Source organism: Aplidium turbinatum, chromosome 12 (genome assembly GCF_918807975.1).
Source record: "Aplidium turbinatum chromosome 12, kaAplTurb1.1, whole genome shotgun sequence".
Lineage (NCBI taxonomy): Eukaryota > Metazoa > Chordata > Ascidiacea > Aplousobranchia > Polyclinidae > Aplidium > Aplidium turbinatum.
This window is the reverse complement of record NC_137483.1, coordinates 23,505,923-23,578,011: the sequence shown is the minus strand read 5'-3', so window position 1 is coordinate 23,578,011 and position 72,089 is coordinate 23,505,923. Positions and strand designations below refer to the sequence as shown.

The 72,089-nt window shown below is 38.5% G+C and overlaps 2 protein-coding genes across 2 annotated transcripts; one reads left to right on the top strand and one right to left on the bottom strand.

Moving 5' to 3' along the window:
- The first annotated feature begins 29,522 nt into the window (after positions 1-29,522).
- LOC145780949 (uncharacterized) lies at positions 29,523-52,952 on the top strand. The gene is made up of 5 exons (XM_082592628.1): positions 29,523-29,716; positions 34,513-34,689; positions 34,936-35,147; positions 41,904-42,019; positions 52,639-52,952. Exons 1-5 carry the CDS (start codon positions 29,658-29,660, stop codon positions 52,876-52,878), a joined length of 804 nt encoding a protein of 267 aa, XP_082448754.1. The 5' UTR covers positions 29,523-29,657; the 3' UTR covers positions 52,879-52,952.
- A 2,011-nt stretch (positions 52,953-54,963) lies between these two features.
- On the bottom strand, positions 54,964-64,824 carry LOC145781059 (NADP-dependent oxidoreductase domain-containing protein 1-like). Its single transcript, XM_082592783.1, has 7 exons — positions 64,752-64,824; positions 64,015-64,235; positions 60,636-60,835; positions 58,520-58,700; positions 57,731-57,894; positions 57,349-57,550; positions 54,964-55,489 (listed from the first exon to the last, which is right to left on the bottom strand). Exons 2-7 carry the CDS (start codon positions 64,221-64,223, stop codon positions 55,342-55,344), a joined length of 1,104 nt encoding a protein of 367 aa, XP_082448909.1. The 5' UTR covers positions 64,224-64,235; positions 64,752-64,824; the 3' UTR covers positions 54,964-55,341.
- Between the last annotated feature and the right edge of the window lie 7,265 nt (positions 64,825-72,089).

Sequence of the window (72,089 nt, the reverse complement as noted above, 5' to 3'; positions counted from 1 at the left end):
TTGCTAGTGTATGCGCTAACGCTGACGTTGCCTACTTTTTTTACAAGTTACCTTGACGAATACGGCGTACGGTTTTTCGAACGTTTGCGTTTACGCTGACGGCGTCAATATTTTTTGTATGCGCGTACCTACATCACTGCGAACAAGTACTAGTGAAACGGCACATGTCTGAACGTTGTAAGGAAGAGAGCTGGCAAAATGCGTCTTTGGAACAAAAGTGGGTCGAGAATCGAGATGTTCAAAAAATTTGAAGAACATGCATACGCGTTTCAAACTTTCAAAAGCTGGTTGAGTTCATATTGTGTTTACCCGGAACATCCGCACCCGTTGAAAGAATTTTTTCCATCATGAAGAGCATGTGGTCTGAGAGCAGAAGCAGGATGCTGGAGCAGAACGTGAAAGCCGTTATCACATGTAAAATCAATACTGATTGGTCCTGCTCTGACTTTTACGAGAATGTAAAATTGAACAATTTCTTTTTGAAGAAGGTGTTATCTACAGAAAGTATGATTGGGTGAATAAGTAAATTCGCAAATGCTTGTACACAGTGTTGGGTAAATTCAGTGCAATTGAGAGTTACTTATCAACTTGAAAACCGCAGGCTATTTTATTATTCTTTCTTCCTTTTGCTTTACAGAAAAAGTCTAAATTTGAATTAGCCTATTTTGTATTGTTAACGTCAATTCCTTTCTATTTTTCGAACTGAAACCGATATTTAGACAGAGTATATGCGCATGAACTCTCGATGACAATACGGTCAATGAAGACAGCCGGGATGGCTTTAAATGCAGGCCTATGTAATAATATCGGAAAATGTAAAGTTAAAAAATCACAGCTAAGTGGTCTTGGTCTTTGGAGGGGTCCCGTTTTGAAGTCACAAAAATATGATAAGCCTACAAAGGGGAAATGTCTTATTTATGTCTTGTCCAGGGGCGCCGGAAGCGGGAGGGCAGGGGGCGAATGCCCCCCTGCCCTCAAATTTTCTGCAGATGGAGGGGCAGGGGGGGCAATGGTGCCCTTTTAAAGTCATGTAAGCTACTGCACATTTTGCAATATAACAATTTCTGCTATTCGCTTTTAGCCTAATTATAATCTTTCATTTTTGCCTCAAAATAATATTTACAGCACGAAATTTTGCAACACAGTACAGGCCTGAAAACTCGTTTTTTTTTCGACAGCCATCGTGGCCTACCGGGAGCTCCTTCTCGGCGGACAAATCTGCGTGCTTGGAGGCCAAAATACAAAATAAAAATAACGAAAGCACAAGTAAATAGAATTAAACTTGCAACAATGCTAAAATGATCACTTAGCGTTGTTGAAGTCTGGGCCTGGGCGACGTCCTACAATAGAATCGCTGCACCACGTGTTCCAGACGGTTGTTCGCCTGGTCAAACGTCATGTAGAAACCGTTCAAGTCTACTGAATATTACGTCATGGAAATTCCTAAAACATGAGCCAAAATTGCACCATCGTCCGTAAGACCGGTTTAAACCTGTTTCAGTTTGAAACCGGTTTAAACATGAAATGTTGCGTCGCGCTACTGTTGGCGTGCCTTTGAGTTATCACAAATTTTTCTGATTCATTCTCGAAGTTGTTTGTTGGAAGTCGGTCGCACATTTAACTGGTTTATTTGGTGCTTGCTAGCTGGACAAATTCTCCGTCTTTTATCCAAGTAATCTGTATCGTAGTGACAGTTTTGAAATGTAAGGCGTTGCACCAGTCATTTCGATAGCCGCGGGCTAATTTTACAGAAATACACTGTTTGAAAAGAAGTTCAAGTGTGTGTTTCTTCGGTCATTATATACAGACGAACGGATTCGGGAACTTTGTGTTAAAATTTTCCCACGAAGAGATTATGGTTTACCGCTGTGACCATAAAAAATAAAAGACGAGTTCTTGTCAGTTGGTAGGTCAAGAAGAAATTAAAGCAAAAAATAAAAAATAAAAGACGAGTTCTTGTCAGTTGGTAGGTCAAGAAGAAATTAAAGCAAGAAAAATAAAAAACGAATTTGTTAGCTGGTAGGCCAAGAAGCACTTGAAGGCATAAAAATAAACGACGTGTTTGTTGTCAGCTAGTGCAGAAGAACTAATTAGAAGTATGTATACAAGAAATAATAAAAGAAGATTTGTTGGTTGGTAGTCTACACTCTTACAGAAGCAAAGAAAAGTAAAGACATTTCTTCTCAGTTTGGTACTGAAGAAAAATAACTTTGACATTCATTGGCAAGAAAGAAGATTAAAAGACAATCCATCTGTGCTTGTAGATTCAAGTGGAAGAATCCAAGCAAGTTTTGTGGACTTTAGGACTTCATACTCGTACAGCTACGGTATCGTGCATTTAAATTCTTTTTTGTATTTTTACTGTCTTTGCAGTTAAGTTTTTTATAACTACTGTAGCCTAATAATTTTGTGTGTTTGTGTAACTTAATTTTTTTAATTGTTAAATTTAGCCCCAACATTTAATATGTCTACACTCGGTGGCGACAAGGACTCGACCGCCGTAGACTCGACTGAGTTTAAGCCTGATGATGTTCTTTGCGGTCGGGCAGGCCATTCTGGGGAGGGACCCATTAACGATGAGGCTAAGTCAGTTCGAGAGGCCCGGCATCTTAGACGGGATATTTTGACTCAAATTGGGAAACTTTCTGTAGCCCTAGGTTCTTTGTGTGATAAGCAGGAACTGTTAATTTTTAGATCTAAGTTATCTACTTTAGAAGAGGAATTACGGCATTTCCATGCTCTTTTGACTAAAATCTTTAACTCTGCGATCTTGGCAGAACTTCGTGATAGGGTAGACCCCGAATTTAACTCGTTAAAAAATAACTTTGAACAAAAAGAAAGTGAGTTCTCAGATATGTTGGATGCTGACATACATCCTGAGGATAGCGCCTCAAATGTAAGCACTAAGATGTCTAGGACTTCGTCTCGAATAGTGGCACAAATTAACCTGCAGCTAAGACGAGAGGAGCTCCAGATACAAGCTGAGGCCGAAGCGAGAGCTGCTGAGGCTGTCGCGAGAGCTGAGGCCATTCGAGCTGAGGCTGCCGCGAGAGCTGAGGCCATTCGAGCTGAGGCTGCCGCGAGAGCTGAGGCCGAAGCGAGAGCAGCTGAGACCGCCGCGAGAGCCGAAGCGAGAGCTGCTGAGTTCGCACTCAAAGACGCTCAGTTGAGGGCTGAACAACGTAAAGAGGTAGTTTTAGCTGAATATCGATCAGAGGTGGGCTCTCGGCGTAGCTCTAAGAAGGGCTCTTCTAGGCATTCCAGAAATGAACATCAATCGCAGTTTAATTTACATAACCTTTTCCAAACACCCGTTCAACCTGTGAGTGGACCAGGGCAATCCACACGTTTTCCAGCTGTTTCAGGAGGTCTCGGGGCCGCGGCTAAGGGTCTTCCGAATGCTGTAGAGCCAAGGTCTGCGAATTACAACCGAACTTCTCCCCCAGAGCGTACAGGTCACGGGGCCGCCATTAGTAGTAATGCTTTGGCCCCTTCACAGTTTTCTGCGCCGCTAGGTTTTGATCGCCCAGCTACACGTAATTTGGGTGGTTGTGAGAGGCATATCGCGTCTGATCGGGCTGTGCATGTGACTGAGCCCACTCAGCCCCTTAAGGGATATAGCTTGTCTTCTCCCGCTAAATCGAGTTCTCAACAGCAGGATTGCTTTTTTGAATACCAAAATAGTAGGACGTTTTTCGATAAGGCGGCCTTGATTGGTTACGATGGTAATAATATGCCATTTATCTTCTTTAAAAATCGTGTTACGGCCTTAATGGCAGCTTCGCCCTTTAAGGGGACTCGTTTAACTTTGTTACAAGCAGCTTGTGTTAGGACAGCTGCGCAAACGATTGCTAATTTGGTTTCTGACACCCCTGGCTTGTCAGAGGAAGACAGGATAGAAATGTCGTTAGCTCGCTTGTCCCAGCGTTTTGGGGTTCGTGGAGGTCTTTTTGCAGAACCGGAAATTAGAAAGTATCGCTATGGTAGCAAATTGACTTCGACCTCTTCCAGTGATCTGAAAGAGTTTAAAGATGAATTATCGCAGTGTTTGCTTTACGCGCAAGCTTATGGTCAGCGTGACAAATTGGAAGGACGTTTTGTTTTGGATTTGGCTAAGCGACTCCCGTTTGACGCTAAGCAGCGTTATCTTGACTTTTTAGGTGATCAGTATGGTGGCACTAATGAGCCTACTTTTCAGAGTTTGTTCGATTTTGTTGTACGAGAGGAAACGCGTAAGTCGACTGATTTTAGCATTATGCTAATGGGCGATTCTGGTGAGTCGCAACATTTTAAAAAGTTTGGCAAAGGAAAATTGCCTTCATGTCCGGTTAGGCAGACGTCCGTAAAACCCCACGATGATGTGATGTCAGGAAGTTCGCAGTACTCGACTGTTGTTGGCGCACCGCGCGGTGGTGAAGCCAGACGTAAAAACCTACCGGCATGCATTTGTTGTTCGTCACGTGGTCAAGTTGAATATCATTTTTTGTCTAATTGTAAAGAATTTTTGCGCTTGACACCTAAAGATCGGAGAGATGTCATTGTGAAAGCTGGCAAATGCTTGAATTGTTTGCGCCAGCATATGGTTAGGGATTGCGTTCATGCAAATAACTGTCGTAAGTGTGGGCCTAACAACGATAGGAAACACTATTTTCTTCTGCATGATTTTTATGTGACGTCACATGATTCTCTGGATTCTGTTGGGAAAGATGATGCTCGTGCCAGAGTTCCTGTGCGTAATGTTAAGATTGGAAATGTTAAAGCAGCCTTTAACCGCGTTACTGCTGCTCGTGTTTCGAATCCAATGACTGGCAAATCGAAGTTGGTGTATTGTCAGCATGATCCTGGTTCGCAGTTGACGTTTGTTTCGAGTGACTTGGTGTGTGAACTTGATCTTAAACCGTACGATAAAGCGTCGTTTAAAATGGATACCCTGGCTGGTCAGAAAGCTACTTGTGCTGACCTTGTCAAACTCAACATCCAGTCGTTAGAGACAGATGAACTGTTTTGTGATATAACTTCGGTGGTTAACCCAGCTTGGGCTGATGATGTTAAAACTTTACCGCATAAACAAGATTTAAATGGTTTCCGTCATTTTCATGACGTGAATATGTTTCATTTGAATGATTGTAGTACTGTAGATGTACTGATTGGCAACGACAACGCTTATTTGATGTGTGCAAAAAAAGAACGTGTTGGTGAAAATCGTAGTGAACCACATGCTTTGCTCACTCCTCTCGGTTGGTTGGCTTGTGGTGGTAAGTCACCCTTAGAGGAAAGCGTTGCTAAAGTGTGCAGAGTGCAGACGTCTTCAGAGTCGGATGTCATCTCTGGCTTTCAGCGTAAAATTGAGTCTCGTGATATGGAAATAGCAGACCTGAATAAAGTCATTCAGGATTTGACGTTGCAAAATGAAACCTGTGAATTGTCTCGCAATGATAAGTTGGCTAGAGAACTTGTTGAACCGAATATTGAGTTGAAAGATGGTCGATTTGAGATACCTGTTCCGTTGAAGGAAGATATTGATCTACCTAACAATTTGTGTTGGCGTCAGATAGAGTTGCTGCTTTAAGGAAGAAAGCTTTAAAACAACCTGAACTTCGTGATTTCCTGACTGACACCATGAAAGATCTTAAATCAAATGGCTATATTGAGCGTACTGGTGAAGCAGGAAATGTCAAGGGATTTGAATGGTATTTACCGTACTTTGTTACGTCACAATTAAAAAAGCGCATTGTTTACGATGGCAAGTTTGAATTCCGAGGAACTTGTGTTAATGATAAGTCAGCACGACTGACTTTATCAAGGTGGCTAAAACAGGTTAATACAACCTGTTCAGCAACGATGGCACAACACAAAAACATACTGATAAAATGAGTAAAGTAAAGCAGCAAGAATCAGAATTAAAACACGCAACAAGATACCTAGAGGTTAAACTAAATGCAGTGAATGCCTAAAACCAGTAGGCTACTTCCCGCAGCGTAAATTTATCTATCTATTGGGCCACTGTCAAGAAACGTTGAAAAGACATCAGACAAGACAGAAAGCAATGGGATTAGCAATAACAATGGTAGAGAAGACGCACTGAGAATGGAAAAGGTGAAGCTAAAGTTAAAGTAATTTGTTGTACACAGAGGGGAAATTCTGACCATCTTTTTGGTTAAGAGCATGTTGTGCCTTCTGGTTTATGTACCATTTTTCTGTGAACAATCTTTTTGTATAATCCTTTTCAGTTTTAAGAATGGTGGCGTTGGTCCAAGTAATTTTATGGTCTGAGTTTATAGAGTGTTTGCAAAGAGCGGAATGCTCTGGACGTTGAAATTTAATAGCTCTTTGGTGCTCGTTGATTCTAGATTTAAGATCACGTTTTGTCTGTCCAATGTAGATTAAATCACAGTCATGACACGGAACTTGGTAGATCAATCCAGAAACTTCACCTTCTTTCATGGGGTCTTTAGCCGAGGGAAGGTATTTACCTATTGTCAGATAGGGTTTCATCGCAACCTTGATTCCTATGCCATAGAGGATACGCTGAATTTTATCGGTTACCCCCCTTATGTAAGGAAGACAAGTAAAAGATTTATAAGGAGGAAGCGAAGGTTTCGGTTTGGGTCGCTGTATGCAAGCAAGTTTTCGTGGAAATCCGTTGAGCATTAAAGTGTTGTGAATGTTTTTCTTGTGGTGTGAACGTTCAGAATCATCCGTTATGTGTGTGTCCAGTCTGTTGTACAATGTTTTGGCCACTGTGAGTTTTTGATGCTTGGGGTCTGTTTTTATTGCAAATTATATGTACATGGATGAATTTATATTTTCGGCTGATAGCTTAGAGGAAGCTCAGCAAATCACTCATGAATCAATTGCTTTGTTTGATAGCCGTGGATTTAAACTTGGTAAGTGGAGTGCTAACAAGGAGGCTATGATTGTCTTGTCAAATTTGGATAATGAGATGCTTTCACCTTTGATTCGTGACATTGACTTTCAGACTGAAAATATGACTTTGCCATCAGCGAAGACATTGGGTTGTGTGTGGCAAACCGAGTCTGACGAGATGCGTATCGCATGTTCCTTAAAGCCCTTAGCTAAACACACGCGCCGAAGTATGCTCAGTCAGCTTGGACAAAAATTTGATCCGCTAGGCTTTGGAGCGCCATTTTTTCTAAAAGCACGCCTTATACTTCAGCAATTGGCGATAGACAAGTTTGATTGGGACACCGAGGTCCCTGATAGCTTTGTTAAAGAGTGGGAGTCGTGGCTTCGCTCTTTGGACCTGCTTAAGGATTTTTCGTTACCGAGATGGTATTTTGCAAACTCTGGTGTGTGCAGTCCGGATGATATTGTTTCATATCAATTGCATGGGTTTAGTGATGCTTCGGCGCAAGGTGGCGCCTGGGAGGCAATGGTTAAACAATTGAAAATCGCATTTTTTCACATTTTGGACTCTTCAATTCGTAAGCCCAATTTTATTGAACTGCTTACGTACACAGGCAGTGCCGTTCGGATCGTGAACGAACGCCCTTTGGTACCTTTGAGTGACGACCCTAGGGATTTTACTGTCATCACCCCTGCCTCACTTTTGACCCCATACTTAGACCCATACTGTGCTGTTGGGCAACCACATGATCGTGACCAACTAAGAAGGGATTATCGGTTCAATTTGTCACTTTCTCATCAGTTTTGGAGTAAATGGATCGATTTTTACTTGCCAGGTCTTCAGGGCCGGAAAAAATGGCTAAAAATGGCCGAGAATTTGGAGCCTGGTCAACTTGTAGTGGTAGGTTCTCTCCAGGACATTGGTAAACGTGGGAAGTATCAACTTGGGAGGGTGCATGAAGTAGTTCCACAAATTAGGAAAGGGAAGCCTGTGGTTCGTAGAGCTAAAGTTGCCGTCTGCAACTATGATGAGAGTACGGGGAAAGTGAAAGTAGACTATGTGTTGAGGGATATTTCGTGCCTCGCCCCCGTAAAGAACACCTAAGTGTTAGGGTTTGAGCCTGGTTTTGTCTGCGGTGGCCGACACTTGTCTGAGCCCAGAACAGTCGGTTATTATCGCAATCATTGTAGATAGCGTCATTTTTTGCGTGTACCTAATACCTATGATACCAATTTCATGTATCGTCGTGTTCTTATTGCTGTTCATTCTTCGCATGCCCTTTGTATTTGCGTATTAACTTAAACGTGAGTGATTCAAACAATTTGTGTATCATGTGTTTTTATTCATTGGCTCACAATTGTCGTCAATTCTTTTTTAGTTATGCCATCTCAGACTGTCATAACTAGGGGCCGCTATGTTCCAGACGATTGTTCGCCTGGTCAAACGTCATGTAGAAACCGTTCAAGTCTACTGAATATTACGTCATGGAAATTCCTAAAACATGAGCCAAAATTGCACCATCGTCCGTAAGACCGGTTTAAACCTGTTTCAGTTTGAAACCGGTTTAAACATGAAATGTTGCGTCTCGCTACTGTTGGCGTGCCTTTGAGTTATCACAAATTTTTCTGATTCATTCTCGAAGTTGTTTGTTGGAAGTCGGTCGCACATTTAACTGGTTTATTTGGTGCTTGCTAGCTGGACAAATTCTCCGTCTTTTATCCAAGTAATCTGTATCGTAGTGACAGTTTTGAGGTGTAGGCATTGCATCTCCATTTCGATAGCCGCGGGCTAATTTTACAGAAATACACTGTTTGAAAAGAAGTTCAAGTGTGTGTTTCTTCGGTCATTATATACAGACGAACGGATTCGGGAACTTTATGTTAAAATTTTCCCACGAAGAGATTATGGTTTACCGCTGTGACCACCACGCAATAACTGCTTTATCGGGATTGTAATCCAGTACTATTCAAACGACACTCACACGAGTGTCTCCAATGTGGCTGATTTTATAAAAGTTCGCTACTCCCCTAGAATTCTTTTTAGCAACGAAAAACAACGTTCGACATTCAATTCAATTCAATTTATTTTTCTTTGTCAGAACGCAAAAAGAAATTATATTGTAAAAAAGAAATACAGTAACAAAACCAACAAAAGGAAAAGGTGGCAAAACCTTAATGGTTTAAGACGTGCATAAAAAGATCTAATATTGCGGTATTTGCATCGATAAGTATAGTTAAGCACGGCCACCAAACCTGATACTGTAAAACAAGTAGCCTAGCCTAGATGAATTAGTTAAGAATCAGTCGCCTCCTCGTTGCTGAAACAATTGAAGCGCCAATTCTTAAAGCAACGAGAACACGACTGAACCTAACAACATCACAAAAACAAACTAACACACACACACACACACACACATATTGTAATTAGGTAATGGACTATCAAAACATGGATTATTTACAGATTTTATACAGAAATAAAGTGTTCGCAGCAACGATATTAAGTAGCCTATAGATTGCATAGAACAAAACATGTGTTGACGATGACGGCAAGGTAATAAAATAAGTATTTTAATGATTAAAACATTACTTGTTGGCTTTAACTGCCCTTTATCAGAACTGACGATGCACTAGCAAGTGCGAAATATTTTTTCTGTTACATCTACTGACATCTGATCCTGTTGCCTTAGCAGTTGAGGTTTTAGCTATTTCAATGATGTACATTACTAAAAGACATTACTAAAAGAAGCATAATTTTTGCAAAGTATGATCAAAAAATGTTTTCCTCATAATGTCAAGTAACTTTGTTCTCCTTTTTAACAACGGTTCAATGTCCGACAACATCGAATCGACATAAAAACGACAATATTGCCAGCCGATGTAAATTGGCAATTCGGATTAAGACTTTGTTAAAATAAACGTCGGGAATTACAAACAAGACTTACAGCGCTGGCGATCGCCGATGGATATTCCATCAATAACAAATATTCCCCACACAATGCAACAGTGGCGATTATGACGCGCTGACCTAACTTTGCGTCACTCTTTGATACTGCATGTTTTCGACAGTTAATCCACGATCATTGTATTGCAAAATTAAATAATTGGCTAGGAGAGACCGGCGGCCAAACTTGGCCGATTGAGGAGGTAGCACCGGCGGTTCATTCAAGCACTACTTAGCGGCCATGGCCGCAGGCTGCTTTAAGGCTTGACAGTAGGTTACATCATTATAAAATAGCATGATGCCCTTCTTTGTATACCGGACACTTGTAGGCTATGATTACTCAATACATAGTGAGCTGATAGATTAGCATTATCGCTATGTCTTATCTTAAAACTTGAAAAAAAATTGGCTTTTAAGTAAACAAAAGTGCCCTTTTTTCGTAATCTTGCCCCCCCAGTCAAAAATCGTTCCGGCGCCCCTGCTTGTCATGTCATTATTGTCATCGAGCATTTTATTGAAATGAAAGTTCAAAAAATATGAAGATGAAAATTAGCGAAGTAACACAACATCACTGAAACAAGTCATTGCTCAGAAAGTCAGAATACGATATTGCTTGAAGCATTTGACATCAGGGAGTCGAACCGAACCCGAACCGGATTTTTGTAAACCGGTTTTGGTGCGATTTTGTCTGAACCTTAACCGGAACTGAACCGAAAATTTGAGTTAGCTTAAACCCTAACCGAACCCGAACCGGTTGAAAAAAGCGGTTCACTCCAGCATTACGTCATTGTTCGCATTGTGGTAAGTCAAGTCAAGTCAATTTATTTTGTTTTAACAGCGCCATATATTAACAAATAATCAGAGTAAAATGTAATTGTCAAAACAATGCATTGTACAACTGTTGGTTAGATTATGGCGCAATCAGGATGGTAGCGAAAGACCATAAGCAGTCATCTAGTCAGCCACCACCCCATCACAGTAAATCTAACTACACATTCATACACACTAGTGTGCAGAGGCAGGCACACTACTTCATTCAATAAAAAGGGTTCGCCACTGAGATTGAAAAACAACTACTGTTGGTTTGAATCTGCATTCTCAGACTGAGTAAGCCGAGGATGAAGATTCAAACCAACGACCAAGAATTGACCAACCACCAATAATTAGTGATTGTGTGCTATAATAGGCTACAGCACTTGCGAAAGTTTTCCTGAAATAGCGAAGAAAAACGTGGATACCACCACCGAATTGCAACAATTTTTATGTGAAGCATACAAAAACAGGGCAATTTGATACTAATAACTGTAGAGAACAAAGATTAACAAGTACGATATGATGATATACTGCAAAGGTAAGTTATCCTTTGTATTGAGCACTTAAGGTACGCATGTATATTAGGGTGCATCATCTCCCCCTTATTTTTTAAATCAAAGTTGTGCCATTGAGAAATGGTGTCCATTTTAGGTCAGATTCAGCCAAAAAAATTATGGGGGTTGTGGGACCCCCCCTACCACCACCTCCGCAACCCCCCAAATCCGCTTCACTAAAATCGCAATAACTCAAAAACTAAACAAGATAGACAAATGGTGTTTGGTATCAACATCATCGCAACTACTTGATTTAATTCAAATCTGCCAAAAAATTTGCAGTTTTATGTGAATTTTAATTTTTGATTTTGTGACAGGTTTCGTATGTTCATGTGTAATACAAAAATATTTGAAAATCAATCAATTTTTGAAATATCATTTGCTATAAAATATCTGATTTTGTGATAACTGGCCTAATAAAGTTAGTTCATAGCCAATTTGTATTATTTTAATGTTGTCATACAAGTTTTTGCATTATTTCCATCTTGGTGTAAAGCAAGCCTGCTGTTATTTGCTGCCATACCCAGTTTCCAATTGAACAGATACAGATACACATACACAACACACACTGATAGAGTGAAATATATCAACACATTGCATATCTTTTCAGCTTTTTGGTGTCCTTGGGTTGTAAAACCAAGCATTTTCTGGCATTATTTGGATCCATCACTTTTTCCGCCTCCATAGATAGCAATGAAAGCTTTATTGCATAAATCACTTTAGCCATCCATCGAGCTTTATGAATTTGAATGGCTTGTGTGGGAGGGAGAGGGGGGTTTGAAAACTAAAAAGAAGTAGTTGTAAAAGCTCTTCATAGTCCGCCCTAGGGATATCACTGCTATCATTTTTTGTCAGCAGTTGAGTAGCAAGGTCTGTAGCATCTTTTCTTTGTTTATTTAGGAAATCTATTCCACTGGTTGAAATGCACTCGGCTTCACTGAAATAAGGAGGAAAAGATAAATTATCTTGAGAAACATGGCTAAAGAAACTTTGAAAGTTTTTAAATATTGTGATCTCTGGAGACTTGGATGTTTCAATTTGCAGTGCATCAAAAACACTGCCAGCAATAAGTTCGCCAATGTGCTTTCTGCAGGCACACCATAACAGTGGTTTGCTTAACCGGTCTTGCAGTTCCACACAACCTCCTGACCACAGACCAGTGTTTGTAGATGTAGTTTCAAACACCATACTTATGGCCCCATCTATAGAGCACTTCCATTCACATAACAAGTCACAAGCAAAGTCACTGATAATGCTACCAGCGGACTGACCAACTTTGGGGCTGAAGGATGGCACATCAAGAAGTTTTGTTTGATGACCATCTGATACTAAAATAGGCATAACTTCAACCTTTTTGTATTTGTTGTTAAATTCTGGAATGAGTTTAGAATCCCAATGTATGTTATACAACAAGGGTGGTGTCCAATTTTCCTTGATGGTTTCCGCTATGTTAGCATTTGTTTTTCTTTTGTATCGATCACAAGAAGCATATGACAGTGTAAATTTTGATAGTAACTGTGTGCCAGTCAATTCTTCTTTCCCACTTCCCAGTGTATGTTGATTCCATTATGATGCTCTGTAGAAAAGCTGAAGCAGATGCTGGAGAAATACCGCACCTTGTCATAGTTTCAACAACTGAATTTCTTGACAGGATATCATAAGGCACCTCAAGCAGTGCACCAGTTTTTGACTTTCTCCTGTGAACCTCTGGTGCTGTGCTACAGCTGGGCACATCGTCCTCAGAGCTTGCACCATCAGTTGATGATGATGAGCATGGAATATTCTCTGATGGGACCATTTCAAACTCGCTTCTTGTTGCAGCAGTTGTAGCATTCTTCCTTTGAACTGGTTTGGCCTCCTTTTGTTGTTTTTGATAAATTTTTACTAAATTTGATCTGTCATAACTTCCAAGAGTTGCTGTTCGATCTCCCAACATTGAAGTCAAAAACAGTCTATCTTCTTCATATGTAAATGATTTTGAAAGTGCATCAGGAGTTGTAATAATGAAAGTTTTGTTCAAGAAAGTTTCATGTTGTTTCAAATGATGTTTGAATTTTTCAGTTTTCCGTAATGTTGATTTTGTTTTTCTTGTTGAGTTATCTTTTTTTACATATTGAATTAACTTCTTTTTTGCTGCTAGGTCTGTAATGAGTCTGTCTTCCAAATTTGCTTTGGCGTAATATACTTTCACTTGCTGTAGTACAGCTTCTGCACTTTCCCATTGACTTAGCTTTGTAAACTGCTGGTGGTACTTCATGCATCGAATTACTTGCTTGTTTGTTGGAAGTTAAGCTCCTTTCAAAACTGCATCCTCAAATGATATTTTGCCACCAAGCTTGTTGTTATCATCATATAATGCTCTATTAGAAGTCATACAACTTGCAACAAAATAAACAAAAGTGTGCTCTAGAAATTAACAAGATTGATAGCCGTGCTTAATTACAGTACGGGTACTTATCCCTGTAATAGAATAAGTTCAATAGTTCAAATGTTATGAATTTATTGAGAATGACTGGAATACTTTTGAGCAGTCTTAAATTTAACCAGCCAGAAATCTACAAGCGACTGGAAAAGTCAACATGAAGATTGATTTTCATTTTTTTCGTATTACCGTATTTTACGGACCATAAGGCGCACTTTAAATTCTTTTTTTTCCTCATAAGTTGATCGTGCGCCTTATGGTCCGATGCGCCTTATGTATGGATCAAGTGCGGTAGTGCTTTATTGCCTACACTCAAAATCAGTACCGATATACTATTATATACGGTGCGGTGCGCCTTATGGTCCGGTGCGCCTTATAGTCCGGTGCGCCTTATGTATGAACAAAAACTAATCAAAGCAATTTATTGACAGTGCGCCTTATAGTCCGGTGCGCCTTATGATCCGTAAAATACGGTACACATGAACATACAAAACCTGTCACAAAATCGAAAATTAAAATTCACATAAAACTGCAAATTTTTTGGCAGATTTGAATTAAATCAAGTAGTTGCGATGATGTTGATACCAAACACCATTTGTCTATCTTGTTTAGTTTTTGAGTTATTGCGATTTTAGTGAAGCGGATTTGGGGGGTTGCGGAGGTGGTGGAAGGGGGGGTCCCACAACCCCCATAATTTTTTTGGCTGAATCTGACCTAAAATGGACACCATTTCTCAATGGCACAACTTTGATTTAAAAAATAAGGGGGAGATGATGCACCCTAATGTATATTCATGTAACAGTTGGTTTTTGAGATTTTTTTTAAAGCAATGGAACGGTAAATCTTTTATATCGTGTGAAATTTCACTCCACACTTGCACACACAAGAAATGGAGTGTTTTTTTGCCAAAGTTTGTTTCAAACCTGGGAAGAAAAAATCTGGTTTTAGCCTTATGTCTTGTATCATGTTGATGTATGTCGTCTAATTTAACAAAGTAGCCAGAGAAACATGCTGGCAAAAAATTATTTTCGTACTTGAACATGAACTGTGCATATGCCAGCTTTGCAAGGTCACTCACTTTTAATACCTGAAATTTGCTGTACATGTAGGTCGTCGAAGTTTTCCTGTCACCAAACAAACACGCTCTAATAAATTTGTTCTGAATCACTTCCACCTTGTGTACTAACGTTTTGTTGGCCCTACCCCAATTAATTATCGAATATTGAAGATTTGATTTAAATAATGAAAAGTAAATTAATCGTAATGTGGATAATGGGACATAGTATCTGATTTTGTAAGCAATGCCACATACTTTACTCAATTTTGTGCAAAGGTCAGAGATATGGGCGTTCCAGTTCAATCTGTGGTCCATCGTTACTCCAAGATATTTTACTTGATCAGTTTTGTTAATGCTTTGGCCGTTTAAGGTGAGAGAGAACGATTTTGCAAGAGGAGGATTTCTACAAATGATCATAAAATTAGTTTTAGTGTAATTAATCGATAATTTATTGGTTCTCATCCATACTTCAATCTTTTTTATTTCTTCATTGGCTTGTTGTTCTAGGCAAGTCAAATTATGGTGTGTCATGTTTAGGCTGGTGTCATCCGCAAAAAGAGTGGTCATGAAAGAGGACGCAGTAGGTAGATCGTTCACATATAATAAAAATAACAAAGGACCAAGGACTGACCCTTGGGGGATGCCGCATTTGACCGTCGAAAAGTTTGATGATAATGAGTTAAGTTTGGTGTATTGTTGTCTGTTGGTTAAATAAGACTTCATCAAGTTCCATATTTTTCCACGTAAACCATAACAATATAATTTGTTCAATAAAATTCCATGATCAACAGTGTCAAATGCTTTACTCAGGTCAAGAAAAATGGAGCACGTATAGTTATTGTTATTTAAGTTTTTGAGTAAATGATCATATATGTGAGTTATACTGAGTTCTGTCGAATCGTTTGTCCTAAAACCATGTTGACAGGGAGTTAATATATTATTTTTATCCAGAAATTTAATCATTCGTTCGTACAAAAGCTTTTCAAGAATTTTAGAGAAAGTGGGCAAAAGAGATATTGGCCTGAGATCGGTTAAAGCGGTGGGATTGGATACCTTTGGTATTGGGATGATTTTAGACAGCTTCAGTGGATCTGGATAGGTCTCTTGAGCAAAGCAGTTGTTGTATAATCGAGCAAGAATGGGTGAAATAATACAGTTTGCAAGTTTGATGAATTTTGTCGGGATATCGTGTATTCCAGGAGAAGTTTTTGTTTTCAATGTCATTATGATGTTTGAAACCTCACTGGGATTGATGTCTTCAAGTAAAAAACTGGATTGGCATGTTGTTGTTAAAAAATCTGAAGAGGATACGCCAGTTGGTTTAATTTTACTTGCCATATTAGTACCAATATTGGTGAAGTGCTCATTCAATAGGTTTGCAAAGTGGGTTGATTCAGTTTTGTGTAAAATGTTATTTATTTCCATATTGGTGGGAAGCGATGACGTTGACTTGGATTTGCTAGTGATCAATTCGTTAATTACTTTCCATGTTTTCGATGCATCAGCTTTGTTTGCTTCAAATAAATAAGTGTAGTGTTGTCTTTTAGCTATTCTTTTTATATGCACCAAGCGGTTATTGTAAGCTTTATATTTCTTTATTTTCATGTCATCTTTGTGCTTATAGCACGCTCGATATAGTCTATTTTTTGTCTTTATGGATTTAAGAATTCCTTTTGTGATCCAGGGTTTGTTTTGCAATTTAACTTCTTTACGGGATAATTTCCTTACAGGTGCGTGTTTATTGAGTGTTTTTTGGAACGCATCTATGAATTCACAGAATTGTGTGTTGACGTTGTTTTTTGTGAAATCAAGGGAGTTCATAGCAACATGCATTTCAGATAAAAAGTTTTCATTGTCAAAATGCCGCATACATCGTGTCAATTTCGGAACTTTGGTTTTAAGGAAATTCAAATTAGTTACGCTCAAGAACACTGGTAAATGATCAGAAACATCATATAAACAGATACCGCTGGTTTTGTGTTGTTTTTCAATGTTTGTGTAAATATGGTCCAATAAAGATGGTTCACTAATTTTAGAAAATCTAGTTGGATGGCTTATCACGGAATTACAACCTATGGCCACAAGTGAGTCCAAATATTCTTTTACTTTAGGGATTTTATTTTCATGCATAAGGTTGATGTTGATGTCTCCGCAAATGATATACTGTGATTTCGTCTTCTCAATTTCCGCAATAGTTGATATTATCCTGTTTTGAAAACTATCAATGTTTGGTCCAGGATGCCTGTAGATGACACCCACGACTGCGCTGTCTTGAGAATTACTTTTTATCTCGATCCAGAGGTCTTCACAATTTGGTACATTTAAGCTAATATCATTACGTATAGAATATGCAATATTATTTTTAATGTAAAGTGCAACGCCACCAGCATTTGTAGGAGAGTTTTTGTGTAAAAATTTGTATTCGATGAGGTTAAAGTTATCAACACAATTGGGTTTTATTTTAGTTTCAGAAATTGCAATAATATCTGGTTGGTGATTAATTTCGGCCAAAAATTCTTCGAGTTTGTCTTTGTTTTTACTTAGACTGCGGGTATTGAAGTGGAACAAGGAGAGCTTTGTTTTTTTACTTTCTTGAAAGAATTTTTTAGTATCTGATGTAGAGAGGTAGTTTTTGGAATCGAAATTGATGTTAGTAGTGGACATTACAACAAACACAATAAAAATGACTGACATATACATGTGCAATGAATAATTACAATATGACTGGTTAGGCTACGGAGTGACTTTCAGTTGATAGACGAAAAACTTTGAAAAATAAACACTATTATTGCGTTATGAAAAACAGTATAGTGAAGTTGTACGTAGCATGTTGTTATCTTGGAGGCCACATTGTACGGATGAATTATAGCCTATTCCGTAACACACGATCCACTATCATCGATGCTTTGGAGAGGAATTTTTTGAGGTAAACAACTTCTGTTCTGTGACATCATAGACAATATAGTTTGATTGTAACTTGTGCAACAAACAACAAAGGCAAGTTAATTGAGCAAAGCAGTGTTGAGATCAGTGTTGCCAACCTTGCGGTTTTCACGCCCAGTTGGGCTAGTTAGTAGTTGGGCAATCGTAGGCCTAGGCCTAATTTTATCGGACCCGAACCGGAACTTATAAAACCGGTTTTAAGTTTCTTCGAACCTGAACCGGAACTGAACCAAATTTTGAAACAATCTTTGAACCAGAACCGGACCCGAACCGGAAAAATCAAACGGTTCGACTCCCTGTTTGACATGCAGACCGACATCACATTTTTTGCATCTTGTAGTAGTTTTGCATGACAATAGGCGCATCGAGTTGCGAGGTAAAATTATGCTAAATACAGTAGGCTATTACCTTTCTCATTTACCTATGCGACATAGCCTACCTCAGTCAAATACTTTTATTCCCACTAATACAGTGCCTATATTATATGGTAATACTTATCTCAATAACTCAGCGTTCTGCCATTGCTTTAATGATAGTTTCACAAAGAAAACAAAAAAAAAGTATCTGAAATTATCAGTAAATTACGATAATTATGTTATTGTTTTAAAACAAACACGACTAATTTGACAAGCTTGATGGATTTCACAGTATGCACAGTTTTGTTACCAATAACGCTTAAGATTAATGATAAATTTTCAAGCATTTTGCGTTTTTTGGATTTTTTTTAATTATTGCTAACTTTGCTGTAAACAGCCCGTAGAAAGCAAAATACAAAGTTTGGAATTTTTTATGGTATTTTTATTTGGTTTAATTATTTTGCCTACTGCGCGTAAGCGGCAGTGTAACTCAATTGATAAAAGCATCCAACTGGTATCTGAAGGTACTGTATAATTATAAGCGCGGCGGTTACCTCAGTGGTTTGATTCTGGATCAAGAGGTTGAAGATTCGATACCCACTGCCGCTGTTGCGATCGATTCTATTCATGCATAACTTGCAAAAAGTTTTGTCCCTTTACAGTATATTATCTTCGATTTTTCGTCATGTTGATGAACACAGTTCGTGCTGCATGGGATGGGGCAGCGCTAATCAAGAAAAAATTTTCTTATTGTTATCGGACATTATCGGCGATAATTTTATCGATTATTGTCGTTATCGCTTAACTTAAAAATGAGTTATCACGCCCAACACTAACTATACAACGTTGTTGTCATTGTAGGCTACAGAAACAACTTAAGTCTTTTTCCTCACGCCTATTATGTTATCATAGGCTACATAATCTTGTTTGACTTTCCTTGGTGATTTCAGCAGGCACCAGATAAGTTGAGGTCACTCATGACACACTATACCTTGAATGTATTCTTTGAATAAAATACTTTTCAGCAACCTTCTTCATTAATTAAATTATTTTAATATGAAAAGGAATATTACAGGGTAAAAAGCTTATTACCAGTGAAAGTTTAGTTTATCTTCCAAGACTTAGATTGAAATATTGATGTAAACGAGTTTTTAACAAACTAAATTTATAGGGGGAAGGGGGGGGAGGGATCTAGATTTGAATATCGACTAAAAGGGTTCACCGGATAAAAAAGGTTGGGAACCACTGGCCTACTGTGTATGTAGTTATGTGACGACATTTTTAAAAAGACTGGTTGAATGTGCCAAAGCCACCGCGTATGAGATGTGCAAACCACACGACTCCACAATCTTTTCTAGACAAAATAGTGAACAGCCTTAGCAATTTTGCTGCAAGTGTAGTCGTGTGATTTTTGTTGATTTACATAATGAAAGAAGTTTTTTTCATATTGATAAGTTATTAAAATCTGAACTTAAAAGGAATTTAATTTCGCGCTGAGGAAAGTAGACCATTCAGCTTAAAACATTATGATGCAGCGCATTATACAAATTCGTTGCTTTTATTTTTAATGGCAATTTTTGGGGCTCATTTTAGGTATTGTTTCCCGACCAGTCATGATTTCTCTCGGAGACCCTGAAGGTGCACTGCTCCAAGCCTCCAACACTTTAAGCGCAACACGGACTGATTGATGCGATGAAGTGCACAATAGAAAGATAACGTAAACCTGACGCAAGACTACATAGACCTATAGGCAGGGGCGCCGGAAGCGGGAGGGCAGGGGGGCGAATGCCCCCCTGCCCTCAAATTTTCTGCAGATGGAGGGGCAGGGGGGGCAATGGTGCCCTTTTAAAGTCAAGTAAGCTACTGCACATTTTGCAATATAACAATTTCTGCTATTCGCTTTTAGCCTAATTATTATCTTTCATTTTTGCCTCAAAGTAATATTTACAGCACGAAATTTTGCAACACAGTACAGGCCTGAAAACTCGTTTTGTTTTCGGCAGCCATCGTGGCCTACCGGGAGCTCCTTCTCGGCGGACAAATCTGCGTGCTTGGAGGCCAAAATACAAAATAAAAATAACGATAGCACAAGTAAATAGAATTAAACTTGCAACAATGCTAAAATGATTTCTTAGCGTTGTTGAAGTCTGGGCCAGGGCGACGTCCTACAATAGAATTGTTGCACCACGCAATAACTGCTTTATCGAGATTGTAATCCAGTACTATTCAAACGACACTCGCACGAGTGTCTCTAATGTGGCTGATTTTATAGAAGTTCGCTACTCCCCTAGAATTCTTTTTAGCAACGAAAAACAACGTTCGACATGTGTTGACGATGACGGCAAGGTAATAAAATAAGTATTTCAATGATTAAAACATTACTTGTAGGTTTTAACTTCCCTTTACCAGAACAGACGATGCACTAGCAAGTGCGAAATATATTTTCTGTTACATCTACTGACATCTGATCCCTGTTGCCTTAGCAATTGAGGTTTTAGCTATTTCAATGATGTAGGCTACGTTACTAAAAGAAGCATAATTTTTGCAAAATATGATCAAAAAATGTTTTCCCATTGATGTCAACTAACTTAGTTTTCCTTTTTAACAACGGTTCGATGTCCGACAACATCGAATCGACATAAAAACGACAATATTGCCAACCGATGTAAATTAGCATTTCGGATTAAGACTTTGTTAAAATAAACGTCGGGAATTACAAACAAGACTTACAGCATAGATTACTTACTATGTAAGTAATCTATGCTTACAGCGCTGGCGATCGCAGATGGATATATTCCATCAATAACAAATATTCCCCGCACAATGCAACACTGGCGATTATGACGCGCTGACCTAATTTTGCGTCACTCTTTGATAATATATTATTTTAGACAGTTAATCCACGATCATTCTATTGCGAAATTAAATAATTGGCTAGAAGAGACCGGCGGCCAAACTTGGCCGATTGAGGAGGTAGCACCGGCGGTTCATTCAAGCACTACTTAGCGGCCATGGCCGCAGACTGCTTTAAGGCTTGACAGTAGGTTACATCATTATAACATACCATGTGCCCTTCTTTGTATACCGGATTATCATTATCGCTATATTTTATCTTAAAACTTGAAAAAAAAGGCCTTTTAGTAAACAAAAGTGCCCTTTTTTCGTAATCTTGTCCCCCCAGTCAAAAATCGTTTCGGCGCCCCTGCCTATAGGCTAGATTTCAATGTTATCACGGGAAAGAATGTGGCCTGATTCTACAACAACAGTAAGCACCAGGTCATTGACTCCTTGGCCAAGTGATTTTGCTTTCGGCTCTGGTGCTAGCAGATCTAAGATCGATTTTAAAAGTCGCTAAAAGACCTTAGCTGTGATAAACCTTTGCTATATTGACGTGTATTCTTTTCGCTGTGATGGTCAAAAATAAAAACAACTGAACTGAACCCATCACATAATTATTAACAACAGCAGGCTATTGGCTGTTTACAAGAAAATAAAGTGACGTGATACAACGTAAAAGTGACCTAAGGAGCTACACTACCTTCAAGTTAATTTTAAAAAAGTCGTTGTTGGTTGAAAATTTTTTGTGTCTGATGGAAATAAATTTATTGTGAGACAAAGTCAATAATAAAAAAACTACTTCTACTACAGTATCATAGCCGATGCGGCCTTTGATGAACTAGATGCTCCAGTTCGTAAATTCTTCCAATGTTCCCTTTGTCGTGCAGTGTTCCAAAGTGTGCTTGGTTGGCTGATTGATGTATTTCGTTAAAAATTAGATATAAATGTTGTTCGTTGCCTGCCACGAGCACGTCTCCCGAGAAAGCGACCGCTTAGACAAAGATTTTCGAATTCTTCTTTTCTGATGATGTGACCGAGAAGTTTGAGTTGCCTTTGAGTTATGTTGTTCAATAGTTCCTGTAGCGCTAGAGAGCTCTGTCGTCTCTGACGTCACACGTATACGTCACTAGATGTGTCCAGAACGCATAATTGCACGTCTCGGAAATTCAATTCAGTAATCGGGAATTCAACTTCAGTAATCAACCGTTTGTAAGGCGCTATGCCGAATTCCTACCTTGGTTCATCGTTATGTAGATTTGCAGTCGTGTTGCGTTGTGTGATCGTATGTAAAACTCGCCATTCCACCATGATTCCACACTAGAACCTTCTTAAAGAAGTTTAAATCATGATTTTTTTTCAATATAGAAATCAGTCTTGGTAATTCTAAATCAGTATATCAGTTTCGTTGTTGCTACTGCTTCTACTTTTTGCCGTTGCCAGTATGACGTTTGAATCAGTTTAGTGTTATGTTCAGAGTCTGTATATTATGATTTCTGGTGCAGCAGCTATAACTTCTGAATCAAAACGGTTAATAATGTAGAGGCGACAACATTTTTGTATCCAGTTTTTGGTGGTGGAGTTTTAACCATTCCGGTGTTTTTCTTTACTTTTTTTGTGTTGCTGGATCGAATATTAAAAATCGTAAACAATTAGGCCTACATCGTGAGCAAGCATTGACCGTCTGAGTTTGAGTTAGTGTGGCGCCCGAGAGCTCTGACGTAACGCACGTCACATACTGACGTCATATGGAATTCTAGCACCTTCGTTTCCAATCAACAAATACCGCATACGTTCGGAATGCAATCCTGTAATCAATCTTTGTACCTGAATCATAGTAGGCCTACCACTGTATTTCATCGATAAGTGGATCCACCGTTATATAATGTTAAATGATCGTATGTAGAATTGGCAATGCCTGTAGATTGCGCCTTTCCAATTAAGCTAGAGTGCTTTTTAAGTAACGGCAACCATGATCCTTCACTGTACTTTACTATTCAACTTTACTAGACTTTACTATACTATACTATTCGAGACGATTCAACGATTATTCAACTGTTTTCGAGGTTTATTCAACTCAGACTCGCTGTTATTTCTGTTTGTAACCAAGCTGGTTATTTGATTTCTGCAAGTTGAAGTTCTTTTGTTATGATGAAGTTTCCAATAGCCTATAGTACGCCAGCATGCTAGTATTTCGTTTCGCTATGTTTGGATTTCTGTTCTTCTGAAACTAGCAGTCAAGTCAATAAACAACGGAGTCTTGAAGAATTCAATCTTGTAGTCAAGTGTTAGCTGTCAAGCCAGTTAAGAAATAGACAGTGAAGAAGACCATCGTGTCCTGGTCATTCCTTGCCAGTCCTGATCTCGGTTCTGCCCAGGAATGTCGCCGTCAGCACGGACGGCTGCATATGAGCGCGCGTATTAACTGGTTTGGTTGAATGGTTTTTGAATCTTTATCCTCGGACTGACAAAGCCTTGATAGGTTATTCCTGGTACTTGTTCGCATACTTGTAGAGGCTCTTGACGCAGGGCCGGTTACCGAGATTGGCAGAGTGAAGTTTTCCGATTGTTGAAGTGTTGTTGCGGAGAAATTATTCCATTCACTAGGTGCCGCTGAATGGAGAGCAGTCCTGAAATGCGTTGCTCAAGCGCACACCACGAGAGTCGAACCAGCGCCGCGTGATCTTGAGCCCGACGCGTAACCACTGAGCGGACGGGGCGGACTGATGCGTCCGCTACATATTTATGGTGACCCCGATGTTAGATTAGCGTGAAACTTATATTGGATTACTTTCCTGTGGAGTATTGTACGATTCTCTTCACCGGACGCTTCAACGACTGCGACAACTATCAAGTTCGAGTTGGACCCCTGGACTCAAGTTAAGTGTTTATTTACAATGTCTATATAGCCTACTACTTTTATGCTATTGTGTCGGCCATAAGCCTTTTAATCTCCCTCGCCGTTGCTGTCCTTTGCGTTGGCTCGCGATCGGGGCGTCTTGACAGCAGCGATGATAATGTGTTTCGCCCCCGTCCGGACGACTCCCTTCAGACCAGTGCTTCCACTTTTACAAAGCTAGATTACCACTTGTATTACCACATTTGTTCTCAGATTACCACATTTTTTACTGTGATTTTCTTACCGATTTTAACCCTATTTTGACGTACTTTTACACTAACGAAGTGGTTATTTTTACTCACTTGTTGCCGTGGTTACAATTAGGTATTGCCAGAGTTAGGATTAAAGTTTGGAAGGGTTAAGGTAAGGGTTAGACTTAGGAATAAGGTTAGGGTTTTGATCTTTACCCTGAACTAAAAAAACATTCCAAAATGCAAGTTTTTCTTTTCAACAGCTTTAAACTTTTCTCAAATTAGGACAGAATTCCTTATCTGGCAACACTACCATTTGACTATATTTACACTATATAGAGTAAAATAAGGTACCGTTATAAAACAACTACTCAGTTTATTAACAGTACCGTTATTATTAACAGTTAGGGAACGTTCAAATATTACGTAACGCTTTTTTTCCAAATTTTTGACCCCCCCCTCCCACATGTAACGCCAACGTAACGCTTTTTTCAATCCCCCCCTCCCCCATGTAACGCTTTTTCACTACGAATTCAGCACAAAACACTACCATTCCGTACTCGAAAGCGTTACGTAACGTTTTGCTTGAACCCCCTCCCCCCCGATGTGACGCTAACGTAACGCTTTGCATAAACCCCCCCTCCCCCTCGAAGGCGTTACGTAATATTTGAACGTTCCCTTATGAAAACGTCCGAAATAAGCAAGCAAAGTACTGTACTTGACACCGCAGCTAGAACCTGAAAGACATCTTGACTGAATATAGATGCAACCTAGTTCATACCCTGAAAAGATTGAGAGAAAAAATGAAAAAAAGCGGAAGTCGCTGATCGCAGTTTCCGCAAACATTTAAAAATTTTCCCCCTGAAAAGATCGAGAGAAAGATAGCACAAAGCCGAAGTCGCTGATTGCAGTTTCCGCTAACCGTAACCCTTACCCTAACGCTAACCCTCGCTCATCGCAGTTTCCGCAAACATTTTTCTGTGGCAGTGGCTATTTGACCGGCGCCGGTCTTTGAATCTGAAACACTATTTGACCGGTCATGACGTCATTATACAGGCATTTTTTTCTTTTTCTGTTTCAAAGCAAAAGACAAGAAGAGTGCCAATATAAGTTCATTATTTTTTTTGCGTCGTTCGGCAAACACGGTCACATCCTCTTATAACGAACGGAAAATTATCCAGAGGAATTCTTAAATTCAAGAAAATTAAAAAATAAAATTAAGTAATAAAGTTAGAGTTTTTAATTTTCTGGAATTTGAGAATGTCTCTGGGTAATTTTCCGTTTGTCATAATTTTCCGTTCGTCATTACATTTTTGCGTCGTTCGGCAAACACGGTCACATCCTCTTATGACGAACGGAAAATTATCCAGAGAAATTCTTAAATGCAGGAAAATTAAAAAACTCTAACTTTATTACCCTCATTTGAAAAGACATAAAAAATTGAGCTGTAGGCTACTCAAATTAAAAATTGACCACAAAAATGCAGAAGCTTAACGATTGAGTCACTTCGGGTTAAAATTTAGTTAAAAATTAAAAAAAAAAACGCTTCCGCGTAGTATCGAACTCATTTCCTCTGGAGCACCAGCCCGATACGTATCCTAGGCGCCACAGAATTAGTTGCACATAAGTGTTGAATTTAGAACTTATATTGGCACTCTTCTTGTCTTTTGCTTTGAAACAGAAAAAGAAAAAAATGCCTGTATAGTGACGTCATGACCGGTCAAATAGTGTTTCAGATTCAAAGACCGGCGCCGGTTAAATAGCCACTGCCTTTTTCTGTAGTTTCCACTAACCGCAGTTTCTGCTAACCCTTACCCTAACCATAGAGTAATCTATGCTCTAACCCTAACCCTCGTTGATTGCAGTTTCCGCAAACATTTTCCCACAGTTTTGCAGTTTCTGCTAACCGCAGTTTCCGCTTACCCTAACTCTAACCATCGAGTAATCTATGCTCTTTAACCCTAACCCTCGCTGATCGTAGTTTCCCCAAATATTTTTCCGCAGTTTCCACTAACCCCTAACCCTCGAGTTTGTTTGCGGAAACTCCGATCAGCGACTTCGGGTTTGTGCTATTAAACAGCGATCAGCGACTTCAGCTTTTTTTTTTCTCTCGATCTTTTCAGGGTACGAACTGAGGGTACGAACTGAGAGTACGAACTGAGGGTACGAACTGTTCAGGGTACAAACTAGGTTGCACCCACTGAATATGATCACATGGTCACCCTATGTTCAAAGTCAAAAGTCAGGACACATTCCAAAATCAAACCGAAAACAGTGGAACATGCTAGTCGCATGCTGTTATAAGTAGTTTTTGCATATCTGTTCGATTTTGGAAGACAACAGTTTAAAGGCTCTTATTTATTGATAGTGAAACGTGTTTAATCAATGGTGTTACAGTGAAACAAGTTGAAAAATTTAAATATCTTGGATACATTATAACTTCCGATGGCAAAAGTGACACTGAAATTAAAAAGAGAATCGCCATAGCAAAGGATACTTTCGGTAAAATGAGCACAGTCTTCAGGAATCGCAACGTAACAATAAAGACCAAAATTAAAGTTTTAAAAGCATATGTAGAATCAATTCTAACTTACGGATGTGAATGCTGGACAGTAAGTAAAGATATGAAGAAAAGACTAGAGGCTGCTGAGATGTGGTTTCTCAGAAGGATGTTGAGGATATCTTGGACTGAAAAGAAGAGTAATGACGAAGTTATGAAATTGGCAAATGCAGAAAGGAGATTAATAACAACAGTTAGAAGGCGTCAGATGCAATTTGTAGGTCATATTCACAGACATGGAGATTTGGAAAAATTAGCTCTATTAGAGATAATACAGGGAAAAAGAAGCAGAGGTCGACAAAGATTAACTTATTTAAACAGCTTGAATCAATGGGCCACAAACACAACAGTTAAAACGAACGATTTTATACGAATGGCAAATGATAGAGAAGTTTGAAAGACCATGATCGCCAACGTCTGTATCAGATCAGGCACATAATCATCATCATTTATTGATAGTATTTTATGTCAAATTTTCAAAATTTATAATGTCCACATTTTGGCAACATTTCCACACAAAATTTTCATATTAAGCTTACCACTAAATTACCACAAATTTTTCATTACCACATTTTTACCACAACCATGATGAAAATTCCACAATTGTGGTAATTACCACTAAAGTGGAAGCGCTGCTTCAGACACTGGTCTGTGGTGCCTGTAGGTACCTTAGGCTTTGTTACACGTTCACTGTTTAGTTGCTCGTCTTGGGCATGACGTAAAACTGCATCCATCCATCCCCTCTTTCATCAGCTAGGTGCCGTTCTTGCATACAGTTATCGTATTAATTACAGCAGTCTTCGTCCTGGGAATGACGTAAAACTGCATCCATTCATTCATTCCACCTTTCCTTAGTTAGCTTAGTCACCGTTCTCGTATACAGTTATCAAATTAATTACAGTAGCTCTCCGTTCTGGGCATGACGAAAAACTGCAACCATTTCTTAGTCCTGGGTAAGACTTGAAACTGCATACATTTCCTCTGTTAATCCCTGCTCTGTAGTTATCTTTAGGAGCTGCGCTTCCCTCACATAGGCGTGCGACGCAGCACACTTCCTATTTCTAGTAGGCTACTTGTTATAATCCTTGTCTGACCACCGTCGTTTTGTTCACGTAGTGCCTTGTTGCTTATCTTTGTAGCCACTGTTGTTAGGATCTTGCTTGTTAAGGTGGTATCATAGATATAAGCCGACATGCTGCTTGCGACTATAGCTTGCCCGTCGCTTTCTGCCCTCTTGGCCTTGTCCTGCCACTGTTTTTGTTGCCCAGCTGTCATAGATATAAGCCGACATGTTGCTTGCGACTAGCTTGCCCGTCGCTTTCTGCCCTATAACTTGCCCATCGCTTTCTGCCCTACTGGCCTTGTTTCGTCACAGGGACCGGTTCCCCGTGCAGACGCTTCGCATAGCTATCATGCTTTCAGTCTATCTATCATTCAGTCTCTGTAGTTGTAGCACTGTATGTATATAGCCTACACATTATCCGTTTCCGCCGTATTAACCTGTATTACCCGTTGCGTTTGTAACCGTGTCGTAATTGTAACCTCGTTGTAGTTGTAAAATTGTCGTAATTGTAAGCGTCGTAATTGTAACCTGTATGTAATTGTAATTCATGATTGTGATCGCCCTCACTAACCGCATGTTTTGTTGCACAGAATATTCTCATCGGAGCCGGATGTCCGCCGCACGAGACCTCTGCTTCGACCGACCGTCAAGAGCCGACCAGCCGCTCTTCCAGAACAGTGGGACTGTTAGCGCTAGCGCCGTGCGGAGGGGATCCGACCCAGTTCTTGTTTTCAGTGTATACAGTGTTATCGATTCAATTTAGACGTCACCTTGTTATATACATACTAATGGCTTGTACCTGCACGTTTCTTCCGCCTCACATGTTTTGCTTCACGCACCTTCATCAGAAACTAAACGGTTCACCCCGTTTGCCTTCTTGCGGGGGTGTATGTGGCGCCCGAGAGCTCTGACGTAACGCACGTCACATACTGACGTCATATGGAATTCTGGCACCTTCGTTTCCAATCAACAAATACCGGTACCGCATACGTTCGGAATGCAATCCTGTAATCAATCTTTGTACCGTGCCTGAATCATAGTAGGCCTACCACTGTATTTCATCGATAAGTGGATCCACCGTTATATAATGTTAAATGATCGCATGTAGAATTGGCAATGCCTGTAGATTGCGCCTTTCCAATTAAGCTAGAGTGCTTTTTAAGTAACGGCAACCATGATCCTTCACTGTACTTTACTATTCAACTTTACTAGACTTTACTATACTATACTATTCGAGACGATTCAACGATTATTCAACTGTTTTCGAAGTTTATTCAACTCAGACTCGCTGTTATTTCTGTTTGTAACCAAGCTGGTTATTTGATTTCTGCAAGTTGAAGTTCTTTTGTTATGATGAAGTTTCCAATATAGTACGCCAGCATGCTAGTATTTCGTTTCGCTATGTTTGGATTTCTGTTCTTCTGAAACTAGCAGTCAAGTCAATAAACAACGGAGTCTTGAAGAATTCAATCTTGTAGTCAAGTGTTAGCTGTCAAGCCAGTTAAGAAATAGACAGTGAAGAAGACCATCGTGTCCTGGTCATTCCTTGCCAGTCCTGATCTCGGTTCTGCCCAGGAATGTCGCCGTCAGCACGGACGGCTGCATATGAGCGCGCATATTAACTGATGCGTCCGCTACATTAGCAAACAACACAGCAGCATAGTCGACCTCGTGTCCTATCATTCCTTGCCGACTTTGCCCAGGAATGTTGCCATCCCACTGATGGCTGTGTATGGGTGGATATGCTGACAAGCAGCGTCCGCTACATTCCCTATCTTGATGTACCTACCTGGTTTAAAACTTTTGCATTTGTGATGTGATCAGTATGTGAAATCCTGAGCATTCTTCTGTAAAACCACATTTCAGTTGCTTTAATGTTACGCCTAGTTTCTGTGTTGAACGTCCGTGTTTCTCAACCATACTGGAGAACAGAACTTCAAAAAAAAACTAATTTAGTTTACTTTTTTAACTTGTATTTTTAAATCCACGCGGTGGTGCGCTTCAGTCTCCTGTGGCAACAATAGACTTTCCAAAAGATAATTTTTCTAATGGTTGTGCTAATTGGGTAATTGGCTAATTGGGTAATGAGTGTAAATAAAGAAGTTTGAGTAATTAATGAATGGGATTTTTGTCTTCAAACGAAAGTATTAAATAAGATGCATCAAACATTAGAAATATATATGGCAAGAAAAAAGCGTGTGCCTGGTTTTTATAAGTAAGTAATTTAGTTGTAGGCAATGGTAACCTAAAAAACTACAAATAGGCTGTGATACTGTGAGTGTGATAGGCATAGGCCACAAGAAATCAGAAATAAAGTAGGCCACACTTTTTACTGCGAGATTTGTTCTTGGTGTTCATTTGTAATTTTTCTTGCCTAATGAGCCTATGTCAGAGGGTGTGCAAACCTTTATTACAAGAGGGCCAGATGTAAATAAGTGGATGAAACTGCGGGCCGCACGCTTATGCTTTATAGTAGTTACAAGCACAAAAAATATGTTTTTTTCCTATTCATGTTATTCTTATGGCGTTATTAGGGGTTATCTTTTTGCATAAATAATAAGTTAATAAGACGCATAAATTTCTAAAGAAAACTGCTATTCAAATTTATTGTCACACCGACTTTAAACAAATTCAGTGAGAATTTTGCAGCTGGCTTGTTTTTCCTACGGTTTTTTCTTTAATGCTGGCTGGAAGCTGGTTTGTTGGCAGCTGGCCTGTTTTTCCTTATGGTTTTTTCTTTAATGGAAGTGCTCACAATTCAAAGTCCATTTTCCAAGTGTTTGTCTGTCGGAACCGCTCGATAAGAAGATTTCATGTCACCTATTTCAGAAAAAAATTGTTCACACAAATTTATACTTTGAGCTAAAAAGAGCCATTTTTGAAACCATAAATTTTTTCTTAAGTTTGCAAAGTCATCTTGGTTGAGGTTGAGATATTTTCTGTAAAAATTGCCAAGATTCATTTCTAAATACTTTGCTTTTAAATCTGTTTTCTCTTGAAGATCAATCAGTTCAAGTTGGATATCAGCTGGTGTTTTGTCAATGTCTGTGTTGAATGGTGAAAAGAATATGCCATACAAATGTTCATGAGATTTGAAGTCCTGGAAACGAGCCAAAGTTGGTCTACAAATTCAGTTTTTTTCTCAGGATGCATTCCATAGTCTCTCAGAGTTGGAAAATACAAAAGATTTCATGTCTGTATTTAAGCTTTCCAAAGACACAATTCAAAATTGGCACATCTTCGTTACAAATCAAAGTATTAGTGTTAGGAAGAGATATTCTTATAATCTTATTTATGACATGTTTTATTTTTTGGTTGCGACTGATTTGTTTGAATAGTTTTCTAACTCAAATTCCAGGGTAGCAACTGACTAGTAAACCGTATGTTTGTTTCATTGTCTCCCTATCAAAAAGAAACCTTAAACATTGTGTGTTATGCCACTTTTATGTTTTGTTTTGTGATAAGTTTGCTGATGACACTAATCTAATGATAGCAGACAAATGTGAGAATGACTTGCAACAAAATGTGAACACAAAACTTGAAAAAGTTTTCACTTGGATAAAACTTAACAAGCTATCAATAAATTTTACAAAAACAGTACATGCCTATTACAAACAAAAAACAAATAAATGGTGTTAACATTAAGACTGGGAGTAAACAAATTCAGCAAAAAGATAAAATCAAGTACCCTGGTGTCTATATTGATACTAAGTAACATGGAAACACCACACAGAACAAGTTTATGGAAAGTTTGCAAATGATTCTTGGGCACTATTAAAACTGAGAGATTATATGATTTCAGACACATTGACAACCGTTTGTTGTACTTTAATTTACTCCCACTTTCAATATTGCTAGGTGGGGTAGCGCTTGCAACAAAGCTATAGACCGTCTCAAAAAGATATGCAAAAAAAAATAATAAGAATAATTACAAAAAGTGATTATAAAACCCATACCAGTCCATTATTTTTTTAAATGAATATCTTAAAACTGGAAGGTTATATCAAGCCTTGAAGCAGCCGGTGGCCATGGCCGCTAAGTAGTGCTTGAATGACCACCGGTGCTACCTCTTCAGTCGGCCAATTTGACCGCCGGATTCTTCTAGCTAATTATTTAATTTCACAAAGATCTTGGAACTGTCAAAAATATGTAGTATCAAAGAGTGACGCAGAATTAGGTCAGCGCGTCATAATCACCACTGTTGTATTGTGCGGAAACATTTGCTATTGTATGGAATATATCCAGCTGCGATCACCAGCTATAAGTCTTGTTTGTTAAAATAAACGTCGGGAATTACAAAGTGTTAATCCGAAATGCTAATGTACAACCGCTGGCAATATTGTAGTTTTTATGTCGATCGGACAACATTGAATCGTTGTTAAAAAGGAGAACTACCCAGACAACAAAATTTGTCATTTTTATTCTTTTAACGACTGCAAACGTAGAATCAATGTAAAAATGATGGATTTTGTTGTCTGGGTAGGTTAGTTGACATCCGAAGGGTAAACATTAATCTTTATAGTTGAGAAATGTTCCCGCTGTGAGTTAGTGACTTCACACCCTTAATGGTGACATCATAACGATATAAATGGTCAGGTTTTAGGAAAGGCGGTATGCAGTTGAACAATTTACTGAGCAGCGAGCAGTTGAAACAATTTAGTGTCGTTAGATGGTCCTGCAATACCGGATTACAATCCCGATAAAGCAGTTATTGCGTGGTATAACGATTCTATTGCAGGATGTCGCCCAGACTTCAACAACACTAAGTGATCATTTTGGCCTTGTTGCAAGTTTAATTCTATTTACTTGTGCTATTGTTATTTGTATTTTGGCCTCCAAGCACTCAGATTTGGCCGCCGAGAAGGAGCTCTCGGTAGGCCACAATGGCTGCCGGAAAAAAACACGAGTTTTAAGGCCTGTATATGTACACTAGAAATAAAACGCATGTTCAGAGTCTGCTTGAACCTGTACCCTTCTGCCTACTGTACATTGTTCACAAGTTCTTCACTCATCCACAACCATAACACTAGATACCAATCAAAAAATAATTATTTTGTTAATCGCACTAATACAGAATGTGGCAAAAATCCATACAAGTATTTGGACCAGTGGTGTGGTCAGAGGTTCCAAGCAATCTCAAAAAGTTATCTTTTTATGATTTCAAAAAACATAGCAAAGCATCAGCTTTGCAAAGTTATGATACTTCATAAGTGGGTCTTTATTTGGCCTAATTATGTTCTAATATTCAACAATGTATATTGTCAATGTGTCCACTGTAGTTTCCATCGGTGGTTTTTGTCATTAATGTTCGTTGGAAAATCTTGTATACAATTCTATAAAGCTGACAATTAATTGTAAGCTACTAATTGAAATATTAGTCTTGTTTGTGTTTTCTTTTTTGATTGTAACCAATTTGGTTAAATTTTCGATTAGTTTCATACCTCAAATTATTCTTTTCAGGGTGGCAACTGGCTAGTAGATCGTATGGTCGTTTTGTTGTCTCCTTATCAATAACTAAACCTACATTGTATGTATTACTGTTTCAGGTCACTATTGTGTATTGTTTTTTGATAAATAAACATTTGATTGATTGATTGCCGTTCTGATCATGAGTATAATTTTATAAGCTCACTTTTGTTCTGCAGTGGAGTAAAAGTTGGTCACCTCAGTTCTGTTCAAAGTAGCTTTTTGCGTTTTTTTTTTTAATCGCCTTCCATGAAAGTGTTCTACCTTGTCGACCTTATTGATAAGCTAATCAACAGGTTACTGAGAATGAACCGATCCATTCATAACGGGCATTCATGGCACTGAATCCGAATATTAATTTTTTACTAACTTAGGGCACTCAAAACTTTTGAAGGACCATCAATTGACTAGTAATCTACACAAATATACACAATTTTTTATGTGTTAAATTGCCCTTGTTGCACTTGCAAGTGTTGATTGTAGGCCTATTTTTACAACTGACAAAGTAAAGTTAGTTAAAACCATTCTATTTGAATAAGATTATACTGATGAAGCCACACTTATGTGGTGAAAGCTCTGTATTTAAATAAACTGATTCTTCTGATTTGGTGTGATATAGTTTACTTTATTTAAACTAAAGTTTGTTTGTATTTTGCTTTTTTTTAGGTTTAGTGGCTGTGCATTTTTAAGATAGTGTTTTCTAACTACTGTTTTACCGATGCACGTTTTAACCTTTGGTTTTGTCATCATTTTCTTTTGTTGGTATCTGGGTTTTTTTTTGCTGAGACTTTTCGGTCATTTGTCCAAAATAACTTGAAAAAATTCGGTCATTTTTTATTTATTTCGGTCATTTTTTTTCTGATGAAATTGAAAATATTTCCTCATAAGTAGCTGATACAAACCAAAATTTGCACTTCCTGACTAGCTACAACATTAAGTTTCGGTGAGAAACGTTGTTTTTTTTTGGACATTTTGACCGAATTGATTATATATTTTTTCAGACATTTTGACCGAATTGACTATATTTTTTTCGGACATTTTGCTAAAAAATCGGTCAATGACCAATAAATGACCGAAAAAAAAACCCAGGTTGGTATCAAATTCATGTGTTTACTGATTGATTGAATCTTTATCTTCGGACTTGGAAAGCTTCTTGCAGAGCTTAATCCTGGTAGTTTTGCATACTTGTAGAGGCTTTGAATCACTGACGCAGGCCCGATCACCGAGATTGACAGAGTGAAATTTCTGATTGTTGAAGTCTTGTTGCCAGGGAATTATTCCATCCATTAGATGCCGCTGAATGGAGAGCAATCCTTAACGTGCGTTGCTCAAACGCACACCCCGAGAGTCGAACCAGCAGTGCTTGATTTTGAAGCTGCTTCATTCCAGAAGTCACGTGCTAACCAACTGAGCTATCGGGCATGAGTCTTTACTTTAATATTTTTTTCTACACGTTTGCCCCAGCAATGAAATAACATTTATATAATTGAAAATATGTAGTGCCTTCAAAACAATTTTGACCGTAGGCATATAAACTTATTTCAGCCCAGATTCAAACAGAATCTTCGACTCTTTGGTGACTGACGATGCATTGGGAGATTCAAAACTAAACAAGGAATACGTTTATCGAAAAAAAGCTCCCACTCCATCCCACCTAAGAGAGCCAGAGCGGCGAAATTGTCCACATCCTTTTCACAGCCGATTTTTGCGCAGCAATGCTAGGTAATAAACCAATAGGTTTGGTCTTTTTGTGACTTTTGAATCTTCTGTAGGTCTATACAGTAAGCTCACAACTTTACAATGTGAATTGCAAGTTGAATTCTCGTCTTGATCATTGTAGCACCAGCTGGCCTCAATATGGAATAGGCTCGACTAAAAGAAACTCTTGGACTAGCTCGATCTTTGCTAAGCTTCATTTCATAAATATAAAATATAATAAGCATAACATTTATTTCATGTTTAAAACAGGTTACTGAATGAACCGATATGTGCTATGGCCACTAGTGACACCGACCATGAGCAAATGAGGTGGTGGCCTTCTAAGGTTCCCACTGAATCACTTATTGTTCCCGAAGTGCGCAACGACACAACCCAGAGAGGAGATTATATCAGCCACAAAGTTGTCAAGTCCAGTACGAGATATTCTAGTAATCCTTTAATCGTACCTTCCAAGGGCATCAGTGAGTCTTTAAGTTATTACGTAGCTATAGCCACCGTTAGAAGTTTATACTGGAGTGATGATGCAATGGGTCTTGCATCTGTTCTGGATACCCTTAATGTTGTGGTTCTCAACTTGTTTGGCTGTATACCATTTGTGGATGTTCAACAAGGTTGTCGCGCATATACCGTTGTTATTGCGTTGTCACGTACCCCCTGTCGTCTGGTTCCAGAAAAGCTGATTTGACCAAAAGTAATGTGTGGCAAAAAATAATCTCTGGGAATCGAGAGCCTGAGTGCAACGAGCAGGTTTCCACTCTACGACATGACCGTAATCATGGCTAAGGATTCTTGCTCGTGTTCGTAAAATGAATTAATCTTACAAGGAGATGATGCATCGCGTGCATTGAGGAACAATCCTTTTGCAATTTTTTTTTAGTTTTGTGGTCAGTCAGGATATCTCATAATTATACTGCATAATAATCATATTCTATTTGCTCCCATTGTACGCCGAGCCGCCCACATGACACTATGATCACACATACAGCATAACAGGAAGCAGCAAAAGCATATATAGTCTTCGAGTCAACTGCTGCTCGTATTTTGCCATTAAGTGCCTTGCCGGGACACAGCCGCGTGCTTTGGAGTGGTGTCGGACCCATGTCAATTGTGGTTCTTCTCCTTTAAAGACAATAAATTCATTCTTCAATCAAAACCGACGTTAAGCCTTGTTTTTCCGGGAGAGCCAACGCAGCTGTGCTCTACCATCTTTACTTTTTGCAAATGTTGAATCGAATCTTATTCATTTTGCCCAAATTGCAGTAGCCTACCAGATGCAATAGTTTTCAAAATCGTTAATACATTTTACATTCATTAAAAAATATCTTAAGTCATTATAACTATGTAAAGTTGTGATACTGGCAAGATGTCAAAACAACATGAAAAAACTGATTTGCCAAAAAAGCTGGACCCTTTTTCCCAAATTCGCAACGTTTTTTTTTCAGTGGGAGAGTGACCACCCCCGCCCCCATCTCCTACGGCTATGATAATAAGTAATTTTATACCATAAGTAATGGCTATGACCCATGGCTTAAACCATGCTATGACCATAAGTAATTTTATAGCGCAGTAATAAACTGCAAAATGCGCAGTGGTAAAATATGTGTTTTTTGGCTGGATAATAAATAATGCATACGATTTTTTTTATGTTGTCAGTTTTATTTGTTTTTTAAAACCAATACGGTAATGTCACTGGGCTTTTATCAGATCATTTAGGCAGTGAACATGAGTGTTCGCAGTGAGACCACTTGCAGACAATCGCTACTCGCTAGTACTCCAAACTATCAGTGACTGCTTGTACATCAATATCAATATGCCACCGCTCTCCATCTGCGCAATGCACATAGGATAACAAACTCATAGTTCTCCTGCTGTAAATCTCTTTTGCGATTTTCAAAGTTGTTCTTGTGACATCACATCAAAAGCGATTTTAATTAAACCAATCAAGAGCTTTGACTGGCTTCAAAAAATTTTTTTTGGAAGTATATTTCAATATTTTTCATCTGTTTTGCTTTTATACTTACCAACTTGATCGTGAAATTGAGGAGATACTTTTTACCAGATTTTTACCTGACCAGATTTTTACCCGACCTGGACCAGATGACGTGGCTGTCTGGGAAGTAGGTCGTTTCATGAAGATGTCATTGAAGATGCTCTTGAACTTAAAGTTACACTGCAGTCAAACTGACACTTTTACCAATATGCCAAACGAAATATAAGCACAGAAAAATGGACCTCAAGCTGCCATTGCTGTCGACCCATGATTTTAGCGGACTTTATTTGAGAAAGAGGTTCGCCAACGTGTGCAAAAACCCTTTTAGAACTGCATCATAAAATGATTGGACATCTATTGGACGAATACAGCGAAGTTTTGGAAACTTAAACGAATGAAACAGTTGCTGCAGGGTGTGGAAGTTAAAAGAGAAAAGAAAGGAATAACTTGTTCAGTAAAAGTACCAGCTGGCTATTTTGAAAGCGAATTTCCTTCGGAAGCGTGAGTGGATACCAACAGACTTTACAACGGTGGAAAGTAAATCAAACTTACTTTCCAATGGCGGCTAAATTGGAGCAGATTTTGTTGGCTTCACCACAAGCGAGTGTTTGTGGTCTGTTGCTGGTAACATTGTGGCACCAAATCGAGCATCCTTGAACACATCAAGGGTTGGTGACCTGCTCTTTCTCAGAGCAACGGTCAGAATCTTCACTTGGCAGGTGCCTTCTTCGCAAAATTTTATAACCTCCGTTGACTGCACCCATTATTTTTCTTGTTTGTAAGCTACTGCATCGTTTTTGTGTTGAGTAGAAGTTCTAATTAATTTAAAAAAACTTCTCAAACCTGACATCGGCTTACCCGGACATCAGAGTCGTTTTAAACATCCCGTTTTTATCAAATTTAGTTGTTTACGTTTCTGCAATCCAATGTTTTGTTCTGCTTGGTGGAGAAAGGAAGTTGACTGTCTACTTCTTTTCCTAATGCCACGTAGCCTACCGTACACTTTTGTTTGCAAAAATGATGTTTAAAATTTTAAAATTTCCTGTTGACTTCTAAAGCAATGGTCTGCTTGCTGTAAAATATTTCGTTTCGACCTAAATTTTATCTTGATTTTGTTTGGTGGTAAAAATCTTCAAGAAGGATTTCGTTTGACTTGAAAAAATTCGTTTCGAACAGCCCTAGCAGCAAACCAAAGCAAGATAACCAGAAAAGCCGCTGTTGTTTCAGTTTGCAATTTCATAGTTTTCATGCCATATCACATTATGTAACTGCTTTCTAAGAAAATGTGCAGTGAGAAAAATTGCTTAGAATTAAGTATAAGACTGACCACTATCAGTCAGGAGTATCCATGGATGACCTTCTTTCCGACCAGACAGTCTAGTTCACCTATGAAGGTCCTCATGCACCTACGGTAGTCCAACAACTCTATCCATGATCGTCGACAGAGGGATCCAAGGGTAGCCTACATTTGGGCCAGACTCGGGATGAAATGAGTGTCCGTAGGTTTTCCAAAAGGGCAAAGAAAACGCCACACATATTTTTCAATGGAACATTTGTATTAAGTCTATCTTATTTAGGAGTCAACTAATGCATTGTGACATAGACCTTTGACGTATAACGCAATATACTTTAGTTGTTCCGATCTTTCAAATGGTGTCATTAAATTTGGACATGGCAAACTTTCAAACGGAAAGCCTGAAAAGTTGTAAATATATTCACTTTTCCTACTTGCATTCATTGAGTTCCGTTAAGGATAGGGGATCTCCTGACGACGAAGCAGCAGGCCAGCGATTCTCCATCAAGTATCAGTTCAGTATTTTTTATTAAAAATGCATGGAGAATTAGCAGAGCCCTATTTATGGCATATGCATTTCGCTCTACTACTGCAGAGCATCATTAGTGTCTTATTCAAATAGAAAAATAATTGATTCTATTTGAATAAGACACTAATGATGCTCTACAGCAGTGATTCCTAACCACGGCTCTTAGAGCCACATGCGGCTCCAAGCTAGTGTTCTTGCGGCTCTCATTGACCCTGAAAATCCCACAAAAAATATGAAAAATCTATTTGTAATAATTAGGGCGATTATTTTTTGACTTATCAAAATTGTTTACGAATTCAAAATTGTTTACAAACTGCATTGTCGTTGTGTCGTAGCGGCTGCACCGTCAGTGAACTTTTCATTTTACATCTTACACCTTGTAGCCTACTTTATACTGTTGTGAATGGCCCATTGTCTACTTATTGTGAATCATAAACCATTAAGTGAAATAATTAGGTTGATATGGTGTGATCATGGTGTGATGCTCAACACACCTCAAAACGTGTAAAATTTCTGGTAAGTCTTTTAAAACAGACTGAGAAAAGCAGTAAGTTGTTGCTGCTATAAAACTATAAAATTATGTCAAATCAGCCTTCAAAAAAAGCACGTAGCCTACTCTTCAGCAGGAGAATCGGGTCTTTCAAAGCGCTTGGGAAGAAAAGTATTTTCAAATTGAGGTAGATAACAAAGCGCATTGCCTTCTATGTCCTGTGGTGATAAGTAGTGTAAAATCTTTTAACATTGAGAGGCACTACAAAACTCATTCTACAAAATATGATTGCTACCAAGGAGAATCAAGGAAAAGAAAGTTGGAATCTTTTAAGTCGGCACGGAATAAGCAAACAAATATGTTCAAGGTTAGTAATGAATCTGAAGATGTTACCAAAACATCATACAAGGTGAGCTATCTACTTGCTCGCAATATGAAACCATATTCGGACGGTGAAATTATGAAGCAGGCGATAGTTACGTTTGCAACAGAATGCTGTTCAAGTGCCATACAACAAAAGGCAAAAAAGTTGCAGCTAAGTAATACTACAGCAACTCGGCGCATTGAATATATATCAAACGACCAACACGATCAACTTCTTGAAAAATCAAAAAAAATTTGTATACTACTCTTTTGCACTTGACAGCTCAAAAGACTTCACTGACACAGAGCAATTAGCCGTGTTTATTAGAGAGTCATGCCGGATTTTACGATTTATGAAGAATATCTCACTTTGCGTTCTCTCCATGGCTCAACTAACGGAACAGATATATTTCGTGAATTTCATGCTAATCTTGAGGAAGCACATTTAGACTCATTAAAGTTGTTTAGAGTGGCAACGGATGGCTGCCCTTCCGTGCTTGGAGCAAATCTTGGACTTCAAGGGCTCATCAATAAATGGCGTGACGAAGATCATCTTGCTCCTGTGACATGGCAATGGCATCATTGTATTTTACACCAAGAAAGTCTTGTTGCTAAGTCACTCAACATGTCTAATGTGATGGATGTGGTAACAACAACCGTAAACTGGATTAGAGCTAACGCACTTAACCATCGGAAGTTCAAAAACTTTCTAGCAGATACTGACGCTGAGTATGGTGACCTAGTCATGTTCACAGCTGTGCGATGGCTAAGCCGCGTTGCATGTGTCAAAAGATTCTATGACCTTCTTCCAGAGATTAAAACGTTTGCTGAAGGAAAGAAAGATATCCCTCAGCTTGGCGATGAAGTTTGGATTGCCGATATGGCGTTTTTTGTTGATATCACAAAACACCTTTCTACTCTAAATCGAACTCTACAAGGCAATAGCAAGTTTTGTCACAATTTGTACAGCACAGCAATTGCTTTTGTTAACAAGCGTTGTCTTGGGAAAACGCAGTTTGCAGGTTACAACACATTTCCCAACGCTATCTGACCATCAAACCAATGGATCATTTGAAGCATACAGCAGACTTATCAGTAACTTGATTGATGAGTTCAACCGCCGCATTAACGGAAAGAATTTATTTTTGCCAATCATGTTTGCAAATCCTTTTGCAGTTAATGTGGCCACTGCTCCTGATAATTTTCAATTGGAGTTGCTAGACATGCAGTCAGATATCGAGCTCAAACAATTATTTCAAAGTGAAGACCTACTTCAATTTTGGAGTCGAGTTCCAGAGGGAAAGTATCCCAACTTGAAAACCAATGCCCAGAAATGCGCCTCTGTATTTGGATCAACTTACGTATGTGATGCACTTTTCAGCAAAATGATCAGAATCAAAAATAAATATCGCAATCGGTTGACCGATGACCACCTCAAGCAGCTACTGCATATTTCATCCTCTGCAATTGCGCCTCGCTTTGACAAACTTGTTAAAGCTCAAAGCCAATGCCAAGTTGGACAAATTGATTTGTGTTATTTTTCTTGTTATTGTTGCTATTCGTTGGTACATGCTTTCAAATTTTCGTTATAACTACTTGAGTGTTTTCATGCGGCTCCAGACGTACTCTGAAGTTTGAAATTCGGCCCCGACACCAAAAAAGGTTGGGAACCACTGCTCTACAGTAGTAATGCATATGCCAATGCCATAAATAGGGCTCTGCTGATTCTCCATGCATTTTTAACAAAAAATACTTTTCCTACGTGTCACACCTTCATCAAACAAGATTTCCAGATTTACCTCACATCCGAATACTCTCAGACAGATTGCTTCAGACAGATTGCTTCAGACAGATTGCTTCAGACAGATTGCTTCAGACAGATTGCTTCAGACAGATTGCTTCTTCTTCGTTCAAACATTTTTTTGCCAGTCCAAAGTTCGAGAACCTTTTATCACCTTTGAGCGCCTGCCCAAACCGAACCTCGACTCGGAAGCTTCAGTAGATTTTACGGAAAACGATTTTTATACAGCGCGGCAGTTCCACTGTCGTTCAGTAGGCTGCTGTTGTCTCACTATTTTCCAACTGAAAGCCGGTTGTATCTTACAGGTCGTTAAAAAACAAGATATTCTTTACTCGACCGTAATCTAGGGTATTCTATCCTATCATACAGCTTCAGTAGTAAACTATTAACCTAAAAGCATGTAGGGCTCTGGAGAGAGTAGTTTAGATGCGGTTTCAATCAGATCCTCGAGCTCGAAATTAAGTCACTTCTAAGAACAACGCCCCATATCATCCAACCAATAATAACAATGGTCAGAAATAAAAATAACTGAACTGAAGAGGTGGTTTCTATAAGTTCCCAGGCCCCTTGAAAATAGTAAAAAGTGGGTTCAAAAGTACTCCCTTTCAAAGCTACTGGCAGCATAAATTACCACTGGTGCTACTTGTAGATGATGTATCTGCAAAGAAGAAAGAAATGAACCTCCAGGTGTAAACTTTCCTCAGGTTGAGTGATTCACCTGCTTTATGTTTCCATGTTTTTCTATTTCAGCTCCTGTGGATTTCCCTAAGAGAGGAGGAGATCCTGGGGAGCATCTGCTCGAGAAGATTTCTTTTTCTCACAATTGGGATTCACGAAAAGAACCTCCACAGCCGATAAGAGGAAAGGTAGGCGAACAAGCTAGGCCTTTGAGCCTTTGAACATGAGAGAGTGCAGACTCGACGACCTCCTACGCCTTCAGGGCTACGGTCTTTCGCACTCTCTCATTGGATGCACACTGTCAGTTTTTGTTTTATGTATGTTTTGGCGTTTCGCATCTAAACAAAAATAAAATGACCATCCATCCATCCTATCCTACAGAAAACTAGGTTTTTTGTCCAACGGAGTTTCCACTTTAAATGTATTTTAAGCATGCCGTTTTAAATTTTTTCTAAAATTCTCTTTACTCAAACAGCACTGTATTGTTTGGTTTTGAATTTTTATCCTCCGACTGACCAAGCCTTTTATAAGTTATTCCTTCAGTTTCGCATAGACTACTGGTAGAGACTTTAAACTACTGACGCAGGGCTGATTTCCGAGATTGGCAGAGTGAAGTTTCCATAGTTGTTGAAGTGTCGCTTGTGAGCTATTCCATCTACTAGGTGCTAAGTGCTGAATGGAGAGCAGTCCTTGAAATGCGTTGCTCAAGCGCACACTCCGAGAGCCGAACAAGCGCTGCTTCATTTTATGTCGGACGTTTAACCACTGATTTAACGGAGTGCATATACAGGTCACATCACATGTAGCCTACAATTTTTCATGCTCGTTTCAACGTTGCAAGGTTTTGACGGGTTATTTAAATGAGACTATTGCAGGGGAGGCTACTTTACTTTGCTGTAGCCTACGGTACTTAGGATACGTTAATAAGATAAAGTGGAGCTGGTGAGTGGAGCGGAAGGAATAATTGTAAAGAGCAAAGTCGACCCGTGCGCAATATCTGGAGAGTGATGAGAAATTCGATGCATTGCAAGGGGGTAGGCTACAGTAAGTGGGTTCATGCAAGATGTGTTAAGACGAGGAGAGCTACAGCAAGACTAACAAAACGTTTTATTTGTGGAAAATGTGATAAAGGAAAAGATGTAGTTAAGAATTGCGAAGAAAGTTTCTGTTATGGAATTGAAACAGTGACCAACTTCTCTTATTTGGATGATCAAATAAATAGAAGCGGTGGATGCGAAGCAGCTGTGACAAGAAGGGCAAGGCTGGGTTGTGCAAAGTTTAGGGAAGATGGGGAAATGTTATACGAAAAAAAAATGCTTTAAAAATAAAATTGGAAAGTCTGTCGGAGTTGTGTGCGGCCTGCAATATTGTACGGCAGCGAGACATGTTGTGCTAAGGGAAAGTGGACTTGCAATTCTGTGAAGAATTAAATGGGAATGGTGAGAGCAATGTGTGCAATAAAAACCAGGAGGGAGAAAAACAGTGAAGAGCTGATGAATATGCTGGATGAGATGAGGAAGACTATTAAACAACTTGCCAGGGCAAACTAAGTACATGTCTATACAATCTTGTGTACATACAGTCCATCTTGTGTACATACAGTCCATATATGTATGGACTTACACCATATACATATATCCAATTATCCATATACATATATGGACAGTGTACATACACCAATACAATCTACAATCAAGAAGGAAGTTTTCTTCCCTAGGCTTTGACTTTGAAGATAGATGGGAAGAGGAAACGGAGACGACCAAAAAGAACAGGTGAAAAATGAGCCAGACAAAGTCGGACTGAAAGAAGAAAATGCGATGGAGAATGGGAGTGAAGGCAATCGCTGCAAGAATGAATCTAATGGTTCCCAACCTGGGGTCCGTGATTACCTTGATGAACTTTGGAAAAAAAAACTAAAAGCGATCTTTTTACTTTCATTTTTGGTGTAAATGCAAATGTGCCAAGTACACCATACCTTTAGAGCGCTCTGTCAAGAAGTAGGGTCAGATTACGAAGTACTTTTGTATCATTTTGGGGTACGTTGATTATCTAGAGGAGAAGTTTTAAAATCTACTGCAGCAGCTAAAAAATGAGGTATCAACTCTTTTGAAAGCAAAAGGAAGTCTCCTCTCAAAATTGTTTGAGAGGAAAAGTTTTCTATACGGCATGGCCTACTTCGCCGTTATTTTCGGTCATATTAACATTGTTAATCGTAGTATTCAAAGACCAGGTGTGACAATAATTGAAGCAACTGAAAAACTGAAAACGTTTTTAGCCAAGTTGCCGGTTTGGAAACACAGATTGGAAGCAGGTAATTACGCTAACTTTCCAATGTTAGAAGATGTTATCTTGATGGATGAAACTCAAAGAGAATGAACTCTTTTGATCTCTATGAGAGAAAAATTTTGCGCACACTTGGAAACCCTGCAAATCTCATTTCAACATTATTTTAATTTAGAACAGCTGCCGAACGAAGTTGAAACATGGATTCGAAATCCTTTTCTTTTTAACTTGAACAACATTAGCGATGACGATCTCAGTAAAGATGATCTAATTCAGGGGTTCTTAACCGGGGGTAAATTTACCCCCTTGGGTAAATTTCACCTACTGAGGGGGTAAATTTACTGAATCATAAATTAAAGCAAACTTCGTTTTTTCAGTTATTAAAAAACTGGTAGTGTTGCACTCGATTTTGATTCAAATTTATGCTTAGGTCTAAAGTAAGTTTTCATCTTGTTCTTTTATCTTCACGCAAGTAGACTACCAGTTTCACTTCAGCAGCGTATGTGTGCAACATTTTTGAAAAATATGGATACTGGAAAAAATGGATAATTTCTTTCAACAAAATAATATATCCTGAAATCATGTGGGTTTGCTTTGCACAGTGCTAAGTCTGGCTTAAGAACTCTGGTGAAAAACGCGCACCGAACATCATTTCTACTCACTGTGCCCTTCATCGACATGCACTGGCAAGTAAAACCTTCCAGAACATTTGAAAGCAGTATTGAAGCATGTGGTTGAATGTTTGAATTTTATCAGGGCACGTGCTCTTAATTATCGTCTTTTCAAAGTGGTTTGTGATCAGATAGGATCAGAACACTCTGTTCTCCTTTACCACACCGAAGTTCGGTGGCTCTCTATAGGCTATGGGTCTTGTTTAGTTTTCGAACTACATGGTAAAATCGAGGTTTTTCTTCGAGAACGCAAATCCCCGTTGAGTAAGCACTTTGGCGACAACAAATTTATTGGTGCATTGGTTTACTAAACAGACATTTTTTCAAGTTTGAACCAGCTCAATATGCAAATGCAAGGAAAAGTGTTACCATTATAGATGTACATGATAAAATTCAGGGCTTTCAGACAAAATTAGATCTGTGGAGTAGAAGAGTACAAAAAGGAATTTACGCAAATTTTCCAACATTTGATGATTGGAAAGTCAGTAGAAGTCGCAACGAGAATTCTGAACTCGAAGTCGAAATATGCCAGGACCTTGCCGCCTTAAAAAAGAACTTTACCGGTTACTTCGAAGGTGAAAGTTTTAACAGTAGGCTGCTCTTTGGATAATTTATCCCTTTGAAGCCAAGTTAGAAAGTATTGCTGACGATGAGTTGATTGATCTTCAATGTTCAACAACGCTTTGTTCCAAATTCTTATCGTGCAATGGTGACTTTTCCAAGTTTTGGTGTGGATTAGTCGAAGACTTTCCTATGATGAATTAGCGTGCATTTGAAGTTATTCTACCTTTTCCAACTACTTATCTGTGTGAAGCAGGGTTCTCTTCATTGTTGACTATTAAAACAAAACATCGATCTCGCTTAGTTCTGAGAGACGACATGCGAGTAGCTCTTTCAACGACTGTTCCAAGAATCTCCAAAATTGTTCGTGGAAAGCAAGCACAAAAGTCATTTGAGTAGACATTATTTTTCACAGGACCCTGTCAAGAACAATCGTGTCTTTTCTTTGGCAAATAAACAGCTTGTTTTTGATATTTGCTAAGGTAAATCCAGACAAAAAAGTATTTACAAGTGAATAAAAAAATAACAGTTAACCTCTCAAGTACATGTAGCTCCACACAGAGTGAAATTTACATGCCTTTTGACTCTTTTTTATTTCTTTAAAAGTAATGTCTAAAAAGACATTATTGACCCAAAAAGAATGTCTAAAAAGACATTATGAAAAGTAACTACGGACAAAGGCCAGTGTTTCGATCTTCCGATCTCTTCAGCGTAGTAAAGTGAAAGTGGAAAGTTGTCTCGAAGTGTTGGTTGAGATGATGATTTGAAACTTGAGTGATTGTTGTGAGACAATGAGACTGGATGTAATTTCGGACTCGAGCGAAACGTAATTTTACAGTCTATTAGAAGGCGTGATTTTTTAAAGAGAATTTGTGCTAAGAATTGACAGGAATTTGTTAAAAATAAAAACTAGAAAAAAAGACAAGAATTTGCAACTGAGCTAGGACATAACAATCATCTGAGATGGATCTAAAATATAAGAAATTAGATTCTAGTGGCACATATAAGTATTAAAATTCAAAGAAAATGAAGGGGTGTACCAGCAAACATCTATAGGATTGGCCCATGATACTAGTGAAGGATCCACAGAGGATACAAACTGATATGAATGAATCAACAAGTGAATAAAAAAATAACAGTTAACCTCTCAAGTACATGTAGCTCCACACAGAGTGAAATTTACATGCCTTTTGACTCTTTTTTATTTCTTTAAAAGTAATGTCTAAAAAGACATTATTGACCCAAAAAGAATGTCTAAAAAGACATTATGAAAAGTAACTACGGACAAAGGCCAGTGTTTCGATCTTCCGATCTCTTCAGCATAGTAAAGTGAAAGTGGAAAATTGTCTCGAAGTGTTGGTTGAGATGATGATTTGAAACTTGAGTGATTGTTGTGAGACAATGAGACTGGATTTAATTTCGGACTCGAGCGAAACGTAATTTTACAGTCTATTAGAAGGTGTGACTTTTTTGAGAGAATTTGTGCTAAGAATTGACAGGAATTTGTTAAAAATAAAAACTAGAAAAAAAGACAAGAATTTGCAACTGAGCTAGGAAATAGACATTACTTTTAAAGAAATAAAAAAGAGTCAAAAGGCATGTAAATTTCACTCTGTGTGGAGCTACATGTACTTGAGAGGTTAACTGTTATTTTTTTATTCACTTGTTGATTCATTCATATCAGTTTGTATCCTCTGTGGATCCTTCTCTAGTATCATGGGCCAATCCTATAGATGTTTGCTGGTACACCCCTTCATTTTCTTTGAAAAAAAAAGTATTTATTGCATTTCTTCGCATGGTTGACTGGACACGATGACATCACAAGGGGCCACCAAAACGGTGGGGGTAAATTTTACTTTTTTAATTCGGCAAGGGGTAAACGAGACAAAAAAGGTTAAGAACCCCTGACCTACTTGATTTGAGATCAAAAGAGTTATTACTTATTACGCACTGAATTTCATTCAAAAACTGTGGAAGAATTTCCGTGCTCACAACTGCAAACCTACCCATTCTTGGCAAAGCAAGCGATTATTGTTTTGTTACCATTCATAACCATTTACCTTTGCGAGGCAGGATTCTCAGCTCTTGTTACAGTAAAATCTAAACATCGAAATCGCTTGGGCGTTGAAGATGAGGGTCTGCTACGATTCGGCTAGTCCGATTCGGTTATTACCCTATTTGGCTACAGCCCGATTCGGCTAGTCCGATTTGGCTAGTCCGATTGGGCTAGTTCCCTATTTGGCTACAGTCTTTATCAGTTAGTTCCCTATTCGGCAATTTTTTGAAAATCCAACGATAATCCTTCTGTAATGCAACAAAATCTTTCTGTAAATCCAAAGGACGCCTTCTGTTTATCTAAAGAATTTTGTATTTTATTCCACAATAGGCTATCGTTTCTTTTGCATTCTTGCATTTTATCCAGTGTTTACCTTTGAGTGCCTTTCCAGACGGCAAAATCAGTCATTTTTACATTGATTCAACGTCTGCAGACGTTAAATCAATGTAAAAATGACGGATTTTACTGTCTGGGTGAGCCGTGCGATAAATTAAAGCCTTCGGTTGCGTCATAATGAATTGCGTAATTACCACCCCTTGACGGAGGAGCAAGACTACGCGCGCCGGTATTTAAAAGAGAATAGCGGAGAAAAAAGTGGGAAGCGAGCTAAAGTTGTTTACCATAGAAATGCTTGTCACAATCACAAAGCAATAACGAAATTCTCGAAAACCTTTCTTTTAGAGCATCAAATTCATGCTATCTCCGTAATTAATAACTCGTATGTAAGTTTTTACATGTATTTTGAACATAGGCGCCTAAGCCGTGGGGGCAACTTTTTTTGCTGTATTGATACATAAAACAATAGATGAACTAGCGATCGGCAGCAGGAAAACATTTTTTGAATGCAAACCGCAACAGCTTCGCAATAAATAATCACTAGAACGATTAGTGATGCTACAATCCCACACCAGACAACAAAATCTGTCATTTTTACATTGATTTAACGTCTGCAGACGTTGAATCAATGTAAATATGATTGATTTTGCTGCCTGGGACATAGCAAAATCTACCATTTTGTGTCGATTCAATATCATCAGATGTTGAATACACCCAAAAAAAAAACATAATTTGCTACGTAGACGGAGCGTGCGTTTAGCTTTATGAGCTTGCAAACAGACTTGATGTCGCTTTCGAAAGTCGAAACCTCTGCACTGCAGTGAATTGCGCGGTGCCCAGTGAATCGCTCGCTGTGAAAATGAACTTGAAGTCTCGGCCCGAGGTAACCACTAACCAACGCAACAAGGGCTGGTACAAACCGCATTGCGCACATGCCGCATAATCAACGCAGTAACGGACTCACGCAAACTGAATGGCGCACACACGACCGTTGCCATAGAAACCCGACCAAAAGCGGAATATGCGCATCATTTGTTTCATCTGCAACGCGAAAACGGGCGTTTTACAGCGGTCAGTCATAAGTTGCGATATTGTAGTGAAAAGGGAGCAATGTCAAGTCGAAAACTTAATCAAACGTCTCTCCGTAACTATTTTTCAAGGGCTGCTTACGGATGTCACCAACTTTTAAATTTATTCAAGGTGACGTGTTGCTGAATTGATGTAAACATGAATGATTTTACTTTCCACAGGTATATTTTCAAGCGTATGATCAAGTTAGTATTTGCATTCCATTTTCAAAACATCGTCATTCTATTTACAGTGTACCTTTTAGTAAACCTTTTCGTCTCTTGTTTCATGCTAATAAATCTAGTTCGTTGCTAAACTTTATGTTGTGCTTAGCTTAAAGTGCCTCTGACAGGAAAATAAATTTGCTAAATTTAGCTAAGATACCAAAGAGATGACACTAACAAACTTCCCTGACCAGCAAATCGTAAAAAATATCAACAGGCTACTAAGTTACACGCTTGCAAACTTTCGTTCATTTTCGGCAAATCTGGCAATCAGTCAATTACGAAAATAAAAACGGCAACACCGCTGTGACGTCACCGTGGGTGGGAAGGATACATTCTTTCTCTGTGGTGAGTTGGTAAGGTATGGTACGACTGCTCCAAAACGTCAATGTGTGGGGCTCTATTGGTCTAAAGCATGTGCAAAATGAGAATTACCGAAATGAAAAAGTCAACTTATTATTACTATCAGGTTTAGATCAAATAGAATGAGTTTATTTTTATCAAACAGCATCTCAATTCAATTGAAATTGCAGTTTTTCTAAACTCTTGTAGGGCTACAATTTGGATAATTTTTTTGTTTGTCCTAATCTGGCTATAGCCATTTGCAGTGTAACAGCAGTATCTCACAAACAGTACCCTTAATTTATGGTTGAGGTAATGCCTGGAAATTGCTGTTTATATGACAGAGTCGCTGACAAAGACATGTGCTATCTTTTCATGCTTTCAAACAAAACAAGGTGCTGAGAAGAAAATAGTCAAAGTTTTCTTCAAGTCTTCGAAAGTGGGATGGACCATACAAAACTAGTCGTATATGTTCTCTTTACTTCAATGGAGATGATTTTGTTAACACCACAAACCCGATTTGGATCTTCTTAGCAATGTGTGGCGTGCTGGGAACTGTAGGTGGTGCGTTTGCCACAAGTGCGAGTCTATGTCCCAGCCCAATGAATGTGTATGTTGCCATGAAGTGCCACAGACGAAAGCACTTTTGAAGAAAGACCCATCTAGCTGTGTTACCAATTTGACCCATTTTGAGGCACACTTACATCCTGCAGTTCTGAGGACTTTTTTTATGAGGAGCAGGAAGAACTGGAGAAAAAGCAATAAACCGAAAGGAGAAAACGGAGACCTATCGAAAGAGTAAGGATGCTACATTAGGCTAAAAATACCCTAAACGCTAAAGAATGCACACTAAACAAACTGCTTTTATTTCCTTGCAGGCAGTATCGGTAATTAGTCACTTACAGGCATGTATTGGAGTGGATACTACAAGGTGGTACTCTCGGAAGCAACAATCGGATTGTGCTGCCATCATGCATTGTTTGGCAAATCCGAAACAATTTTAAAGTCCAGATGGCTATTACACCGGTTTTCAATGGCCAACTGAAGGCACATTATGAGAGAGAGAGAGAGAACTTTTATTTATTTATGAATAGTGTTGATGAAATAAATATGAATGATGATTCGTACGATTTCTTCATTTTTCACTTCAAGTATATTTTAGGTTTTGTAGGAACGTATCCAGTACAGTTTTATTAAACTGCAAAAAAGAAAAAATATTCGAAAAAAGCAACCGCTTGTACCAACTCCGACCAAACTGTGATCCACCAATTACATCTAGAAAGCATTTGTTTTATTCGTCGCTAACGACGCCCACCCACGATGACGTAACACCACCAAAGTCGTCCCAGAGCAGTGAAATATTGAGTTTCGCCTGTGGTGGCGCTGTGGAACTGTCGTTTTGTATAAATTTCGCCCTTACCAGTCGAGCTTCGAGGTTAAGATTAAAAAGTTCGCTAAGCATAATTCTGCGCTAGAAAATGCTTACAAAAGTGACTATACTTGGGTCCAACCTGTCAGGGGCACTTTAAAGAGTCGCAGTCCATCAACCGCTAGCTAACGCAGACGCATGTCATGTGTTTGCTTAACCGAAGTGGTCGAGTTTTGTTTATAATAATTGACATTTGCTGAATTTACGTTGCTGCTGATGAAACACGCTTTCGCCCCCACGGCCAAAAAAATAGTTAGGCGCCTATGATTTTGAACAATAACGCACTCTAACAACTAACAAAACACTTCTGTTTATCTCATGATTAACCTCTATTGTTAATCATGAAAAATGTTGTTTTGATATAAAACACATATTTTGAACGAACCCAGACAACAAAAATGACGGATTTTGCCGTCTGGGAAGGCACTCAAAGGTAAACACTGGATAAAATGCAAGAATGCAAAAGAAACGATAGCCTATTGTGGAATAAAATACAAAATTCTCTAAATAAACAGAAGGCGTCGTTGGATTTACAGAAAGATTTTGTTGGATTACAGAAGGATTATCGTTGGATTTTCAAAAAATTGCCGAATAGGGAACTAACTGATAAAGACTGTAGCCAAATAGGGAACTAGCCCAATCGGACTAGCCGAATCGGGCTGTAGCCGAATAGGGTAATAGCCGAATCGGACTAGCCGAATTGGACTAGCCCAATCGGACTAGCCGAAGCGGGCCATTCCGTGAAGATGACATGCGTGTTGCATTGTCAAAAACTCAATCACAGTTCAGTCGTTTAGTTCAGGAAAGGCAACAACAGCCCTCTCATTAAATTAGTTTACGTTGAAAAATTTTCGGCATGGCACTTTGGGTCACCTTAATATTCAAATACTGCTGACATTTCTTGAACAATTCATTCATTTTCTTATTTGAGCAACTGTTTAACCTGATATTTGCCGCAGGAGTCATAGCGGTAATGCAATATGACACAGTACAGTTGTTGAGTAGCATAATTATTACAATGGTCAATTAGTATGTTAATTGAGTTTCAGGCAAAATTTAGGTAGAGGTCCGCAGAATTAATAATTTGTCTAAAGGGGTCCGTGACAACAAAAAGGTTGGGAACCACTGGTCTACCCCCACTAGTGGGGACAAAACTGAACTTCATGATGATGATGAGCTGTTGTAAGGAAGAATAGGCTGTTGTAGGTTGCGTAGTCTCAAGATTATTCGTCTGCAGTTATATTTACTTTGTCATCACATTATTATCAGACTTATCTTTACTGCTTTACGCAGGAAAGTACACAATCGATATGCTACCGTTTTTTAAAGTCTTTGGTATGACCCGGTATGACCCTTTGGTAAGTATGACCCGAGCTGGAATCGAACCCAGATAAAGACTCAAACAGCTTCGCCTTTGAGCTTGTTCTGATGAGTTGTGGAAGTGCCGCATCTTATCATCAGTTGCTATCATACTGCAGGGCTGGTTCTTTAACAGCTCCACAGTTGCAGGGTCATTTTGAGGGTTAACCTGCTGTGTTTAGAACGTAGCCGTGGAGAGTAAAATATTCTGGTAGTGCGAAAATTTTGCCCAAATTTTGTCTGCAATATACTTTTAAAAACTCACTAATTTATAATTTGCCCAAATAACTGGACATTTTTTCCAAGTTTGTGACTTCTTTTGTAGCGGAGTGTGACTGGACTGCCCTCCACAATCTCCCGCTATGGTTTAGACTCAGTCTAAAACCTGATCTCTAAAATTTAAAAGCTTGTTCAATGATCGCAAACACAGTTTAGAAAATCCAATTATTTCTTGACACTTTTCAATCGTTCTTTTTAGCTTCATGGATCATTCATATGGGATCGGGTGGTCAAGGACCAATGCGGAGAAGAAGTGATTGAAACCCCGTGGAAAAAACGCGACATTGCCCGATGTATGAAAACCAGCGTTGTTTCCGCCACGTCAAATGAACCTAAAGAAGCGACACAACGCATTTCTGAACCAGAAACTTCCAATGAAGCAGTCAAACCAGCAAGTACGAATTTGATACCTTCAATAGAAGGCATCCCTCCCTTGTAGTTGCGTATCAGTGCAGTCCTCCACAATCCTTACTTTTATTTGTTATGTCAAATATATTACGAATATTAGAACGAGTCCTGTTGTCTCAAATCACCAGGCAGGAAGCTGATCAGTGATTCCTAAGTTTTGGTTTGGCAAGTTATCGAAAATGCATGACAATTTTCCAGCCCACTCTGAATGCAAATGAATCAATAGATTACGCAACCGTCAATGCTAAAGTCCGCATAAAATGACTCACCCCTCTTGTCTGCACTGTGTCACCCCCTCTTTAGGCCTACTTGTCCGTGCGGACAAAATTACCGATATTTCCGAAGTGTAAATGGCCATTCTATAAAAATGTATTGCTTGCGTGCGACTGCAAATATAGGCCGATAGGCAGTGTTGTACGCGTCATTGAAATAATTTAACGGCGTCAGCGCAAATTGCCTAAAAACTTTACGGCGTAAAGGACTGCGTAAGCTCTTAAAGAAATTGACGGCGTCAGCGCTAATTTCTAGCGCTATTTTTTGCCAGCGTCTCATAAAACGCAAATATTTCAACCAAGTTCAGGCTAACAATAGCTATAAATAAAGAGCAGGTATTATGTTTTGAGACTGTATTGTAATTAGCTGCTCAGCCTATTGGTTATTTCCTTGCAGAAAAACAAGCATTTCAAAACGTTTGTCTGACAATCTGCTGCGTTTGGGACGCATATTCAGGGGCGCCGAAGCAATTTTTGACTGGAGGAGCAGGAGTATGAAATAAGGGCACTTTTGTTGCTGAAAGGCCAATTTTTTTTTTAAGTTTTAAGATAAGATATAGCGATAATGCTCATCTATCAGCTCATTATCGAGTAATGATACAAGTATCCGCTATACAAAGACCAATGGCACGGAAAAGCATCATGCTATTTTTAACTTACTGTGATGGAGAATTTTGTGTCGTGAATATTATTTTGAGGCAAAAATAGAACATTATAATTAGGCTAAAAGCGAATAGCATAAATTATTATATTGCAAAGTGTGCAGTAGCTTACATGACCTTAAAAGAGCACCATTGCCCCCTCTTCCCTCCCCATCCACAGTAATTTGAGGGCAGGGGGTTATCCGCTCCCCCTGCTCCACCCCCGGTTCCGGCGCCCTGCGCATATTGTCCTTTCCAAGTGAAAACATGCGTTCCACACCAGCGCTGGTTGGTATTGGTGTGTTGTATTCCAAAAACAAGTTGAAAACGTTTAGTCGGAAAGGTATCACTGTTCCAAGCGTGCTGTGATAGTTTAGCATGTATAAATCTTTTAACGAGGTCCACTGCACCAACACCGCTCTCTTCAAGGGCATAGAGCTCTTGAAATAAAGTATATTCAACGTCCGCGATGCCATTCATTGATTTTTCGCTTTCTGTCTCTGATCCCTCGTTCTCAACACATGGGTGATCACCATTTGGCGAACTTCTTCCGCATGTATTCCAGGAAGCCATTCCAACCACCGCAAAAACTGGTAATTCGGATGAGTCGCGCTGGCCAGAATACATTGTGAAACTCTTATTGTGAAACGAGATTTTCCATGAAAACAAAAAATGACGCTTAGCGCTTGACGCTTAAAATCGGCAAAATAGTTGACGGCGCTATCACTTCTGTCAACTGAAAAATAAATTGACGGCGCTAGCCTCAGCGTCAACAAAAAGTTGACGCCGTCAAATGACGCCGTCAATTTGACGGCGTCAACGTACAACACTGCCGATAGGCTACTTCTACTGGGGTGGCGGTTTAGAAACTCTCTTTATTGACTATCTCAGATTAAGAATCAAAGGAATGTGGGCCTGGAGCGTATTGAGGCTTAAAATGTTTCATACAAAATTGCGTTGTAATGCCACACTTTTTAAGTAGGCCATACTGTACACAAAAATTATTTTCGACTTCATGCAAAACATGTAGCCTAGGGTTAATCTAATCATCTTCGCTCCAAGGGCATCAAAAATGTTGTAGATCACACTCATCAATTTTATCTAATTCAACTTAACTCTCTTCCAACGTTCAAGGGCACACCGAGCTGAGAGCATTGTGAGTGCACTTGCTTGGTGGGCGTTCTCAATGTGAACACACTTCAGTACCCTAGGCTACTTAATAGCCTACTTATGTTTATTTTCAAGCGACGATAAAAGTAGTGTTGAAATGAAATGGGATGCGTACACACTTTATCAAAAAAATTATCATTCAAAACTAGTAAAAGATCCACCAGTAAATTCAACTTCACTTAGTTAGTGGTCATGATCCACAATGCAATTAAATTGCCACAAAGATCGACATCGGACGATGTCCTTTCAATCCGACACATAAGGCGCTTGGTGGAAAATTTGGGGCGTTGCAGACGAGGCGTCGATCTATCAAGTGTGGCTGCATCACAACAGACAGAGACAATATAAACATTAAATAGTATTTTCAAGTTTTACAGTCGTGCAATACGTCAGAAAAAAGTCAATAAACAATCACTTCGTTGATGTGAACTGATTAAACACTGACAAATATTTTTTTAAAAGCAGGTCCCGCAGTGTCTGCCCGTCTTCATGTTGGAGCAGCATGGTTAAGGGGGTGTCCTGCACTCCAATATGAAACAAATCAAACACGGGAAGGTTTCTGCGGAAGGAATGATGGCATTAATGGAAGAGATTGGTTTCCAAAGAAATATTATTTACATCAAAAATTATATTAAGATTAAAAATAATTGGACAATAGTGGCGGCCGATAATCCCGCCCCCTCATTATTCCTGCCACCATTGATGCTCAGTGCTCACCCATCCTCAGAACCCTCAACAGGTGAATCAAAACCGTGTTACCTATTTTTAGTAAAACTGTCATTAGAGCAAACTAACAACTTCAGTTCGTTTCATCTCGTTATTACTGGAAACTTTGAAGGATTTGCAGAGGCATTTCTTACTTGTCTTAAGCAGCCTATGACAGGCCTACCATATTTTCATCGCCCAAAATGAGGACAAGGTACGTCACCTAGTACAATTTTGCGTTTTAACATTTTTTCACATCTTCTTGGATGACTAGAGGCCTATGCAACAAAATTTACTACTAAAAACAAATCAACTCCTCAACGTTTTGCGGTTTCCTTAGATTTTTTCAATAAAGAATTAACAGTTTTATCGAGGTCGTAAAATGGCTTACACAAAATCTGATTGAAAATATATCCTTCAGTACACAGCTGTTAAAGTTGCTAGAAACTGACTTAACTGAGGACTGTCTCTGTACTTGCACCATTTTGGCTGCATCACGAAAGAAAAGACAGAAAAAATGTATTAAAATACATTTTTAGCCATACAAATTGACTTGTTTTTCCCAAAGCACATTATACTTCCGGATACTTTATGGGTTACTTTCCATTTTGGCGGTAGAGTAAAGTAATAGGCTACATCAATTTGAATTTGATCTGAGAATACAAGATGGTTTAAAAATTTAAAGTTTAATCCTTTGCAGAAAACAAAATCCTTTTAATTAGGCCAGTTTAAACAACCAGCGTAGGCTACGTGAATTTCTCGGGAAATCCAGAAATTAAGAAAAACACAGTTGTGCATTAAATTTTTGGGAATCAAACACAAGTCGGGGAAGAAAAGTCGCATAAAAATAAAATCCTGTTGAAAATACAAGTAAGAGAATTTAAAAGCCAAAAAAGGACATTTGAGCTCTTTTTTTAATGTCCTGGGAAGACAGTTTATTTTTCTTGAAAAAAAGAGGACGTAAGGTAGCCTTAGCTTACTACATGCCAATAAGAGTACGTTGTGGGTGACGAAAGAGTGTTGTCAGGTGCTTTTAAATTTCAAGTAGAAATGCTATGTCAAAGAAGTGATCGCCCAAAGCTTGTCTGTTCAAAACTAGCCCAAAATTTGAAGTTGCACAAAACACACCTAAACCAATAATCTGCAATCATTTCATTTTGTAACTCATTGGCCATATTTGTAAATTTGCTGACAGAACTTAATTTAAAAAGAAATTACACGCTGACAAAAATAATTCCATGAGAAAGGATGAAAAATGGAAAACGTCAAGGATGGTATGGAACATTTGGATTAAAGTTAACCAGTAACCACGCTATGGCAAAAAAGCAAATTATGTAGAATCTTATGCAAAATATAGATTTCTCAGCATCGTTTCCAATGGCATTGAAAAAATTGAGTGTCGGCTATTGTGTTTGAAAGCCGTAATAACATCGTTAAAAGACATTTTGGGTTTCAGAAGTTTACATTGGAACAGCAAAACATAACCGGATGTCGGCATGAATCAAATTTGGTTAAGTTTTGAATTAAATTTGCTTTTGCTGAATATTTTTCAGGTGGGTCGCGAGGTTACGTTAATTGCTCTGAGGGGGTAACGGTGGAAAAAGGTTGAAAACCCCAGCTCTATTATGATGTGATTAAGGTCTCCCATGGTTACCTAGGTAGCCATGGGACGCATGGGTCCCTGTTAAAAAAGAGTTAGCAAATGGCACTCACCCAGATTGGACATGGGCAAGAGCTTCTTTATCAAGGATGTCTGCCCACTTCAGTCCACCACCTCCTGGATCACTCTTTCCAAGAAAAGCGACATTGATAAGGAAGATCGCTTCATCAGTGGATACATTGAGTGCAGGACACATGTTCAATGCTCCGTATATCGCCACCTCCAATATCTTTGGGTCGGCCCAAACAATCCCATCTGAGATGATAGATGCTTACTTGAGGGTTCATGGAGCATAAAACAGTGGAACTAAACCATTGCCCAGCAAACGTTTAGAAATGTGAGCTACAAGTGTTCTTCACTAATTTTGACCAGTTAAATATTTCACACTACTAAAAGTAAAAGCTTTTCAATCACTCAACTATCACGCCTGCTTACCTTCCTTCTGCTTCTCACTTAATGGAAAGGTTAGTCCGGCAATCCATTCCTTCCGCAACGACGTCACCACATCCTCCCCGAGGTTCCAACGCTTTTCAGCGTTTTTTAAAGACCAGGTATATTCCATTTTTAATATACTATTGTGGTGAAGTATTTGCTTCAGCCTAAGATCATGAAAACTATTTATAAATCTTTTTGTAAAAATCATTTCAATAATTTGGTGGCAGCCTACACTCAAGGGTCTTCCTTTGACAAACCCACTTGCTTAACAGAGCAGTGAATACATGTGATATTCCTTCATCACGAAGATTTTAGTTTGACTTCTTGACAATCACTGGATGATTTGCTTTGTAACTTTACAGACTAATTTAAACATTCAACAAGGCAAGTTGTTGCAACAAAGTCCAACTCCTTCTTTATCGCTTGACTTGTAAATGGGTTGTAAGTTCTTGAAACTACCAGTTTTATACCTTGTATTAACGTTCCAACAAACTATAGCTTATCAATTAAATTGAAAACCTGATAACAAAAAGTACTTGCCTAAGTCAAATTTTAAATATTTAGAGTGTGTACTGCAACCGCATAGAATCACGATTCAATCAGTTTAAGCATTTAAATATTTTAAACCAATCAACTTCAAACATGCACCACCACACACAATGTCATTTGATTGCTGGAGTTTTGGAAATTTCCACTTTTATTTCTCAAAAACTTAATTCCACAATGTTCAATTAAATATCTTACTTTTTGTCTTCGGATATTAAATTTGAAAGCATTGAACCAACTTACCTGGGTAGCGATATTCCTGTTACAAAACTACACACCAAGCAGTCTTCAGCTATGTACCCTGCTATGTCTTCAGCTACTGCGGCCATATTGGAAGGAAGGCAGCATACAAAAACAATGTCACAGGTAGCCACAGCTTGCTGGTTGTCGAACAAGCACTGAATGCCAGCTTTTCGAAAAGGAACTGAAAATATACATAAAAAATGTAAAAAAAAAAAAAAACTACCTATGCAACTAAAAAGTCATATGCACATTGTAGAATAGGTCTACTTTATATGCTTGTAAATACAAAAAGCGATTAGCACAACCTAACTCAATCGAAAGCTGCGCTTGTAGGCTAATAATGATATATGCTTTTTATATAGCTCTTTATGTGTATGGGTTGCTTCTTAGTGTTTATACAGAGTCAGTTCAACCATATGGAGTCACAGCCGAGTGCATTATTATCCTGAAACTATTCCTTTTACTGTGTGCCAAGTAGAAACAAGATTTAGTACCACTTTTAAAAAGTCTTTGGCATGATCCAACTGGGCTTCATACCCATGCCTCGGGATTCTGAGATGGATGCACTAAGCCATCGAGCCAGTAAGCTACATACCAGAATTTACAATCACAATAGAAGCAGGGCGAGTGAGTGGATATGGAAGGTCAGTTCATACACCCCCTTACAGAAAAAAATAAAACTTTTTGGAGAAAAAAAATATTGTGTAATTTGAAAAAAACAAAATGTTTAGCCTGTGAGTTAATTTTTCCCATGTTTCTTTATTGTTGTCTTGTAAAAACCTGAAAACTTTTCAGATAAAATGGAATAGTTCTTTAACTTACTCAAAATAGAGCTTGTAAGATAAAATACTTTTTAATTTTTTATTTGTTTCAAAAATGGACATTTTGTTAATATTTATAGACAGGGGTCAGTTGATGCACATGTATCAACTGCATCAAGTTTTTCTACTTTTATGCTATAGTCATTCAATCTTGCACACATTTTTATTCATTGTTGATAAAATTTACATGCTCTGTTAATCTTTAATGCATCAGTCCTACAAACCAATGTATAATTATTCTTTTATTGCCTTATGATCTTTTGTTTAAGCTGGTGTGCAAGACATGTTACAAACATGACTGTAACATTGCATTTTAAAAGTTACTTTTTTAGCATAGTATGCAGCTTAAGTAGTGCATCAACTGACCCTCCATGGTGTATCAACTGATCTGGGGTGCCAGGTGAGTAGAAAATGCGAATCTGAAAGAGTACTAATGAATAGATGAGATAATATCCCACTAAACCTGAAAATTTCAAGCTGTTGTCATGTTGACATTTTGCGCAAAGTGAACAAATGTGACAAAAGTATCAGCTGACCAGCCATTCCCCTACATGGCTCACTAAACTAGCCGTTTAGCAAGACAGTAATTCTGTCAAGAAACCACAAACAAATATCTGCATTCAAATAAAGCTCATCATCAATCTGTGCTGGCAGCGACAAAATATTATGCACAAATACAACTTACACAAAAAATTGCACAGTTACAATAGAAAAAAATGAAGTAGATGCTAAATGTCTTTGAACATCTGCTTATGTTTCTCAATGTCACATAGAATTATAAGTTACGCCAGAACTTATCAATTACTAAGAATTAAACATATCAAGTAAATAAAATCAGCCAAAGAGAACAGCCAAAAATGTTCACTTAATTAAAATCCAACTACTGGTTGTGAAAATATTTTGTTAAATTGTTGAGATTTCATTACTGAAAAATGAACTAAAAATTTTCAAATAGAATTTTAGTTTATTTTTTAGTAAGAATGAAATCTCAACAACTTAACAAGATATTTTTACAGCCAAAATTTGAATTTTAATTAACTGAACATTTTTGGCAAGACAAAACATTCTTATTTCTATAGAATAAGATATTATACTGAAAAAAACACTTTTACGGTGGCAAAAGTTTTATTAACTAGTTATACAACTTTTCAAAACTAACTGATTTTGTTCACTTATTATGCTTAATTGTTTGGTTGCATCTTAAATGAAGGATCCTTGTATAACTTTTCATCCTCAATAACATCGAGAAACCAAAACAGAGGTCAAGAGACATCAGCTCCTGTTTCATTAATTACCCAAGTTAGAAGGTCTTCTTGTTGAAATGAATATCTCCTCAGTTCTTATGTCAGAAAATGCAAGTAATGCTGACACAATCTGCTTCCCTAGCCTCCCGCATCCTATTATTCCAATTTTCAAAGGGTTTCTCACAACGGTATGATTAAAAAACTTAATGGTTTTCTTGTTGACAGGATTTCTTATTTCAGCCAAAATTTGCCTACAAATATAAAATCACTGATTTAGTCATCGAGCCATGATTATTGATGGTTTCTTTAATCGTATCATAACACGTGTGTCATAAGTGGTCTAAAATGACCTAAAGTAGATGTTTTCAGTTTGTTTCTTGCTAGTTTGTAATGAGCCCAATATTTTATTTAGAATGATAAATTACATAAAGGTTCTCGTCTTTTGACATTTTGAAAATCAAGACTTGCAGCAACCACAGGCCTTAGTCTACTCTATATGTTATACATATGAACATAAACAGGCTTTCACAAATAAACAAAAATACCTTGATAGCATAAAGTAGACATATTGTATCAAAACAAATTGTGAAAAATCATAGCAAATGCATTAATACCTTGAAAGAGCACAATTATGGCACTAAAATTATCAACTTATAGTCTAAACAATAAACGCTATTGATACTACAAAAAGCGCTTAATGTCAAGCAAAAAAGCTAAGCCAAGCAAATTACATCAAATATAGTTATTACTTTCTAAATTATTATTAATTACTTTCTATTACTTTTTATTAGGGTGAAACAGGCTGTAGAGGTAGTCAAATAACTATTTGAATAAGGACCTTCTGATGATCTCCCTTTTACTGTGAAACAGGCCGTAGAGGTTTTGATGTAACTTAAGTCTATGTGTGATTGTGCGTATTTGCAACCATTTTTTAAAGGACCTAGGAAAATTTTTCATTAGAAAGATATTTTCATACTCTTAAGCGTTAATAATAATTATATGGTCCTGTTGTGTGCATTAAAAGTATAATAACGAATTTAGTGATTACTGTTTTAATTCCTAAATGCATCCAAACACCACTGTCATCTCGGCGAAATAATTCTACACAATTTGCCCAATAAAACAATCTGTGAAAAACGCGTGAAAAATAATGCGATGACAGCAACAACATGCAGACCCTGATAAAAGCACTTCTCATTGACATATTTATTTTTATGTCGCTTGAAAGTTAAGATGCCATTTTTTATTCTATTAAAAACAAAGTTTTTCTAAAAAAGTGATTTAAAAATCAAAAAACAAGTTGTGACAATATTATTTATACGTTAACTGTTAATTTTTTCTGTCAAATTATTTTCAATTGCAAAGTAATAAAAATTTGTGAAGTGGACGTAATTATCCCGATGGTCAATTGTCAGAAATGCAATGATGGTATTGAGTCATTTGGTGTCGATTTTGCCAAGTTAGCGATGTACAAAACAATAGGTGCTTTGCTGGGACCAGAGAAAAGGTCTAGAGTTAGGCAAATGTTTAGTTAGTATATACCAGTGATGTAAGCGCATACAAAAAATATTGACGCCGTCACCGTTAACGCAAATGTTCGAAAAACCATACGCCGTATGTGTCAACGCAACTTGTAAAAAAAGTTGGCGGCGTCAGCGCATACACTAGCGTAAACTCATTTTGTTTGCCAGGTGCCAAACATTTACACGGTATAAACCACTCGAAACAAACAAGTTTTATTTTGAATTTTTACGAAGAAACACAAGCATCTGAAAGTGTTTATCTGACATTTTGCTGTGTTATGGTTCCAATATGTCTTTGCCCATTGCAAACATTCTTGCAACTGCAGCGCTGGAAGGTATTGGTGTGTTGTAGCAAAAAAAAAGACATTAAAAAGTATGCGTTGACGCTATGCGCCAAAAAAATGCGAAAACTTTACGGCGTAGCTGTTCCCGACAATTTTCACCAAATCAAACGTCATATAAAAACCGTTCAAGTCTACTGAATATTACGTCATGGAAATTCCTAAAGCATGTGCCAAAATTGCACCATCGTTCATAAGACCTGTTTTGACCTGTTTGGGCCTGTTTAAACAGGAAATATTACATTAGCTTTAAACACCTGTTGGAATGACTTCATAATTGTCTTTCATTATTGCGTCACAGTACTGCATACCTGAATTTGAGATATTGCTATCTATTCTGGTCATTCGTAAAATGATTGTTTGAAAGTTGGCCGCACATTTAACTGTTGGCTTAGTGCTTGCTAGCTGGACAAAAGTTCCGTCTTTTATCCAAGTAATTTGTATTGTAGTGACAGTTTTTAGGTGTACGGCGTTGCACCAGTCATTTCGATAGCCTCGGGCTAATTTTACTGGAATACACTTTTGAATAGACGTTTCAAGAAGTGTGTTTATTTTTGGGTCATTGCATGCAGACGAACGGATTTGGGAATCTTACGTTACAATTTTCCCACGAAGAGATTATGGTTTACCGCTGTGACCAGTAGCCTCAAGCGCAAACTATCCAAGAAAATGCGGCCGCAAACGTTAGCGTAAACAAAAATTCTACGCCGCAAGTATGCGGCGTAGAATTTGCAGCGTATACATACATCTCTGGTATACACCAGTGGTTTTCAACCTTTTTGATAAATGGAACCCAATGAAACAATGAAAAGCTCGAGGAACCCCATCTCGAACACGTTCACGGCGATTTGACCCACCGGTGTACAAACGATTAACTGTCTGAAAGAACTTCTTGAAGCGAAGAAAACATGTCGACGAAATTTGGTGGGAAAGCAGAAAGTTAAAGGTAATCGCACCACAAGAAAACAACAAAATTTCGGGATAGCAGCGAACGTGTTAAAGTATAGCAAATTTATTAATAGTGGCAAACCTAATCAATATTTGATTATATTTAAACAATATGCATGTAATAATAAAATAAACTCTCAGATTTGAATGTAAACTTGCGGAACACCTAGACTTACTGGCGGAACCTTAGGGTTTCGCAGAACCATGGTTGAAAACTACTGGTATACACTAGCCTATGATACGATTAGACGGATTGATTGATTGAACCTTTATCCTCGGACTGGGAAAGCTTCTTGGAGAGCTTAATCCTGGCAGTTTCGCATACTTGTAGAGGCTTTGAATCACTGACGCAGGCCCGGTCACCGAGATTGACAAAGTGAAGTTTCCGATTGTTGAAGTCTTGTTGCTTGGGAACTATTTCATCCATTAGATGCCGCTGAATGGAGAGCAGCCCTTAACGTGCGTTGCTCAAGCACACACCCCGAGAATCGAACCAGCGCCGCTATTGATCTTGAAGTTTCTTCGTTCCAGAAGTGACGCGCTAACCAATTGAGCTATCGGATTCTACTGTAAATTAAAAACTTTTAAATATTTAGGCTACTCCAACCTTTGTAGTACCTTATTTCATTAAAAATTGAAACGATATAGGTAGCATAGGCACATGATGTGACAGAGAAGCAATGATGGCGAGCACGCAAAGGTAAATATTGTCTTTCATCGGTGCCCAGTGCAGTTTCAAAGTTCAAAGAATGCAAATCACTTGTGATATCATTACTTGCCGTGGAAGTTTCTAATTCTTGACGACTGAGACGCTTTTGCAGACTCATTCCAAGCAATATCTTCAAACACACACCAAGAATAATGTTATTGACAAGCAAATACTAGAGATTTATTATAATAGAAAATATCAACAACCGAATCAGCTGTGTCCGTCGTCATGGTTCTCAACCTAAAGCGAAGTTGCCAGATACAAATTCCATGTTCTCTCAACCAGTCACAAAATGTCCATCTACAAAACATCGGCCAAACTTGTTTGCTGAGTTGCAAAAACTATTATTTTACCATCTTTAGTAGTCCAAAGAAAACAACTAAGCTAGCTGTCACCAAGGATATACACTATTGAGAAGACGCGATCTTCCTGATAGTGCTGACGCCAGAAATATTGCTTTTTCTCAACAATATTCTATTTTATTACTTTATTTTATGTTGGATATTTTTTGTGTTTCAAATGACAAAATTATCATTTCTCAAAGGTAGCAATTGACTAATGTAATAGACCGTATGGTCATTTTGTTGTCTCCTTGTGAGTATCGGAGCTTGTGCCACTTTTGCCGCGTATAAGCTATACAACTTACATATGTCGACCATGTCCTGTTCCAGCTTCTGTAAAATAAACCATTGATTGATTGAAGTAGATTTTGGAACTTGTGCAGGATTGCCAATTGGAATCTGGTAAATGGCAACACTAGCAGCGGCTGAAAGTTTTTTCTAAAGCTGCCAGATTGCTTTTTTACTGAGAGAGAGAGAGAGAGAGAGAGAGAGAGAGAGAGGGAGGGAGGGAGAGAGAGAGAGAGAGAGAAACCTTTTATTTTGTCTGCTGCGAAATAGTAAAATATAGTGACTAAAGCCAAAAAATTTGATCATTTTAAAACGCAGCCAAACTGACTGCAATTTTGTTTGTTTAGCTATTTGTACTTTTCTTAGGCTATTTTTTTCTAATGTAAAACCAAAAAAATTAATAATTTTTTACAAAATAGGCCACAATGAGATAATAATTTGATTCGTCATGTAGACACTCTGCTGTCCAATTAGGAAAGAGGCTGTCTTAACTATAAAATTGTTAGTATAACCAGGTATATAAATTTGGCTTAAAAGGCACAACATATCTTCAAAATTTTGACAGTAAAAAATTTGCTGTTATTTGTGCAGTTGCAGTTTGTGTATTATTTTGTTGTTTTGTTTTGGATATGGACAGCTTTGTCTGATGCAAATAAATAAATTATTATATACAATCAACATTATAACAAGAGATCAATCCTTGGTTTATTTGCCAGGAACAGTACATGTTTGAAATATGCAAGTACGATTATTCATTTCAAGTCTCTGTTGTTTTCTTATCCATTATATAATATGCTGTTGAAAATAATATTTTGCCTCTTTTTTCTACATTTGGCTTGTTTTAGAAATGGTTTGATTGGTTCAGCTTGTTTAATTTTAGCATCTGGTCACTCTGGGTTTCTCTGTTTTCTAAAATGAAGTGAAGCAGAGAGCTTTGTTCTTTGATGTGATTTACTGATTTGAGATTTTCGGATCACGCTTTTACAGTTTTGGTTCGAAAAAAGTGTGTTTGTCCTAACGTTTGTAGTAAAAATGATACTAGTCTCTAGCTATGATTGAAGGCTTGTATATTGACATGGCTTGTTTGTGCACTGTATTGTACATGAGTCATATATCTAGTCAAGTCAAGTCAATTTATTTTGTTTTAACAGCGCCATATATTAACAAATAATCAGAGTAAAATGTAATTGTCAAAACAATGCATTGTACAACTGTTGGTTAGATTATGTATTATATTAGATTACAAAGTTTCATTATTATTAGCGTGTTCAGATCTATGGAGAGAAGGAGCAGAAGAACACAGACTGGTTTGAAGCACACATTTCTATTTTGGAACCTATTATCGACCTGAAACGTAAAGCACTGCTCAGCTACAAACAAAACCCGAGCAGTCAGAACCTACAACCCCTAAAAGCCTCTCGACATAAAGCTCAGCAAACCTCACGCCGCTGTGCAAACAACCACTGGAATCTGCTGTCAGAACGTATTCAGTTTGCATCAGACAGTGGCAGCATAAGAAAAATGTATGAGGGCATCAAACAAGCAACAGGAAAACCAATCAAAAAGTGTGCCCCCCTTAAAGCATCGACTGGCGAGATCCTTACAGATAAAGACAAGCAGATGGCACGCTGGGTGGAACATTACCTGGGACTATATTCAACAGAAAACTCAGCCTCTCAAGACGTGCTAGACAACATTGAAAATCTACCTGTTGTCGCAGAGCTTGATGCAGAACCTACTGTAGAAGAACTGAGTAAAGCCATTGACTCTATGCAAAATGGGGAAAGCACCGGGAGAGGATAACATTCCAGCTGAGGTCATAAAGTGTGGGAAACCTGTCCTGCTAAAACCACTGCACGAGTTACTGCGTCTTTGTTGGAAAGAGGGCCAAGTACCGCAGTCCATGCGCAACCTTAAGATCATTACTCTGTACAAGAACAAGGGGGATCGCACTGATTGCAACAGCTACAGAGGCATCTTTCTGCTTAGCATCGTGGGAAAAGTCTTTGCCAAAGTGGTCCTTAGGCGCCTTCAGGTATTGGCCGACAGGGTCTATCCTGAATCTCAGTGCGGGTTCCGCGCTCAGAGGTCCACAACAGACATGATTTTCTCCGTACGACAGCTTCAAGAGAAGTGCCGTGAGCAGCAGAGGCCGTTATACATCGCCTTTATTGACCTGACGAAGGCTTTTGACCTTGTCAGCGGGAGAGGCCTGTTTCAGCTACTGCAGAAGATTGGCTGTCCCCCACAGCTGCTTAGCATCATCATCTCCTTCCACAAGGACATGCAGGGTGTGGTCAGCTACGACGGGAGACCTCTGAACCCTTCGCAATTCGATCTGGTGTGAAACAAGGATGTGTCCTTGCGCCGACTTTGTTTGGAATTTTCTTCTCTCTGTTTCTGAACTTTGCATTCGGTCACTCCACACAAGGAGTCTACCTACACACCCGCAGTGATGGGAAACTGTTCAACCTGGCCCGACTGAGAGCCAAGACAAAGGTTTGTACAGTGTTGATTAGAGAACTGTTATTTGCCGACGACGCAGCACTGTCAGCACACGTCAAGCACGGGCTGCAGCAGTTGCTCAACTAGTTTTCACACGCCTGTAGGGAATTCGCACTGACCATCAGTATCAAGAAAACAGTAGTCATGGGCCATCCAAGATGTCCCCAAGCCACCTGTCATCACCATAGGACCAGAAGTGCTCGAAGTGACAGACCACTTCACCTACCTTGGTTCAACGGTCACCAGCAACCTGTCTTTAGATAAGGAAATTGACTGACGGATAGCCAGGGTAGCAGGAGTGATGACTCAACTCAGGGCGAGAGTGTGGGACAATAATCTTTTGACACTTAACACAAAACTTATTGAAGTGTACCGTGCATGTGTTCTTAGTACGGTACTCTGCTGTACGATAGTGAGTCCTGGACCACTTATGCCAGACAAGAAAACCGCCTTGAAAGCTTCCACCTTCGTTGCTTGAGGCGCATTCTTGGTATTTCCTGGAAGGACAGAATACCCAACACCACTGTTCTGGAACGTTCTTGCTCCCTGAGCATGCACCTTCTCCTCTGCCACCGACGTCTACGCTGGTTGGGGCATGTATCCAGAATGAAGGATGGGCGCATTCCAAAGGACATTCTGTACAGTGAACTTGCCACAGGGAAACACCCAGTAGGACGACCTGCATTGCGTTACAGAGACGTTTGCAAACGTGACCTGAAGCTAACTGACATAAACCCTGCCAGCTGGGAACTGATCGCAGCAAACCACAACAGATGGCGCTACGAAGTCAGTGCGGGTCTAGCAAAGGGTCAGTTGAGGCGGAGGAAGCAACTAGAGCAAAGAAGACAAAGAAGAAAAGAGAGACAGCAGCCTCAGAACTCCTCTGATTTCATATGTCCAAACTGTGGACGAGACTGCCACGCCAGGATTGGACTTCAAAGCCACATGAGAAGCTGCCATACCCAGAGTGCTACCATCATCTGAAAAGATGGAAGGATGCCTACTAGGATTGACATATTCTTCGTTTTTGGCTCTAATTCTGTTAAACTTATAATAATAATAGTGTTGCAAGGACAGTGGTTTTTCACCTTTCATGATGAATACAATGGAAAAAAAATGAAATAGAATACTACCAAAGGAAACCATACACACTAAACTCCAAGAAAAACTGGTTTGAGTGCTGCTTTGAGTATATACTATCTGAGGTAGCCTATATCGTATAAAGCAGTGTATTACACTGCAAGGTACATCGTAGTTACACAGCAGTACAATGAAGAAACTGCATGAAAAAGAAATATATATATATAATATAATAATGAAGAACTTTTGGGACTGGGAGACACAATATATAAAAGACAGAGCACAACCCTCAAGTGTAGAGATAGATAGGCTATATTATTATTATACAACATATAATAATAGAATTTGGGTAGAGAGGTAACTCTTTTAAACCATAAACAGACTGTTTATGGTTTAAAACATATAATAATTACATGTTACATTGTTACAAGATGTAATTCGCCAGAGTTATATAGGCTATATCAAATTTAGTGGATGCGGCCTGTATTTAGAAGATATTACTATCCAAGTGGGTTAAACTTTATCTTCCTATTTCTCCAATGGTAATCCAGTCTTGTTTTGAAACTGGTTCAAACTGGCTTTTTTAAATATTTTCAAACTTTGTAGCCTACAGTTGAATTGACAACCATGAGATTTTTTTAGCCTATGTAGAATAGGCTGTATTTGTGATTTGAAACAGTTAAAGACACCCGTTCAGACTAGGTGCTGCAACAATATCCTCGAGTAACTTGTTCCTTGAAAAGGAATTTATTTTTTCGCTTTGTTGTTTTGAAGGTGCTGCTTTTTAATTTAAATCTGTGACCTCAAGTGTTGTAGACACCTTCATGTAAGGAAAAAAGTTCTTTTTCATTAACATCATAAAAATTTTGAAGATACTTGAAAGTTTGAATCATCTCATTTCGGAGTCTTCTAAATGTTAGTGTTGGTACCGGTAGGTCTAGTCTTTTTAGTTTTTCATCGTACGGTATTGTTTTTTTATTTGACTTTGTGACCTCGAGTGTTAAAGACACCTTCATCCAGGGAAAAAAATGCTTTTCAATACGGAAACTTCATAAAAATTTTGAAGATATTTAGCATTACTATCATATCATTCTGGAGTCTTCTAAATGTTAGTGTTGGTAAGCCTAGCCTTTGTAGTCTTTTTCAAAAATGGCCGATATTGGTACATCTCTAATTTGAGATATAGTTGTTTTGGTTTTAGTCAGATTAGAAATCTGAAAAAAGTCAGTACCCATTCTTTTTTGAACTAGTGAGAATATTGGAGGTAGTAACATGGTTAAGTAATCATGGCACAAAATTGACAAAGTAAAAGTGTTAAAAAACTTTGGTACCTGTAGTTATGGAGAAACCATATAAACCATACCATTATAATTATATCAATAAATGGTTATAAAGACACCAAAATAGACTATATCATTGGCGTAATTTTTTTTAAAAATTTGTTGAAATTAGGGGTGCTCTAAGTTATCTTACGAAAATTGTCAATATAGGCTAATCAATTGAAAACCTGACCGATGGAAAATGTTAAAACAAATGACTCAATCTAATAGTAAATTCAACCATGTTTAGCCTACGTCATGAAACGTCGAATCAACATAAAAGATAATTTTGTCGTATGTGTAATCGAATAAACTGCAACGGTGTGTCAAACGATCAGATAGAAATGAAAACAAGTATTACATGCGAGGCGAAAGTGATCTTACATTGAATATTAAAATATATTCGACTTTAATTTGTTCACGTCTGCCTTATAATGCGGCTTGCTATAAATTAATCACATCCAAATTTGTTTCTGCGGGTCGTTGTCTTGGAAACAAACTCCGTGACAAGTTCTTCCATGTTTAATTTCTCCGCCAATTTGCGATAACTACCTATAGGCTATAACGGCCAAATTGTTCAGTCGTTGTTGCGTTTGAGTGCTGCGAAGGTAGGTCTTCAAGCGTCGTAATAACGAAAAGGAACGTTCGGCTTCACAGGAAGAAGTCGGCATAACAATGTAAGTTACCAAAGCTGCATATATATTTGGCATTATATCGACCATTGACGGCTGTGCAATGAATTTCTGACGTAGCGTATTCACTGTCACAACATCACCGTCACGTTTGCAACAAGCGAACCACTGTTTGCGTTCACGCAGCAAATCCTTGCGTTCCCAATCACCATCATAAAATTGGCTTACTTTCGTAACATCGGCTTCTTTCATTGTGGGATTCTCTAGCAGCTCTCGTAGCAAGTCTGCCATTCGGTATGATGAAGAAGGGAAACGGCTAACGATTGCATCTGACGCCGTTTGCAGGATGTTTTTGTAGACGTTTGAGTAGAAAACAGCAATTTTCTTCGAGCCAGACAAATTGTTTTCTCTCGAACGGCACTTCTTGACGCAGTGCGCGTGTTTGTGCTTAATTGTTACGCAATAGTACAATCATGTCTGCCCTTGATATGTGTGGCGCTGCGTGCCACACACAAATGTAAAACACTGAAAATATTGCGCTTTGGTGAAACGACTTTCAAGAAAGAAAAAAAAAACGGTATTTAGCAATGCAAATTTCCATTTGAATCGGTGTATTTTGTATGCAAACCAGGACCCAGGGGTGCTCTCGCATTTATGTTGTTACCTCAGATTTTCATTTTGAGGTGCTCAAGCACCCTTCGCACCCCTGAAATGACGCCTATGGACTATATATATATGATATATGGCGTCACTGTTTCGAGGACGTCACTGTCTCGACCTTAAGGTCTCCTCAGTGCAGTAAATCGTACACTAGACATGAACGCCTTATTACTATATAAGTAATGCAGCGTGGGATTTTTCCATATATATATATATATATATATAGCTTTTTATGATAAACCCTTGGCCCAAAAAATTAAACAAGGAAGAAATGACGTACATTATAATGTCACGAAGTTTAGATAAATTACAAAATTATTTATTTTAAGCAAAACATTGTTTTGTCAATTGTAAAATTTACTTTGAAATGCACCATTCATAACAGCACCACAAAGATGATTATATCACACGCTGACTTATAGCATCACATGAAACAACACACTGATGCATCATAATTATTAGTTACCATTAACCAATACAGGTGTTTTCTTCACGCCATTATTTACATTATTTTTTTCACCAAATTGGTCTTTCACAGCTCCAGGGTATTTGGATAGAATTGTTCAACATTAAGCGCAATTAAGTATTTCTCATTTCTTTCCTGTTTTATGTCTTATTTGGTGGAGTTGGGGTTAGACGGGGTCTGGCAACGCATATATTCAGTCTCCACTCATCACGATCTAGAGGGCTAGTATTCTCATCTGCCACCGCTTCCTGTCATCATTTATTGTATCAGCCCACGTCTTCCTGGGGCGTCCAGGTTTCTTTGTGCTGGGAACTACCACATCTCGGCAATGATTTATCCATCCGCTGCTCCTTTCAACATGTCCAAACCAGCAGAGATGGTTAAAGTGAAGGATATCTTCGATCTTTGGCAAGCCCATCCTAGCAAGGAGTGTGTCTGACTAGTTGGTGTAGCCTACTGGATCTTTTATGGTGTAATGTTGCAGATCCATCGCATCACTGCGTGATCATTTTGTTTGATTTCGTCACTGCATCATCTCTATGTTTGTGAGTTGTATGTTGTTGTTATGTCGGCTTATTGTGTATATACGTATTATTATAGAATCTGATTGGAAAATAAAGTTATTTCTATCTTTTTTCTCCCTAGATGATTATGTGCATAATGCAATGCCTGTTTAATTTTTTAAAGTTAAAT

Bases quoted from the DNA above. Each gene is read 5' to 3' on its own strand.
- LOC145780949 (XM_082592628.1), top strand. From the start codon at position 29,658: ATGCATCAAACATTAGAAATATATATGGCAAGAAAAAAGCGTGTGCCT. The intron at 34,690-34,935 runs GTAATAAACCAA...TGTTTAAAACAG, and splicing joins TTTTTGCGCAGCAATGCTAG to GTTACTGAATGAACCGATAT. The intron at 42,020-52,638 runs GTAGGCGAACAA...CGTTCTTTTTAG, and splicing joins CACAGCCGATAAGAGGAAAG to CTTCATGGATCATTCATATG.
- LOC145781059 (XM_082592783.1), bottom strand. From the start codon at position 64,223: ATGAGTCTGCAAAAGCGTCTCAGTCGTCAAGAATTAGAAACTTCCACG. The intron at 60,836-64,014 runs GTACTACAAAGG...TTATATTTGTAG, and splicing joins TCAATTTTTAATGAAATAAG to GCAAATTTTGGCTGAAATAA. The intron at 57,895-58,519 runs GTAAGTTGGTTC...TCATGATCTTAG, and splicing joins ACAGGAATATCGCTACCCAG to GCTGAAGCAAATACTTCACC.